General features: G+C 40.3%; 3 protein-coding genes across 4 annotated transcripts; 2 read left to right on the top strand and 1 right to left on the bottom strand.

Moving 5' to 3' along the window:
* The first annotated feature begins 15941 nt into the window (after nt 1-15941).
* On the top strand, nt 15942-33872 carry trpc4a (transient receptor potential cation channel, subfamily C, member 4a). The gene is made up of 14 exons (XM_076101455.1): nt 15942-16100; nt 16549-16767; nt 21436-21576; nt 22170-22346; nt 22807-23007; nt 29400-29745; nt 30398-30537; nt 30632-30832; nt 30947-31068; nt 31291-31486; nt 31588-31782; nt 32081-32122; nt 32570-32659; nt 33159-33872. Exons 1-14 carry the CDS (start codon nt 15942-15944, stop codon nt 33870-33872), a joined length of 2943 nt encoding a protein of 980 aa, XP_075957570.1.
* Nucleotides 33873-37764: 3892 nt separating this feature from the next.
* On the top strand, nt 37765-54841 carry postna (periostin, osteoblast specific factor a). 2 transcript variants are annotated; one of them, XM_076102347.1, is made up of 22 exons: nt 37765-37956; nt 38610-38708; nt 42296-42360; nt 42468-42625; nt 42730-42894; nt 43009-43155; nt 43357-43498; nt 44545-44757; nt 44861-44995; nt 45234-45382; nt 45830-45966; nt 46720-46850; nt 47021-47151; nt 48282-48384; nt 48482-48549; nt 48656-48701; nt 48801-48833; nt 50440-51054; nt 51146-51172; nt 53395-53481; nt 53615-53644; nt 53949-54841. In XM_076102347.1, exons 1-22 carry the CDS (start codon nt 37838-37840, stop codon nt 54002-54004), a joined length of 2856 nt encoding a protein of 951 aa, XP_075958462.1. In that variant the 5' UTR covers nt 37765-37837; the 3' UTR covers nt 54005-54841. The 2 variants fall into 2 exon arrangements, with proteins under 2 accessions (XP_075958462.1, XP_075958460.1); XM_076102345.1 differs by having other exon boundaries at nt 53612-53644.
* Nucleotides 54842-67746: 12905 nt separating this feature from the next.
* Nucleotides 67747-69832, bottom strand: ugt5d1 (UDP glucuronosyltransferase 5 family, polypeptide D1). Its single transcript, XM_076101967.1, has 3 exons — nt 69539-69832; nt 68722-69435; nt 67747-68331 (listed from the first exon to the last, which is right to left on the bottom strand). Exons 1-3 carry the CDS (start codon nt 69830-69832, stop codon nt 67747-67749), a joined length of 1593 nt encoding a protein of 530 aa, XP_075958082.1.
* Nucleotides 69833-72089: the final 2257 nt, after the last annotated feature.

Below are 72089 nucleotides of genomic sequence, written 5' to 3'. Positions count from 1 at the left end.
ATTTGCTTTCGTTCTGTACCCGCCCACTGTGATTACACAGTATAACCAGCTACCTATCAGGCAAGATGAAAAGTATGCCGTTTTAATGGAAGAGGCATGAGGGAAAGAAGCAAAAGCAGCAGGGCACACTTAAACTCTCAGCCGGCACTCTGTACTGCTCAAGCTTGACTCAGGAGGGAAAGTTTTCATAACTGTGATGAATAAAAAAGATAATTTTGCAATGATGCACTTCTTATCTGAAATATTCACTATAAAGCCATTTTTATGCTGTCTCCATGCTCCACCAGGTCATCTGAAAGTTAGTTACATGTGACCAAAAATGAACAATCATTAGTACGATGCTGTGGTTCTCAGTTCTCTGCCTTATTATTTTGCAGTGTTGTCCTTCTCATCTGCTCCTATGTAACCAGCAGTTGTGCATAGTTGAATCATGCGTTCCCCTGCGTCACCAATTATAGCTGACGGGCCGTCAAGCAAGGCACTTAACCCCCAACACTCATGAAGGTCTGAAATGTAGACTCCATGTTGTGGACATGAGTAATTTAAAGATTACATTTTTACACCACAGAAAAAATTTTTTGCTACAGTATTTTCAATTGATCTCCATTAAAAATGAATAAGTTATGAATTACACTGAGATTCTATGTCACTTCAATTCCCTCTTCTTCTTATGCTACTTTAGTGTCCTGTTGCATTTACAGTCAAAAGTCCACCTGTGTATTTGGTGTGAAAAAAGGTTGTCAAGTACTTGTATTCACGACCATTGTGTTCACTTCAGGAGATTTAATTCGACCGGTAAATTACCAGAAGCTGTTGTCAGAAGACAGGCGTGAGAAACAGAAACGTTACTCCAACAATGCAAAGCCTAAACAGCTTTATAGTACATTCCATATTACAATGATGGACAGCTGACAAATGGGGACAAACTGATTCACAGACACACAAAGACAAGTACAATGAAACACTGAAACACTTTAACAAAGCAACTTTTTTACTTTAAAGCCATTGATGCCTGTGTTTTATCTTGTATATATTTATTTAATGTCTTGTTTTAAATCAGACATGTCTTGTTTTAATGTTTTTATACATTTTTTTACCTGTTGCTGCTGTACTGACTGAGTCGTCAACTTAATTTCATTGTATGTTTTCACAATGACAATAAACATCCTTATCCTTAATAATGATTGATTTTTAATTCACTGTCAGACTCGCACTTTTTTCATTCCTGCTATGTGGACATCCATACATCCTGCTCCTCAGTGCATCTCCCAGTTAGTCATGAAGATGATGAACTGATTAATATCCAGCACACGTGTAGCAGGATTTTCTCATTCCCGTCGTTGTGTTTGATGTGGGTGGTCAACACAGGGCTTCCTTGCATAAGACCCACCACCGATTGTACACATGTCACAAAACCTCATTTCGGACTCATTTGTGCTTTTTGTTGCAGTATTCCCTCCTTCCACAGACCAAGCTATTATTTTTGAGGCAGACAGTGCCTGTCTTTTCCCTGTGGGGTTGCTTAATACCCTATTAGGAGACAACACAATCAATGCAGTTTGAGCTGATCATTTGATTTCTCTTGGGTTTTCTTTAAGGTTATCACCTAAGGCAAGAGGGAGAGGGAAACATGAAACATGACCTCCATCGGTCTGCTCAACTTACCTTTATTTGCATTGTGATTGGATCCCTTGTCTGATAAGCCATGACTGTGCTCTGGAGAGGTCGATAAGGGTAATTACCATGAGCCTCCCAAGGCATTAGTCCAAGCATGAGTGGAGATGTCTTAAAGCTGGCGTGTGCGTGCGAGTGTATGAACAACAGATCACAATCACATCTGCAATCAAATGACTCCAAAGCACCAGAAAAGCTTTATGTTGTAAAAAGCTGAGAGAACCAAACACCGACATGTGTTAAACAATATAGCATTTTTTTTGTTACAATTTGATAGGGCAATATAATAACAATAATGATAAGAAGAAGAAGGATATAAAATAAAGTAACAGTTTTTAACACAGACTGTTACTGAGGCTTCTTCTTCTTTCTCTTTTGTTTGCCCTTTTCCCGATTAACTTTGATATGTTTACACACATTTGTGGTATCACCACGTTAGCTGACAGCCTTCCCACACAATATCAAAGCTAGTGACATTTTCATTCTTCGGCAGAAGGTGACGGTAATGCTTCAGTAAGGTCGCGATTTCAACTTGAATATAACAAGACAAAGAAAACTATTTATATTTTTGTGCAACAAAACAGAGGAGGGACACTGCAATGTTTATTGATCCTACTTCTACTGAATGGAAATCAATACTTCACCAATGCACAAAGAAGAATGTGTGAACACATGAACAGAAAAAGAAACAAGAAGTCTCTCCTATAGGGTTGTCTCAAATGATTAGATCTCTTATACATGGTTGCAGCTGACTTTGAGCGGCTTTATTGATCAACCCTATGGCAGCAGTGCCAGTGATGGGGAGTAGTGTCATTTTTAAAGGAACTGTGTGTCACATTTAGGGGGATTAATTGGCAGAAATGGAATCTAATATTCACAACTGTTAATCACCTGAAACGAAGAATTGTGTGTTTTCGTTATCTTAGAAAAAGCCATTTATATATACATAGAGAGCAGGTCCTCTGGCATGGAGTCCGTTGGTTGCAATCTGCAACACACCACTAGATGCCACTGAATCTTACACACTGTTCCTTTTATTAAACTTGTGGTACTTGTTATCAAGGAGGTAAGATCGAGTGTCGCCAGCATCCACAGTAAAAAGTGTCCTTGTTGAACCTGCACAAGGAAAAATCTTATTCAAATCATGGTATCATACTGTCAAGCCACCACTAATAAGGGGTAAATGCACTACATTCACAGGTATCTACAGTTAGCGAGATTTAAGGAAACTTGCCCAGAGTCATATGCAAAAGATAAGCATCAGTTTAATCCCAGCGTGTCAAGTCAAGGTACAGGTCCACAAAGCCAAAAGAGAGATTCCAGAATGTTTCATTGAAGAACACCAGCTGTGGACAGCTTGTATTCAGTCTGTTGTAATGGATAAGTTAAAGGCTAACTTCTGTATTGTTCAACCTGGACATTATTCCATGTTTTTGTGTTAATGGGAACAGATGTTTTTTTAATTGGTCCAGTATTGAGCGAGAACGCTGCAGACGGCAGCCGTTAAACGGGCCGTAATGTAATCGCTCAGGACAACTCCTCACCATCAATTTCCGTCTATTAAAAGTGCTTGTGTTTGCCACTGACAGGATCGGATTGTTTTTTCTGAGTGTCTGACAAAGAGAAGTCTCGTTCTGAAATAATGCGTCGCATCCACTTTCTAGAAATTAGCTAAATATTCAGCCATGACACTGAACATCTTTTTGATGACACTAGACTACACTTTCTGTACTCCAACACTAAAGAAACGTGTTGTATTTCTCTGTAGGGTGCTTTCCATGTTGTCAGACATTCATAATAACAATTTGAGACTGTCAGTGGCAAAAACAAGCACTCTTAGTTGACGTACATTGAAGGTGCAGATTTGCCCTGAGCGGCTGCCGGCCAGAGCGTTCTCACTCAATACTGGACCAATTTCAAAAATTGTTCTTCCCATTAGTCACTTAAACACAAAAGCATTGGACAATAAGGTTCAGGTTTAAACATTACCAAAGAAAAAGTGCCAAAATGTACACAAAAACTAAAATAGCCTCCACTTCTCCACTGGTATTGTCAATATGTTAAAAATACTTATAATTCTGCCAAAATATGGCCAATTATGCAACTTTTTTTTGAGGTTCAGGAGGGATAGCATGACAAGGAAGCAGAATAATGAGTCACATTTCATCTATGGCAGACATGACATGGACGTGTTTGTATTTAAACAAGCAGTGGCACAGTGAATATGAACCACTGATGCATGAAAAGTAGAGAGAAAATATCGATTGAAGCATTGATTTCTTTGGGTTTTTACTTTCATTTCATGAAAGTTGGGACCACTATAATGAACACAGTAGTTATCAAAACCTCTAAGACTGTGAGCTGCCTCTACATTTGCAAATATTGCTCTGTTTTATATACAGTATCTGAAACCTTAATGATGTGTGTGTTAGTAGGTGTTTTTTCCGTGCTGTCTGCGAAGATTATTCTATATTTATGAAAAAATCTGAACTAATGAAATCAAGCAACAAGTCATCTTTCAACTTTGAACATTGTCAGACATGAATATTTAACTTCTGTCCAATTATTTCCCTACCTGCCTGACAAGTTTGGAAGAGTTGAGAGCCTAAAATCACAAGGACCAGAAACCAAAGCAATGCCTCTGTATGTATCTAGGGCACTGTTTTTACTTTTTGAACAGAGCTTTCATAAGGTCCTTCTTATTAACCATGTGCAGCGGGAGCTCTCTGCAATATTGAACATTTTTGGCAGCGACTGCATGAGCACTGATGCAAAAACAAAAGAAAAAGCAAAGAGTCACTGCAACCTAAGATTTGTTCAGCCTGTTCATAATCTCCCCACACAAGCAAAGGAGTTAAAAGCTTTAGTTGAAATAGTGTAAAACTATATCAACAGCAAACTACAGCCGGAGTGAATGTTTATATTGTATGCCAGTCGGACAGATGGAGATCTGTGAAAAAACACATCAGGCAAGGGCAGCAACAACAGTCTGTGTAATTTGAACAAGCTATATCCTGATGTCAAGCATAGTGTCAAGCCGTCCAGCTCAGCAGAACAAGGAGAGCAGCTGCAAAAGCAAAGCTGGGGAAGACCTGATGTGAGCAAAACAACTTCATATGAGCTTGTTTAGAGTCATCCTCCAAATCACATCACACCTGATGATCTCTCCTTAACCAAGTATTTTAGTTGCCAGACCTTAACCGTTTTTGTAATTGCCATGTGCAGATATTGTGAGAATAATCGGTGGAAACGTTATTCGGTAAATACAAGAAACCCTGTGATCGACAGCCTGGCAGACAGCCCAGCAAGCCAAATGAAAAGAGTTCTTCTTAAATGCCCTGCTTTGTGGGGTAAATTGATGCTTTGTTTAGGCTTCAGGGCGGTGGGATTGGAGTGAATCAGTGGCCACTGACTGGAACATGAAGGATGTTAAAAAAGTAGAATGATATCTTGTGTGAAAATCTGAGTCGACAAGCGGAAAGGAAGGTGGGAAGAGGGCAATCACAAAAATCAATTATTGTTGTTAGTTGGAGGACGGGGACAAGTTGCAAAAAGCATCACATATATATATATATATATATATATATAGATATATAATCCTCCTCTTTCTTTCCTATACCTCAGACATGTCAACACCCTCACTCTTTGTCATCTCTGTGTAGGTGTCCGTGTTGCTGGAGGACATTATTCAGTATTGCTCCCAAAAAAAGGCCTTTAGACTCCCCCATCTGGTCGTCCCCTTGATAGAGGGGGTCAGACAGTGGGCAACACCTGGCTCTCCGCCAGCTCCCTTGGGGCACAGAGGCTCACACATTAATTGACTGAAGTGAGACGATCTGTCACCAAATCTAATGCACACACACTGATGCTCAAAGCATACATACGGGCACACCCTCACAGCTAAACACACTAAGCTGCATCTCGAGCGATAACAGCCTCAGCAACAGGAACTGTGCCAGTTGTTTTCTCCCTCATTTTTATATTCTCTCCGAACACATGCTTGAAAAATCATAATCCTAAAATACTTTCTAAGAAAATATTCACTATTTTCTTAGAAATTCCTACATAGTTCACATTTGTGCTCTGCAAGTAACTTCTACGTTGTATTACGGAGGCCCTAAATTACCGTAAGATATTTGTTTTATGTCAGTACAGCTGTGAGAACGAGTTATTATCTTGCGCGCACAAGATAATTAACGATAATAATTTGTTCCCTCAAGATTATTAACAAAAAAAAAATCACCTTTCAAGACTTTATCGCTCCGTATCATTATGCTCGTGCTGCTTCAGTTTTGAATTGTAACTTGCTGATATTGATTTGATATTATCTCTTAATTGCCAGCTTGCAATGACCGAGGGAGTTAAATAGTTCTTCTGAGATGTTTCGGTGCATTTGTACAAGATGTTTTTCAGAGTGATGGCCATTTGTAGAGCAATCCATATCTTAAAGTGGTTCCCTGCTTTTTTTAAAAAGTCTATTTTACATTATGTCCTTGGATCTTTGTTGTTGCTCTGTAGGAAAAGACTTTGGACTGCATGCTCGTCAATTAAAGGCATGATACATAATTACACATATGGGTGTTTTAAAGCCTCCAGTCCCACCGACTTGCATGTTTTTGAGATTTGGGAGGAAAACAACATAGACATCACACCTGCAGTGGTGCTGTTTAACCGAAATGGTGCATTGTTTCCTACAAATGTTAACTAGCACCAAGACAGGGAGAAAATACTGTTAAGGAGGGAAATCAAATCACTGGTTGACATTCTTTGAACTGTAATTACAGAATATCTATTAAATGGTTAAATGGCCAGTTAAAGAAATGTCATGCTTCTGAAATATCCCATATAGCAACCTTATAAAAAGCAACTGTTGAGAGTGCATTGAGCAGACTTGTGTGATTAGTGCTGCAAGACATATTGGTTCCCTATACGTGGACCTTCATTAACCGCTCCTGAGTGATTTATTTGTGGTACATTGTGTGGTGGTTCCTCAGTGGTTGTTCCCTTGTGTGAGCAGTGCATGATAGACCCACGACTAGAAATTGATGACATAAAGAAGGAGTAAGGACGCTCAGTAAATTAGGTCTAATGGGGGCTTGATGCCAGCAGAGGCTAATGTGTGTGTACTCAAAGTATCGGGAGGCAAGACCCTGCACGGACAGTTCACTTAGTTAATGATTATTGACTCAAGTTTCAGACAAAAGACAAAACTTCAAATTAAAAGTGAGGCAGGAAATAGCTCCTAACTTTGTCTCAACATGCAAAACTGCAGGTGTTTCTCAATATTCTGAACAATAAATACCGGCTAATAAATTGTTAATACAGCTTTTTTATTGAAATGCAAACTACCGTACAGCAATCTTCCGGTGTTGTTACAGCTGTAGTGTCACTATCGAAGCTTAAAACTGTCTAATATTTTGAATTGCAACAAAGAATCCTGAAAAGTGGTTAGAAAAGTAGAAACGGTTTTACTGATGATTATCATATAGTCGGGATTATTACATTGCCCGAGTGCTCATGCAGCCTGCCATGCTGAATCGTTTGAATGCTGATGCTGCAGAGCTGACATGAAAGCAACCCACACAAAAGCTCAGGACATGAACAGCGATTTGTGCCGCCAGAGAAATACATTTGGTGACTATTCCTGTTTTTCAGAATTACCCAAACATTGGCATCGCCTGAAAGCTTTTCCAGCGCTGGAATGTGCCAGTGAAAAGCTGACAGTTTGCAAATAGAAACTACACACCGAACATATCATTAACACTGACATAGTTCTTGTAGTAGGAAATAAATGTGGAGAAGTGAATATGTCATGGGATATACTACTTTTTTTCTTGGGAGGACATTATCTTACAATAGCATCAGAGGAGTTTGTGTTTTCTGGATATTTTGAATGACTACAGGGTGTAGAACTGGCTTATTAAGAGTAGAGAAAGTGAAATGTAGACCATAATTGAACCATACCAACTATAATTAAGGCAAAATGAAAAAGCAGAAATTGCGAAACTTGTACTTAAAAAGCAAAGGAAAAGAATGGGATTTAAGATGATACAGTTGATGATACTTTCTCTTATTGTACAAGTAGGAGTGTGTCGTAACCATAGCATGCGTCTAAAGATTGACGACATGACAGCTCCCCAAAAGTGAAGGCAAAAAATATTGATCACCCCCGGATGGCTGGCTGCAGTATAGGTCATAAATCCCGCCCCCTTCCATGTAAGCAGATGGGATACAGGCCAAAGAAATAAATCAAAGAAAACATCAAATACGTTTTTCCCAAAGATGGTTTCTGTCATTTTAGGTAGCTGATATATGTTTAAGTTCTATTTTTTTGTGTCACTTGATGTTGTGAAAAGGGATGAGATGTCATGACAGCTGTGCTTTACATCTGCTCTGAGGGAAGTAGTCGCAGAGCAGGAAGCTCTGGAATTGTGCGAGAGAGGAGACGTGACTTTTGCTTTCCGTAACCGTCACGAGTCTGTGTAATATGTGTAACATCTGTCTATATGATCATAAATGCAGTTATAAAGATATTACAGTAGTTGTGTCTGCCTTTTTTGCCAAACAGCTACCGTGGTGCTAATGTAGCTAATGTCGACTCCAAATTAAGTCAAAATCTCGAGTTGGCAGCTCCTGTATCTGAGATATTTTGGCTTCACTTTTTGTAGAGTGGGAGGACGTGGAGATGCGTCGTCCATCTACGTATATATACAGTCTATGGCTTCAAGTGGAGCGCTATAGCCCATAGAAAACTACTGGTAAGAAAGAAGGCTATCAGATGACATTCCACTGTAGCACTCTATCATATTTGAATAAAGCATTAAAATCAGTCCTGACTTGGCCGCACTGTCTTGAAGATGTGAAGTGATGCACTCTGGACTTCAGTGTGTGAAGCTGTGCTAGAACATTTATGCAAATTAAAGGCTGCTCTTTTATTATTCACCATTGTGAAGTTATTTTACTGTCAACTGGGAAAGGCTTTGAAATCGATTACTGTCAACTGAATAATGTTAAAATGCAGCCCCCTTTCTTTCGCAAAGTAGCTTTAAAAGCAGTAGACATTTAATTTAGCAGGCCATTTTGCTCTCTCAGAGGGACAGCTGAGGGTGACAGATAATAGCAAAAGTGGGCATGTGTATTATGTTGTTTTGAAAACTATTTTCAGAGTCCTCATGATAAAAGCATTGTTACTGGAAAACCAAAAGAGCCGCCAATTGAGATGAGAAGACAATCTGCCATTGCCTTTAAAGGATTCAGACAGAAAACATTCCTTTGAACAGGCGACATTAATGACCCTGGTCTATCATAGTTGAATCACCTAAATAAAACTTGCTAGTGGTGGTCTTTAAAAAGCTCTGTAATAAAAACATCAAAAGGAAATCACACAGTGCTCTGGAAACATACCTGCATACAAGAAAGGGGGAAAAAAAATGTAGTAATGCATTTGATATTATGTAAGCCAAAGATAACTGCTATGTCCTTGACAGATCACTGCAGCAGAGTCAAAGCTGCTCTTTCAATAAGGGTCAGCATTGGTGAACATCCTGCACAGTATAGTCCAGAGCTTCAGGATGTACTTACAGAGGGTGTGTGCGTACTCTGCTCAAATCTGTTTATTCTCTCTGGGGTCTGGAGAGCGATAGCCGAGAAGAGTTCGCCATTTCTGCTGCTGCAAGCTGCGGTTTCTTAGGAAGAGGCTGTTTACTCGACCGTGACAACATTCACATAACTCCTGCGAGTGGAGAGTAAAAAGTGTATCAACATTACACAGGAAACGGATTGCAAAATTCACTGGAGTTTATACTCACTGTACTGCATTCATGTCCAAGAATAGATGGCTATTACTCATTCACGGGATATTACTTATCCAAGGTGCGTTTTCATATTAAGCTAAGGAAGTCTTAACCTAAACAATTTATCATAATGTCAACCAGAAAATGCACACTAACTCAGTGCACAGCTGAACTTAACCTCCCCAAAAACATACCCACAAAGCATAGAAAGTAGCCTATTAATTGGATTTTGCTGTTTGATTCTTAGTAGTGTAATTGTGGCATCTTTGTTTCTAAGATATATATCATACATGTGTTAAAAATGGTACATCCTTAATTACATTTCAATATAACTTTGTTCCTGTTACCCTTTTTTGTGTCTCGTGGTGCATCAGGCCTTTTTCAGCTGTGTGCCTCAGTGATGGTCTTTCTCTGCTTCTTTTTGTCTTCTGTCGCCCAGTTCATCGCAATGTCGCAGTTGTTGTTTTGATCCTGCCTTAGTATTTGTCCGATCATCTTCCCTCCACACCACTTGTCATCCTCACTCAGCGGCATCATGTTGGCTCGTTCCAATAACTCTTTATTACTGACATGGGTCTTGCCATTGATTTCGGAGGATTCTCGGGAGACACTGCTTTGTTGTCAGTGGCACTTACTGGATTATAAAATAACACAATCCAAGCAGTAATTACATTCCCAACTAAATATATTTAGCAAAGCAAATTAGTTTGTATAAAGGAAATTTCAGGTGAACACTAAACAATGAAAAGCAGTTTGTTTTGTTACTCCTGTCTTTTGCAACAACAAAAAAAGACGTGTTAGGAAATGAAATACAGTGCAGGTGTAAACAATGAGAAAAAGTAAATCCTTGCACTTCTTTGTGCATTGCTGTGGAAATCTCACTTAAAATATGAACTGTGTTTTGGGAAGCCAGGGTGGCAGTCACAGCCTCAGTGCATCTCCAGGGAGGACAGAGACGGATCAATTTTAATTACTAAGTAGCGTCACAGAAAGCATGAGAGTAATGGGGATTTAAACAGCTCAGATAGCTACACTCACCTCAGGGAACCCAGAGAGCCACAGACACAAAATATAGCACGACTCCCATAGATGCACCCAGCAGAGAAAAAAGAGGGATTATGAAAACCTGTGACTTATATAATCGTGATGTTGACAGGAGCTCTGTATTTTCCCTGATTCTATACATGGCGCGGTGTAACTTCATGAAAGGGTGACTGATTATTCTCAGAAGCGTAGGACATGGATGAGGACGGCACTGTGTTTCCATGGAGATAAAAGAGAAAACTCTGGGTTAGAGCACAAGTTTAGATTTCAGGGAACAGGCACACACACATACCTCTGTAAAAGAGAGCTGACCAACTCTTCGTTAAGCTTTCAACTAGTTTAACCTGCAGCGGTTTGAGAGAGTGTGAGGCAGCGATAGGAGCAAGAAAAAGGGCAAAGACAGACGGTTAGAGGGGATGCTGCAAATGGAGATCACTGCCAACTGGATGTTCATATCAGAATAGCGGGCTGGTTACATTTCACAGAGAGGTTGCCTGTTTGCTTATAGCTGCAGAGCCAGCCTGCTGCACATTCTCTTAGGTCTCCTCTTACCTTGATAAGAACACCATCTGTTAAAACTCATGCAACTCTTAACTACAAGGCAGCTCGCCAGTTGTTCATAAATGGGCATCTGGAAAAAAATGTTTTGGTGTAAAAAGGTACTGCGCTGCAATTCATACTGAGAGTACTGAAGCAACAAGCCCAAAAGCTCAAAAATGTGCTGCAGCAGCCGAATAGATTGCGACGTAAAGTCTTAACAACGAGCAATAACAGGGTGTTTATACCCCCTCTGCAATATGCTGAAATGAGTGAAAACTACACTGCATGTCTGATAAGTGGAATTCCCCCTCATCCTGCAACTGTTAAGTACAAATAGAAGAGAGGAGCCCCTTGTGTCTAAATCCCCCTGCTGCAGAAGTCGTAGTGTTCTTCCCCTTGATGCAGAATGTTGCCAACCAGTGCAAGAAACGCTACCTTCATTATAACAAAGGGCCTGTGCTGTAATGAGCCAGATTTAGAAAAGTGAATAAATTATTGTTAGTGAGGCAAGTGAATCTATACTGTTTTGCGTTCCCTCTCCACATCGTATCAGATGTTGTTTAAATGTCCTCTCCAATTAATCCCCTTTTATGGGAGAAGAATTAGCTGCAGGACTATTTTTAGAATCAATAATATTTTTCTGACTCCTGGCCTGTCCGCCACACAGACGGAGATTATTTAAGGAACCTCGTTATCCCACGGGTATACAGCCATTTAATGAGTCTATAGAGAGCATCAAAGAAATAAGCTGTGTAGGGACACTAAGCCTTATTTTTTTGTACATTTAGAAATGCCTCAAGAGGCAGCCAAAAGTGCAAAGAAAGGAGATTTTTTTTTCTCCTTTTTCTTATAATAACTAAATTGGTGTATGAGTATAGTACAAACCCACAGACTCATCTTCAGCAGAAATCTGTGACAGTTCACTGTGACAGGAACCTGCAGTGTAAGTGCAAGTCTTGCCAACATGAACTCACACACAAACATACAGACAGACATGAGGAATGAATCTGGCCTGGAGACTCTGTAAACATGTTAGGGGACATTCAACAGCTTTATCCACTATTAGGAAGAATTTACAGCACCAACAGGTCTATAAGTTAAAGAGAGAGGGAGGGGGGGGGGGGGGGGGGGGGGGGGGGGGTATGATCAGTGATGAGATAAGCTGTTTGAAGAAATTATAGTGGGCAAACCCTGATATATAACTTGACTCTAACATCATGACCATCACTGATAAATAAGTCATAACTGGATGGAACTTGATTTAAGCCTGATTAAGTAATAAGCACATATAATTGTCCACTGGTTGACCATCAATTAAAAGTTAAATACTATGCCTTACATATAGTTGAATGCAGAGTTGTGTTTAAAACTAGCCCTATTTAATAAAAATAAAAAAACATAGTAGACTAAGTAATATCAAAGGCAATGCTCTTACAACAATCCGCTATGTCTGGATGTCATTTCTTAAACAAGAAAAGCGAAATGGGAAACTGGAATTGTGTGTGTTAGGTGCGATTTTCATTTGTTTGTAGGAGAGGCTGAATGTCTGGCTGAGTTGCTTGTTTAGATGATTTCCCCCCGTCTTGCAGTGCCACAGTGCTCAATGCGTCTCCAAGTGCGCACGACCAGTCTGCAGCAGCGCGCCGCATACCGCTCGCCAGGCATCTGGCTGCTCCGCGTTTATTCCTGGAGGCGCTGTTTTTCGCTCAATCATCCCCCAACAGGTGGATAAGTCGAGTGGGAAAGAACATCTGTGGCAATACGCCCTGGGGGAAACTGGACGCGTTGCTGAAGCAAGTGTAATCCACCGAGAAAACTTGTCGCTTTCGTCTCTTGCGCGGTGAGCTGAATGCGGAGTGCGCCGGTTTGCGTTTCACCCCCCCCCGAAAAAAATAGGACCGAATGGAAGTCGTGATGAAAACTGACGGAATCTGGATGGACAGTGGGACAGTTCAAGTCTCCAAAAATGAGATGGGAGAATGCAGACTAGACTGAAAACCAAGAGAAAGGCGGACTGACATCACAAGGCACCAACACATGAACGGTCTTCATGCAGATCCACACTGCAGTTTTCACATTTGGGGTAAGCTATTAGGAAGTTGAGGCCAATTATATTTTTAAGCTTGAAACATCTGTTTTATTAGTCCTCACGTGGTGTCGGGATGTTTTCAAAAGGAAGAACGTTGATCTCGGTGAGAGAACTTTAATGCCCAACATCCCAAAGGTTAATAATTTGCGCCAGTGAAGGCTACTTGAAAATTCGCATGTTTTGTCTATAAAAGGCTTTTCACGCCAGACAGGAGTAGACTATATGAAGTATCAGATGTAACTTGTTGCCTTTAGGGTCCCTCGGCTTGTAACTGACGAAGGACCCCAGCAGGCAAGAAGAAGAGTCCTCTCTCATTTTCGCAACCATTTTTATTTCCATCCATGCTATTTCCTGTCAGCTTTCTCACGCACAAACACAGAAATAAAAATGTCAAAATCCCACCTGTGAGTGTAAGCATGGCCGCCATTCACTGGAAATGGCACATTGAGTCTGCCAATTGACCTGTTGTCGTTAATTAATGCATGCTGGACCATGTTATAGTTGTTTTACTGCTATTGTAAACACAGGGCAGGCTTCTGGAAATAGGCTTCTTGGATTGTTGGAACGCTGAACTATGCATTGTGTGCTGTCCAATCAATGATACTTTCAGAATAAGAAAACATTTTGCCCATCATATTCCCTGCCTCTACGCTTGAGTGGTGCTGCACTCCATAACAAACACACTCAGATTTTCTATTTCCAAATCATGTATCGATTCTAGGAAAGTGTGATTAGACTAGAAGAAGGGCCCTCTGCACAGAAGGCTGAGCATGTGTGTCTTCAATAATAGCACACAGTGATATCAGCAGACCATCAGCATCAACACTGGTACTGGTGTTTTGCTCTTACTTTATATATAGCTGCTGTATTTTGTGGCAAATTGTGTCCCATGTTCACAATCAACTCAGTGGTTTTTTTATTGGTAAAAGCCAAATTACAATGACACAACAGTGTTATAAGCGCAGTAAAAATATATGATATATTACCTGATATAGGCTACAAGACATGTCAAACAAACACTAAAACATACTTCTGTCTATCCTTTATATAGTGGAACAGTGAATCCAGAAATCACAAGACACACAAAATAAGCTATTGAGACCATGACTAGTTGTGAAAAAAATTTACTTTTAAGAGAAAAGATATATATATATATTTTTGAATAGAGATGAATATTCAAATATATTGAAATCATATTTTTGTTTATTTTAGAATATGTTTAACGCTGTTGCTGAGGAGAGGGCTTATGTTGTTAAAAACACGTTTAGAATCAACAGACCTGACTGTGCATGCATGTTTTCTGCATCGTGCATGATTTTTACTTAACCTCTCAAGATAGATATTCAGTGGTGGTGACTGTACTGCAGTCAAAGTGGATATGTTTCACAAAGGGCTATAGCAATATCACTAATGCCCAGGATCTCAGAAATCCTTCTTTTCACGATGAAGCTCTTTTCTTTAAAGGAGGGAAATTAGAGGCACCTTAGGGCATCCCTAAAGTGCCTCCTTGAGTGTAAGAGGAGATGACAGGTGACAATGGGGAAAAATGATGTTGCTTAGGAACACTTGCCGACAGTTAACTGCACGATGTTCCTTTTATATCCATTATGTTGGTGCTATATATTAGCTTGCATTTGAGCCGTCTTAAATGCCTGCTCTTTCAGCACATCAGAATGTGGCCACATTAGAGTTGCTAGTTCAAAACCCGATCCTCTCCCATGTCTTTACAGGACGTTACGTTGGCTGGGAGTAACTTCCTGAAGTCTTGTCATCACCGCGAGGTTGCCAGTCAACCAGCGGAGACTCCAGCAAGTGACTGCGCCAAGAAATAGTGACGCAAGTAACCTCCGTAAAATCACAACATGTCGTTTTCACTCTTTGTTGTGCAGACTAAACAAACACGATATAACCTCCTAATTAGTGATCTTTAGAGTTGCAGTTGGCTGGAATTTCTCACATTATGACTGAGCTTGGATAGGCGTTTTTCTCTGTTTCCAGTCTTTGTGCTAAGCTAAGCTAACCCCTGCTGGCTCTATCTTAATATTTACTGTACAGACACAAGACTGGCATCAATCATCTCTTCTAACTCAGCACAAAAGCAAGATTTGAGTTTAAAAACATTTTTTGTTTTCATGTTTTTGCGCACCTGCTCAGTGGTTATAGTCAACTCACTACTGATACTTGTTTTAGAATGAGCTCAATATTATGGTTGCATAGTCTGAGGACATCCAAAGGGTTATTTTATTTTTAGGATTAACTTCACAGATTTACAAATGCTACTTATTTATGTAATTATGAACACTACTTCCCCGTCTTCTCTTCATGGTCAGTATTTAATTATGACAGTGTGCTTGTAGATCTCACCACTGCCAGATTACAGAGATCTTGACCGTTGCCTTAGGAGACAGTCACTGTCACTGTGACGGCTTTTTTTCTGTGAAGCTGCACAGTGCATCATAAAGCATCGTTTTTGCTGTCACCAGGCAACCACTAAGTCAGCTGATGTCAATCAATTAGCAAGCATCACTAATGACATTTAGTCATTAACTCAAGAATTAAAGATCTTATCATCCATTTGAGCTGCAACACTTCAAGCCTTCATCTCTCTCTGTCTATATAATCCCTTCACCTCTGCTCCTGTCGTCTTCTCATCTTTTCCTTTTTTGTCAAAGTCAATACCAACAACATGTGTCTTCTTCCTATAACACCTTTGTTTCCGGTCCCCTCTAGTGTGACCTCCCTCAGCTTGGCAGCAGCTGTAGCAGTGTTTGCAGAGTGCCGGTAAGCTGAAGCCCAGGGAGATGTCACAGCTGTACTACCGGCGGACTGACAGCTCCTCGTACCGGGACCGCATCCCGCTGAGAGTTGTGCGGGCAGAGTCGGAGCTGTCACCTTTGGAGAAAGCCTACCTTGGAGCTGTGGAGAAGGGAGACTATGCTAGTGTCAAACAGGCTCTAGAGGTATGTGTATCTGTGTGTGTATAAGTCCATGGAAGAACGGATAATGTGATAAATACAGCCACTGAACCTCTAAATTATGGATGGATGGATGGATGGGAATTAAAGCCTTAATCTAATTGCATTGATTTAGAAAATATTAGAAGATTTATGGGTAAGATGTGCAGCCATGATTATCCTCTACTCATTTCCAATAACATCAGGGGTATCTATTTACCTTGACAGGTGTCAGACATTTAGTAGACACCAGCTGTTTGGTAGAACTCTGTAGACTTGGAGTTTCTCTGTCAGATCTGAAAGGTGTGAGGTGTTAACGTTTCCGTTCATAAATCAATGTGTAATCTCTGTCAATTACTATTTTCCCTTCTACTCACTGATATTCTATTAAACAAAGTCCCAGAGTAGCACTAGAAACAAACCCTGACTTTCAATCACTACCTCATTTTGCCAGGAGGCTGAGATCTATTTCAAGATCAACATCAACTGCATCGACCCTCTCGGCCGCACGGCTCTGCTGATTGCCATTGAGAACGAGAACCTGGAAATTATCGAACTATTGCTGAGCTTTAACGTCTACGTCGGCGATGCCCTGCTGCACGCCATCCGCAAGGAAGTGGTGGGAGCTGTGGAACTGCTGCTAAATCACAAGAAGCCTAGTGGTGGCATGCAGGTGAGGAGGGGGAATGAGGGGGATGGAAGGAGTTTCAAATTAAGAGTGCTTTATTCCTGAGGAAGGAGTGTGTCGCTGCTGACAAGGCTGGGGGACACTAGCAGAGAAACTAGGATTGTTGACGTTTACTTTCTCCCCAGAAGAAATGCATTCCTTTTTTCCAGTTTGTCAAATCATGTTTTGCTAATTTTAGCACTAATTTATTTCTCTTTTTTTTGTAGTTGATACACTTAGTGTACACTGTAGTGATCCTATTTGTGTTTGAAGGGACCTCCGCCATGTTTTATGTGTAAAAGGTATAATAAGCTTTTATCCAACAGAATATGGCATTGGACAGATGCACAGCTCACACCACATGTATTGTTTATCATAAAATGTATGAACAGTGATTTATAAAAGTAAATTAATAACAAACCCTAGAGAACAATGAGCTGGAAGTGCACAGTGGCCTCAATACCAAATCACTGAATGGTATAAAGTGCAGTAAAAAAAAAAACTGCTCCTCATTGTGTAGCTTACAAGCTGAATGCAGTTGCCTGGAGCTTTTTATACCATCTAAAATAATTGACCCAGTAGAGTTGGAAACAACAAAAGCTGACACTTCAAAAGGCTGTCTAAAGACGTCTTCTGTCTTTTGGAACAGGTCTTACATTTAAGACATTTTAATGAGTATGTTTACTGAGAGAAAGTAAGATGTGGACATTTTATCCAAAGTTACAGTATATTTATTGAAAAAAAAATCTTGTAAGGATTCAGAATACTGCTGCTCATTAACAAAGCCTTCCTCTAGTCTTTGAGAAGTGCCTGTTTAGAGCTTTTATTGCTATAATTAAAAACAAAATACAGAGTAATTCATTTCAGATTGGTACTCCTTTGCACTGATTGCTCTCGACTCAAGGGGCATTTTCTTGTTCTTGTCCCTGCCGCACATGCACTGTGTACATACTGTACAAACTGGAACACACACGTACAGGCTGCACTTGCTCTTTTCCTCACTTCTCAGCAGTAATGCACCATAAACCACAAAGGAACAGATGTTTTTAGCCTCATCGATCAACTGAAAGGGGGACGTTATTCCTGTTAGAAGCTGTGCGTTTGTCTTTGATAATATAGAGTGAAATAGTGGGGGGGGGAAATGAAAGGAAAAGGAAGCATGTATTAGGGAACAAAAGAGCACAAGAGATGGCTCAGGCTTGTTTGTTAAATGGAGAGAGACGGAGGGAGAATGAGATACAGAGGCCAAAAATATCCATCCGAACCCCTCAGCTGTGACATCTATCAGCCGCCGCATTTCGCTTAATGTCTTTGTGAGATAGAGCTTCTGCTCATGAGCGCCTGGTTATGCTTTAAAATAGGGGAGCAATCTTGGAAGAATAGATAATTGTCAGGGTCCATGGGGCCGTCACCCAGGAAAGATTCGTTAGATTATTAAGGGTGCGATGACATTCTAGGTGAGTGGGCTGTTGTGTGGGGGGAGGAAGACAGCAGAAGAAAATGATTGGACGGGCTTTAGTACAGTACTGCGACTGCCACAGATACTGGAATGTTTTTCTTTTTTTTCAAACCATTTGATTTAATGATTGCTGTTGGGATGTAAAGACAATGTGCAATAAGGTTAATTAATTGCATTTGAAAAAGATGGATAAACTGTGCTTATATGTGTTCATCCACTAGATCCCAAGTAATCCCAAAAAATATTACCAACAGCACTAATGCAAAATAGCCACGTCACACTTAAAAGAGCCGACTCTGTGATTCAGCTCTTTTGTGAATATCCCATCTCCACAGGCGAATCCTTTCCGATCACTGGGCTAACGATTCATGGCAAACATTGACTCGCAAATCAGTTCGGCATGTCGGCGAAAGTACAGAACAAAATGTGGCGCAGCGAAACGATAACTTTGCTCCCCCTAATTGAATAGTGGGGATGCATTTGCTCCACAGGCTCGATTGCTCAGGCGCCTATATGCTTCCTTCCATCACATGAGTAGGTTGTGAAAATAGATCACACTAAATCTCCTCAAGAGAAGGTCATTGATTATATTAAAAGGCTGTCTGGGAGAAAACATTGCATTATATCTGTTGCCATTGTCTTTTCTGAGATTTATTAGTAGGAAGACTAATGTATGCCTTGCTGGAATTGTGTGTATTTATCGTTCCATTTTGCAGGCTGTCTGAATGATGTGTTTGTAATAATCTCACAAGTGTTATGGGTTATTTGTTTTCCGCTGAGCAGCGCCCTGGATATCAGCGTTCTAAACAGCTTCATGTATTATCCTCTGAGCACAGATAAGCATCTGTCAGAGACACAAACACTGAAGCTCACAGTGTTTCTCAATTAGAAGGGCCTCAGGGTGCTTCTGTGTTGTTGTGTTGTTTTCTTTTTCTGTCAGTCTTTTCATTTTTATGGGTTACTCTGCAACCTACATGTGCACATAAAGATAGTTACGTAAGGAACTCCCTCTCCTTCTTACATGGAACACAATAAGCATAATCACGCTTGCTTGACTCCACAAAGACTTGAGCTTGTTTTTCTGCAGTGTCACTCAAAAAGAGGAACCGCTCGGTGTCCCACTTTATTCCATCTTGATCTGAACAGCGTTTGTGATGTTGTAGTGGGATGACAGGTGAAAACCAGTGGGGAGGCTGGAAAATGAGCACAGTGAAAAGAAAAGAAACACTGTGCTTCTGCAGATGCTTATCTTAATCAACGTGGTGACGGTGGACGCCTCATTCTAATATAAGACAAGTGGGCTACAATTTCATTTCTGTTCTCCATTATTATCATAACTCCACATCTAGCCTGCGCTCCTCTTGCTCCGTGCTTGGGCACAGGCCAAGGCTGTTTGATGTCGATTATTTGATGTCCCTCCTCCTCCCACTCAGAGAACAGAGTATATAGCTTATTAGATCCCCCTCCTCCGTGACTCTCAGACGTGGATCTGTGGCACTCTTTGTAGTTGCTGCTGCTCTGAGAGTAAACTACACAAGTAGTTAGTTTCCACATGTAAAATGACTTTTTGATGCGATATGGATGATGAAATCTTTATGAGAAATCTTCATAGGTTTTTTCTCAGAGAGTTTCACTGATACTATTCCTGTTTCTATTCATGAAAGTGGAACTTTTACACGGTACAATAATCCTCAAATCTTATCTTAAATGAGACTTTTCACATCTATTGTCTTTCAGTCATTTATTTTAGAATCAAATCAAATCTATCTTCTATAAATGGCTCTATTGGGGCTTGGTCAGTAAGTCCACCGCTTTGGTTCAGACTTATCTCAACAACTGTTTGATGGATTTCTATGACATTTTGTAGAGACTTTCATGGTCCCCAGAGGATTAATTCTGGAGATGTTGGTGATCCCTTGACTTTTATTTTAGCGCGCCATGAGCACATTGACATTTGTGGCTTCAAGCGAAGTACCTCAACCTATTGCTGGGTTGCCACATTGCTCACATTGTATTTTTTTAATTTAAATGTCTCTGTGAGCATGTTTATGTCACCATTAGCTCAAAGCACTGCTGTGTCACAGAGAGGCTAGCATGGCTGTTCACTCTAAGTCTTGTTATTTCGTGCTTTTCGTGCTAATGAGAAGAGTAACTATTGTATATCCCTAATAAATCGATGAATACAGGAAACAGTGCTGTATGTCACTTTACAGCACTGTTTCCACTCTACTTTCCTAGTGGATCCACTCATAGTAAGACTCGCATAAAAGCTCTCACAGGCTTTTTTCCACGTGTCCCTTGTCACCAAACTGCGATTTACTGTCACATATGGCTTCTCGTGTAGAAAGCTGCCAGTAGAAGGCCTCCTGCTGCTAATCGATTATTTTGTACTATCAGATGAGAACACCTTGCCTCTGAGAGACCAATATAGTTGTGTAGTTAGAAGTAGTAGTTTAAAGAGGACATTAGTCTGAGTAAAGCTCTCTCACTACACTATCCCCTTATATCTCTCCTCTGTCTACATCAAGTTGCTAAATACGTCCTAACATATCGCACAGTTATCCTCCAACAATTCTCTGACTCTCCTGTCTCTCTCCCCCCTTTCTCTCTCACCGCAGAATCAGATAACAGTATACGTCAATTAAAAGAAGTGAAAAGAGCCAGCTTACTCTCCTGCAGCCCGCAGCCTGCTGAATGACAGGGGAATAGCAAAAAGGGGTTTAGCTGGAGTGGGTGATAAGAGGAATAGGTGGAAAGAGTTTCTTTCTGAGCATAATAATTCCCTGTGAAACGTGTGAAATACTGATGCTTTTTATTACATTTTGGCCTACACCCTTTACAGCTGTCTTGATATGGACGACATTTTGTTTGTGACTTTGACCAAGGGCACCATTTCTTGCAGGCAGTTGAACTGTTTTCACTGCAGCTGCCAAAAAGCTTTAATGTTTTTCTTTTTGTTGCCGTTTATTCCATTTATCTTCGCTGTGAAGACCTTTGAACTGTTCTCTGAGCGGAACAGAAGATCTTTTAGGTACTGTGTTCAACCACACCAATTACTGTACTTCCACCGCGCGCTGAGCATGTCAGTCAAACCTGACAGAAGGAAAACTAAATCTGAGGTCTTTAAATTGGTAGTCGATCACATAATGGCCAAAGCCATTCATTCAATATATGTGTGTGGTCTAAAGATTGTTATTCTGTGCTCTCGCTGAAAGGTTCCTCCGATCTTATTGGACAAGCAGTTCTCTGACTTCACCCCTGACATCACTCCCGTCATTCTCGCTGCACACACCAACAACTATGAAATCATCAAGCTTCTGGTGCAGAAAGGTGTGTCTATGCCGCAGCCTCATGAGGTGGGTATACCATTTGTATTTTTTTTTTATTGTCCACGTGAAACGCTGTATCGCCAAAATATCAACAAACGTTCTGGGGGCAAACAAAAGTCTTGTGTGCAGAAGGATTAAAGTGCAGTTATGACACTACATCCAGTGGGGTTATGAAAGTGTTTTATGAGTCAATAAATATAAACGATTCAGATACAGAAGATACACTCAACTGGATTTTTACTCAACAGCAGCAATTTGTATTTTCAGTAAGGTAGTAACACAGTATACACTACAGTATACATGTCATTAAGTATTTGTATTAGGATCTTATTTATAAGATATTATCAAATAATTGACACCAACTTGATGTCTTCTGATTCTGTTAAAGCCCAGGGGTTTTCAGATTATGATTAGTTCACTTGAGAAACAAAAGGAAACATTTTCAATGTAATGTGTAAATATGCAAATAATTTATACGGTCAAAATTGGGCCTTTAATGTCTATCCAGCATAGTTGACATAATGGATACAGCGCTTGCATTGCAGGACCGAAGCCTGATTCTATTACTCAATGCTGGGAAGCCTCATTAACATGTGTCCATGCTTTGTTTGATGCTGCAGGTGCGCTGTAACTGTGTGGAGTGTGTGTCTAGTTCAGACGTGGACAGCCTGCGGCACTCTCGTTCCCGCCTCAACATCTACAAAGCGCTGTCAAGTCCCTCGCTAATTGCGCTCTCCAGCGAGGACCCCTTCCTCACTGCGTTCAGGCTCAGCTGGGAGCTGGAGGAGCTCAGCAAGGTGAGGAACGTCCTTTCGTAGGATTTGATTATGTTGCATTAATTAACCTCTCTGTGCCCTCTCATGATACCATTATGTGGCATTCAATGGCTTGTCCGTTTATTAGCTCAGCATTAATATAAATTGCTCTCGGTAAATGTCATCTGATATAAAAATAATGAAAAGGGTCAGCGATGAAAATTCACAGAAATAATTGCAAACACTGGATCATTGCCTGCTATAGTTTGTGATATTTCCAGATGTAAAACCCAAAGTTCATTATCATTCTTTTTTTTATAAAGCTACAAATGCCAGGTGCTTTCAGGACACAAAATCCACAGATTCAATTTAGAAACACCACTTTTTAGACCTGTACTCAGACATTTTTTATATAATATATTGACTTACATTTCAGCTGCAAGGTTCTTGCAGGACTCTTGGCGTTTAGCCATATCTGTATTCTGTGTACACTTTTTTTAAGGTGGAGAATGAGTTCAAATCAGAGTATGAGGAGCTGTCTCAGCAGTGTAAACAGTTTGCCAAGGACCTCTTGGACCAGACAAGAAGCTCCAGAGAGCTGGAGATGATCCTCAACTACAGAGATGACGTCAACTTATTGGAGGAAGAGGGCAACACCGACCTGGCGAGACTCAAACTAGCTATCAAGTACCACCAAAAAGAGGTAAGCAAGATGCATACTATTTGTGTATAGGTACAGTACAAGGTATTCAGTTTATGTTTTAAAGAATAATTCATAGCTTTCTAGCTGGATCAGATGGCAAAGGCTGTGAGAATCAAGGCTAAGTGAGTAAGTGCCATAGTGTCTTATCTGTAGTTAATTTGATAATCACCCTGCTCACAATTAAAACACAAGAACTCAATAGTTTTTGAAGGATAACACATGAAAGACTCAGAAAGAGTTGCTTCTTTATTTCATAGAAAGTAATGGGAAGGAAGCAGAGAATATCATCCTCTTGGCCATCAACAAAATGATCTCGAACACTAGAGTCAGAGAAAGAAATATTACAGTTTCAGCCTGTAAAATTCTGCAATATATGAGAAATCATCTTGTGTTTTTTCAGGCTTCTCCTCTAGTATTCGTTTTTTTTCCCTTCTGGCCAGTATTGTTTGCTACGTTATCTACTGTACAGCTTGTTGTTAGATTTCAATGCCACATGCCTGCCAAGCCTGCTGTATTTGCTGCACCAAGCCAATGACTTCTCACAGGTGTTACTGCCAGCCAATAAAAGCAGGTGTAATGATGGTAGATCAGCATCAGGTTCTTTTTTAGTTAGGATTGTATCCTTTTTTTAGCTTTGGCAGCTGAAGATATGCAAAGCTTGAATTTCATTACCAAAGCATTAAAACTGCAAGGTAACTTCTTGATCTACTTCGTTAAAATAACATGAAGATGGTGTTTATTCATTCAAATCAAGTCAGTCGTGTCACTGTTGCTGAATTTCTACATTCAGTTAAACATACGTGCTTTATAATAGTCTGTGATATTTAATGCAGAGCATGTACAGTACATTTGGGTTTAATGCGCAGGCAAACAGGCATTAATTATGTGATAATTACTTTCACAGTCGAGTTTCAGTTTCCTGAAGCTTCCCAATAAATTGGACTGTTTTATTCAGCAACCCTGTGGGACCTCCGTTGCATTTTAAACACACATGAATCATTTTGAGGGAAATGGTTCAAACCTGATAACTCCATTGGAATATTTCCTTTACAGTCCACTGATTTCATGCTGGTGTTTCTGTTGTGTGATAAATGTTTGTCAGGTAGAGCCAGCAACAATTGGTGTGGAAAAAAAGCTAATTAAAAGGTGCAATTTCTATTCCTAATAAGTAGATACATGTGATATGTATATAAACATGCAGTATGGATAATATTTCCTAACACCCCAAAAATGTTATAATTGTTACTGAGCAGTAATACAAGATCACACATCTGCATACTGACTCTTTTGTAATTAGTTAGTTATGGTTGTAATCACTTTACAATTATTTAATTTTACTGCACCTGTTAAAAGCTTAGTGCTGTGGGTGAATATAAAAGGGTTACCAGAAAATCATCTAACTGATGCATTAGCCGTTCTTCTGGGCTTAATGGGATGTAATGAGGAAGCCCGGTTATAGTGTTGCTAAGTTATGGGATGACTGATGGCTTCCTCAGGCAATAAGAAAGGGGTCAAATAAGTGTTCCGCTGAATATAAAGGTCAGGGAGCCGACACATTACTCCTCGGAGCGTTTTATAATTAATTTGTCTGTCTTTGCTCAGAGCAGATGCACTTTTGGAGGCGTCTCGATTTACGACTCTGCTCTTTCCCCCCCCCTCGTCCATCCAGTTGTTGCGCATCAAACACAGGTTGGTGAGTGAGCATGTTGAGTCTGAAACGGACAATTGGAAGTAGTGCAACAGGTGTACATGATGATGGACAGTCCCCCTGTCATCTTATCCAGCCTGTCTGTTGTTGGCAGTAAATCCCTCATTTCACAAAAGTGTAAGCAATCATCCCCTCCTGCTGCTGCTGCCACAACTGTTGCCACACATCCCTCTTCCCCAGGGGTTCTTTAATTATTCAGACGATGTCCCAATATGCCCTTCTCCTGCGTGCTATCCATAACACCCTTCGATTGCACCGGGACTTTGATGGAGGACAGTGTCTCATGATATCCACCCAGCTGTCCTTTTTAAATGATAAATGTCCCAGCTGCCCAGATTGGTTAGCAACCATTTCAAGGTAAAGTTATTCTGTTAGAAATGCTGTTATAGAGTGCTGTAGTGTATTAAATGTTCTTTGTAAAGTCAACAAGTGAAAACCTTTTTTTCAACCTGTTAGGTTCAACTAATTCCATTTTCTTCTTTCTAATAAAGCAACCTGCCTTATTATTTCTTTTTTCAAAACTCTAACCCTCATTTAAAAAATTACACCTTTTAATGTGTTGATTTCTGTTGGAAACTGCACTTATTCTGATGACTTGATTTACAGATTTCTTGCAGAATATGTAGTAATGGAGCTACTGGTTTTACCTTTGTAGTATGTGGAGTGAAGATACTCTAATGGAGGCATGTGTGGAACTGGATTTAATATAGATCCAACCACACAAGCAAATATTTCATTAACAGCAATAACAGTTGTCTTGGCAGCGCTGTGCCAAAAGGTGTAGTATTTTGTGGGATGTTTCTTCAGTAAATAGTTCATTGAGTCAGAGAGAAGAAAAGTTTAAAGTGTGTAAAATGGGTGAAGTATTTACGTAGCTTATCAGATTTTCATAAAATTGCAAACCAAAAGAGAATTTGCAGTGGAAATCGTTTAGTAGATCTGTCAATATCTCAATGTTTTCTGCTGCAGTACAAATGTGTACAGAGTAAATATATACGAACAAACACTCACAGAGGTATTTAAAGTGATTGCTTTGTGCCTGTGACAGATGATCTTTAAGCCAGACTGGGTTTCGCCCCCTGCGAGGCATCGAGGGTTACGTGGACGCTTAGTTGGACTTGAAAGGCTTGTTTTTGCAGAGAACAGTCATTGGGTTCAGGGCATTTTGTCTGCGGTGTGATCAAAACTCATCTCTTTCAGCAATTTTCCAGACAAACACTCAAGCTCTTATAATTGGCATGACACTCAGCCTGAATGTGTGATTTATTTTTCATTTTTGTATTGTTGTACAGGCTGTGGCTGAGTGTTGCACTGAGTCACAGGGAGCATGTTTTTGACCCTCAACCGAAAAAAACCGAAGGACATTTCAACTCTTAACCCTCTTATGTCGTTAGCGTGCACGCTGGCTTAGGTTTTTAGTATTTATTCTTGCATCTGTGTGTGTTTTTCGGTTTGGCTTCTGCTGTGCTCGCAGGGTTTAGAAACCCAATTTATAATGGTCTGAAGAGAAATCTCCACAGGCCTCCGCTCTAAAGAGCAGAGCAAACAGAGCAGTCTGTGCTTTGATGCAGCGGGAGGCCAAATCACATAAATATGATCAGTAACACAATAAAGTGCAGATTATCCCCTCTACCTCCCCGAGGGTTTCAGCAGTGGATTACTCTCATTTGTACTGATGTACTTGCAAAAATGTAGGTGAGTACATTGACGATTCACAGTGTGAGCGGAGCCAGACTGCCTCTTTAATGTTTGAATTCGTCAGAGGTACATGCTGTAGTTTCACGTTGCCCCCTTGTGATATGTCGTAAAAACTGCAATACGGTATTTCAAGAGGTTTTTAATGCCACCATTAAATGGAGATAACATTGCAGTAAGAAGAATAAGTGTTATGTAGTGAAGGACCATTAACACTTAGCACTTATTTACTGCAACAGAAAGATCTGTCTTCCCAGTTCAGTCTTCAGTGTTGAGCATTGTTCAGCCTTCAGATTGTTTTGTTAAAACAAAAGAAAGAGGTAACTCCACTTGTTCCCAATGCTAAAAATACTCACGCAAGTTTATTTGTGTTTGGAATAATCTCCTTCATACTATAGCCGGACAGTGTGACCATCAGTGTGTGGGTTGATTCAGAAATCCTTTTTGTCAGCTAGAAGTTTACGTACATCGTGGTGAGGTAAGTTGTAACAAATGATGAATGATGACTATATCCTACAGGGAAACTTTTACACCATGCAAGTAAAGGTGATCAGATTGTGCAGATGATCTTGGCATATTTGACATTTGTATTTCAACGATTATCAAAGCCAATCGCAACTAAAATATATGCCAGCTGTAAATTCCATGCCTGTCGGTGTGTGTCTGTGGAAGCGGAGTAGAAGAGTTTCAGCAGACCTTTTATGCTGGTAATGCTGCAGGGGAACTTGTCTTCACAGAGCTCGAAAACACCCTGAAACATTGATAGTTTAATCACTGTCCTGGCAATTTTGGGCTGTTGACAGTGGAGAGAGGCAGGAAAGGGTGTAGAGATGCACTTTCTCAATGGGACGTAAGACCAGGAGGGACTCTGATTGAGTTGTGTGAACATGCCACCTAAGGCAAACGTGACGCTTTATCACAGCTGAGCTTTGGAAGTGATTGTGACAGACGAAGGAATGGTGACATTGTTTTTCACCAGGAAGGAGGAATAGAAAGAGAGGTTTGTATTGGAAAGAGGCTGTTCTTAATGAATGGAAGTTTAAATGTTACAGCAGCGTAAATCAAGGAAAGAATAATAACCTGTATCTCTACGAGGACAGGGCACTTCAACACTTTTGCTTTCTATAAAATCAAATACTGCGAACAAAAAAAAAAAAATCTTATACAGACCACAGATTTATCTTGTAAAGGTACATAATCTCCTTTTGGAGATTACGTTATTATTACGGCTCATATGCCAAGACGGCATGGACACATTTCCTAATTATGGTGCTAATTAGCTTAATTTCTGACCTCATTAGCATCGCTGTCAGTGTTTAATGTATCATGCTGATTAAGGCAAGACATCAGGCAACTCAAGTACCTTTTGTTTACTATCATTAATTAGCAATAATGTTCTGACAAGCAGTGAAAGATGAAAGCTACAAAGGAACAGTTTTATTTATGAACGGGCCACTCGCTTGTGCGATAAAACTATAAAAAACTATCTTTCGATGGAAACAATTCTATCTATAGTGGCTGCAGAATTTAAAACAATGGCTCTTTTTACTGTATTATTTACTGGGATCAAGTACTTTATTACAAGACTCAGCCTGCACCCATGGGTCTCTTTCAGACTTTGGGTGCAACTTAACGAGGTTAGCCATCTTGTCTATAATCAGGTTCACGCTCAAAGGAATTATATGAAAAGAGAAAATCAACAGGGGAGCTTTTTCCTTTATTTTTCCATCGTCAGGATATGTTGATATGTTGGTGATACAAAGAGTTGAAGTTGTATCATCGATCATATTCTCTCTCTCTCTCTCTCTCGTAAAAAGTAGTCCTCTTCTTCTCCACTCATCCATGAACTTCATCTCCGATATTCCCTCTCTTCTGCAATTCCTCTCAGGTTTTGTGGCAACACTGTATAGTTGAAGTATGGAAATATGAGCAATTCTACTCCAGACCCCAACGCAGTTAGGGATCTCTGGTTCCCATGGTAACAAGGCTGCAGAGTTGGTGAATTGACACCCAACGGTGCCGGTCGACACTTTGACTCTGGTATAAAGGCTCAACGTGATATTTCACAACGCTGTTTTGCGCCTGTGTTAAGTGTGTTTGCATGTGCCCATGCTGTTAAACTAATGTATTCGATACACGATGAGTTTGTTTGTTTGTTATCTTTAACGGGAATGTATTCCAGATACGTCTAGATTATCACCACATGCTGCTGATGCTACAGACCATTTGGCGGAGGCAGTTCTGTAGCACAGCTGCAGTTTTGATGCATTGATTGTTTTGGTCTCACTGACGATTTCAAACCCGTACGCAGTTACCAAGAGAAGCGTGGCAATGACCTCGACAACATTGTCCTTTATTCTTGTCCTCTTAGCACTCACATGAGGTATTGATCCCACAACATCTCAAATATTCAAACAATCCAAACAACGGAAAAGAACACAAAATATTTTCCACATGTTGAATCATGTTGCAAACATTTTGAATAACCTTGTGTGTAAGGGAGATAAAATGTTGTCTGTTTAAAAGAAGTTTCAATCTTATTCAGACATCTCGGGAAGAAGTATTGTGTTTTTATCTCAAAATAATCATTGAGAAATGCAATGCAGTCATCTAAACAAGACTCTCTAGTTTCTTGTAGATTCTTTTTTACTGACCTCGCAGCCTGTATAAGGTTCCTTTTATGTCAAGACTGCCTTTACTTGATTTTCTTCTAAAATATCCATGTGTGTCGATGATTACTCTTTACATTTTGACACCACCAACACATCCCACTCCTACGTTTGCATGCTCTGAACTGGAACTTGCTGCAGTTGCTAATTCTGGCACGTGGCCACTAGGGCATTATGTTCTGTGTAAAACCACTCAATAGCCTCAGGCTGAGGATGCTGTCTCCCTGCTGGAATCATACCTTAGATTAAAGTGCTAGGAGTTATTTTTTATCTCCCTAGATCAAACAGAAAAGTATAACTCTCCTCTTTATTTCTTTAAGTTTGTAGCTCAGCCAAACTGCCAGCAGCTTTTGGCGTCCCGGTGGTATGACGAGTTCCCCGGCTGGAGACGACGCCACTGGGCCGGGAAGTTCTTCACCTGTGTCTTCATCGGCCTCCTCTATCCTGTGTTTGCTCTCTGGTACCTCATCGCTCCTAAGAGTCGCCAAGGCCTCTTCATCCGCAAGCCCTTCATCAAGTTCATCTGCCACACAGCATCCTACCTGACCTTTCTGTTCCTGCTGCTCCTCGCCTCCCAGCACATTGTCACCACAGAGCAGGACAGGCAGGACAGACAGGGCCCCGCACCGACCACTGTGGAGTGGATGATCCTGCCCTGGGTGCTGGGTGAGTAAAATGAGTGAAGTCTGATCCATCCTATTGACTTTAGTGATCCCCAGACTTTTCTTCTAGCGCCACTATGAGCTTGACATTTGTGGTTTTTAGGGAAACGTCTCTACAACTATTGATTGGATTGCCATAAAATGACCTCGCAGAATGAATTGTCATGACTTTGTTGATCCCTGGACTGTTCATCTAGGTTCAGCATCAAGTCAAAATTTTAATTTGGTTTCATTACCAATACATTGGTTAATGACCCAATCGCTGCCCAAGTAATTACATCCATCCCATCAGCCTCAGCTGTACTTTGCGATTAGTGCTGATCTAATGTTAGCATGCAAACATGCCAAACTGAGATGGTGAACCTGGTAAACATTATAACTGCTAAACATCAGCATGTTAACAGTCATTGTGACTTGTTAATACAATTCTAATGCATTTGTATAATCCATGCCCATCAAAACTAAAAAGGCTCTAACTCCCACTCACCTGACAATGTCTATGCAGGAAATAAACGTGACTTTTATTTCCACAACCTTGGATGCAGCGATGACTTTTAGAAGTACTACCTGCTCGCCAATCAGAAACAAGTATTTTTCATGTCCATGGTATGAGGATTTGTATTGAACAGATGATCTGACAATCTCTGTATTGCCAGGATTCATCTGGGCAGAGATCAAACAAATGTGGGATGGTGGTTTCCAAGACTACATCCACGACTGGTGGAACCTGATGGACTTTGTCATGAACTCTCTGTACCTGGCCACCATCTCCCTAAAGATCGTAGCCTACACTAAGGTAACCAATTATCTAAGAATAGAAGTCAAATAGAAGTGCAGTGTAACTTTATAGTGCTCTCACTTTATCTGTTTCCATCCTCTGTCCTGTTCAGTACAGTGGTAGTAAGCCGAGGAACCAGTGGGAGATGTGGCACCCAACCCTAGTAGCTGAGGCAGTGTTTGCCATTGCAAACATTTTCAGTTCCCTGCGCCTCATCTCGCTGTTCACAGCCAACTCTCACCTGGGGCCACTGCAGATCTCTCTGGGCAGAATGCTGCTGGACATCCTGAAGTTCCTCTTCATCTACTGTCTGGTAAACACACAAACGTTTGCACACAGACGGGAATATAGTCATGCATACAGAAACACATGGATTTGTTAAAATGATTGCATCCACTTGGCACACACTTCTTCTCTCTTTCTCCAGGTCCTACTTGCATTTGCTAATGGGCTGAACCAGCTCTACTTTTACTATGAGACCAAGGCTTCAGATGAGAGGGGGAAATGCAAAGGCATCCGCTGTGTGGAGCAGAATAACGCTTTCTCCACGTGAGTTCACATGAATCCAAACGTGCTTGCAGGCGTAGTCTAGATGTGTGATGGTGTGAAATTAAGTGGCAAAGTATGAGAGAGTTGTGTGTCTCTGTATATTGCTGTTACTGGTTGGAAAATGTGTGAAAACAAAAAAAATAAAAAAGTTTCAGTTGCTAAGAGAAACTGATGTTTTTGCAGACTTTGAGTAACACATATATTTCCCTGTTTCCCTTGCAGGTTATTTGAGACACTGCAGTCTCTCTTCTGGTCAATCTTTGGTCTGATCAGCCTGTATGTGACCAACGTGGATGCTGACCATCAGTTCACCGAGTTTGTCGGCGCCACCATGTTCGGCACCTACAACATCATCTCACTGGTGGTGCTCCTGAACATGCTCATAGCCATGATGAACAACTCCTACCAGCACATTGCTGTGAGCGCAGATGGAACACACTGCAAACAACAAGACGCATGAGCGTGTGGGATAGATGATGTTTGTGTCGTGCTTTTCACGTGCCCTAATCTCGGTTTCAGGATCATGCAGACATCGAGTGGAAGTTTGCCAGGACAAAGCTGTGGATGAGTTACTTTGAAGAAGGGGCCACTCTGCCAGCCCCGTTCAACATCATCCCCAGCCCCAAATCATTCTTGTACCTCATCTGCTGGATCAAGAGACAAGTGTGCAAGAGGTCCAGAGCCAAGCGCCCTGAAACCTTTGGAACTATTGGAGTAAGTCAGGTGTCAAATACTAAAACACACATTGAAGAAGAAGAGTTTGCGTGTCTGTTTTTTTTTCATCGATACTTGTCAATGCTATCAATTCAAAGAAGAAACCATAAATCTCACTTTAGAGCACAAGTCTTTCTTGTCTTACGCTGCAACTCTCTGGGGCCATATGCAGCGAGACCCACAGACAGCAAAGTGTAATGCAAATGTGTGATACCGTGAAGAAAAAGTAAATATGCCCTTTCTCTCATCTCCCACTCTTTTACTAACTCACGCTCTCTGGCATCTGATTTCTGTGCAGAGGCGAGCAGCAGATAACCTGAGGGTAAACCATCAGTATCAGGTAAATGTAGTCTTTTTCAAAGCAAGCTGAAAACAATTACTGTCCTCTGCTAGTGTGTGTGTCTGTGTGTGTGTGTGTGTGTGTGTGTGTGTGTGTGTGTGTGTGTGTGTGTGTGTGTGTGAGAGAGACAGAGATCACACTGCTCTTCGACGCCTTTCTACACTTTCAATTTCCATCTGTCAATAGAATGATTTTGCGATGTCTCACACAATTACACCCAGCGGGATGTTCATCACCGTTCTCTGCAGAGTATTTCCTATTTGCCCATATCTGCAGGTGGTTATTGTAGCATTTTTGTATGAGATGCAGCTTGAAATGCGTTTCCTTTTGTGCGTATATATTTGGCGTCTTTTTCCTGACTCACTGACTGTGAGTTTTGTGTTGAAGCAACACTTTCATTCAATATTGGAGGATGTTATTGTGTTGCCTTTTGTTTCACGGATGTAGGAGGTGCTGAGGAACTTGGTGAAACGTTATGTGGCCGCCATGATCAGAGATGCTAAGACAGAGGAAGGCCTGACTGAAGAGAACTTCAAGGTGGGCACAGCTCCTAGCAGAGAATAAGCGTCTATAATCAATATATATTAACAATAGATCACATGACTGTAAGGAGTGGCTCATAGTGACGACCCACAGAGAATTATCACCCGACTCTGCAGTTAGAGTTCAGGTCGCTGTTTTGGTTTTCCGTCCCACAACTTTGCTGTCAGATAGACAGACACAGTTAGCAACTATCTGGTAAACATGGAACATTTAGCTTCTAAGAAGCCAGATATTTCCCTCTGGAGTTGGTAGAGACCAAAATGCAATTTGCGAAATGCCATTAAAATGTTCTCATATCCTTTGTGAGAAAACAAAATTGCTGTATCAATATTTTATGAATTACACTTTCTACACTTAGTATTGTCCGAGTTAGAATATAATCAATACTCTACAGAGTGCCCTGAAAATACCAACTACTCAGGCTAATGTAGTCAAATGAAAAAAGCATTCATTAATTTACCAGGGGAGCTCACTTTTTGCTTTCCTCTTCCAGGAACTGAAACAAGATATCTCCAGTTTTCGTTACGAGGTGATGGGCATGGTGAAGACAGGGAAGCCTGCTCTACAGGTGGCAAAGGCCAGTGGGAGCTCAGCGGAGTCCAGCCTTGCTTACCCCAACTCCTCGCTCAAGGTTTCTCCCTCGCCCCAGAGCGTCCAGGTGAAAAGCAAACTCAACCGTTTCAAGATGATCGCATCCATCCTCAAGCAGGGCAGTGGTACAGCTTCACCCAGGCCGCCTGAAGCCTCCAACGGCCTACCTAACGGACTTGTGGTCTCTGAAGAGAGCTCCAGCATAAGCCAGGGGAGAAATTCCCCCAAAGATATCACTGACTTTGGCTTGTTCCAGAAACGCCACTGGAGTGGAAATGAAGCCACATTAGGTGCAGGAGAGATTTCCAGAGACATGTACTCTTTGTCAGAGGAGGCAGGGGAGTCCGGGGGCTCAGACGCAGAGCAGCAGGCAAGAGGTAAGGATGCTAAAGAACTCCTGCAGACAGAAAAGAAGGACGAAGCTGCAGTAAATGAGGCCCCAAATGAAAGCAACGATGTATTGAAGACCAACAATAGCTCAGATGAAGGTGGGAAAAAAGAAACGGAGAAAAGGGACAACGAGAGTTTATCCTGCGGTGACTCAGTAGCTGGTGGAAGTTTGTCAGTGTCGTCCAGAGAAGAAGCATACGCTATGACGGCACGTGGATATAACTAAAGGCCCAGTAATGCTGGACTGAAGAAAGAGAGAGAGACAATCAATGTGCGTTTCAAGTGAGGTTGTTTTGCAAAGAGTCTTGACTTTTCCAGTTATTGCCAAACTAATGATCAGATTTGATCTTTGGAGACTCAGAGAGGCTTTTGGTGTAAGTGTTTTAAATGCAGCTATGTTAGAAGTGGCGATGCAGCAAAGGTAAACCGAGCTCTGTGTGAGCATAGCAAGGATTTAGATTTTAGGATAAAGTCATCTTATCGCATCCCTACTGGTTGGAAAGTAATTATTTCCTGAAACTGATCATTTTTAACATCTCTCTCTCTCTCTCTCTCTCTCTCCCTGTCACTTACCTGACATGTGCCCTTCTTTTCAAGTTCCTTCATCAATCTCTCTCTCTACCTCTTGTCCTTTCCCGTTTATCTCTACACCGCTTAACTGCCCATCCTTATCTCACTAGAGCAATAGATGTGTTCTGTTTTAGACCCGACCCTCTGCCTTACTCTGTCTGTTTCTGCACTTTACACTGGCATACGGTGTCTGAAAGATGTGTCAAGCTCTGATCGTGCAACAATTCTCTCAATGTTTTTCTATGCAAAGCCTGGGATTGTGATTTTCATCATTCTGAAGAGGACGGAGGTACAAATAACAGTGACAGGTCATGACAAGTATTCTCGTAAAGTTGAACGTGGCCAATGAAGAATAATGGGAGGTACACAATATGAACACAGCCTATTTAAAGCAACATATTATTGATGTTTTGTCACTCCCACAGAAAATTAACTTGTTATTTTGAGAAATGTGCTTGTTTTTAACTGGTACCTTTTAGATGTCATGTTGGTTTAAATGAATGAATGTTGTTATAGAAATTAAAACATAGATCAACTCTTTATTTGGCTTTTTTCTTTTGTTCGATGCAGATTACAGACAGATGGTGACATGCTCGCTCATCTTATTAGGATTTTACTTTTGCAAAGACTATTTTATTTTATGTTGCTGCTTAGTAAGTGTTTGCAGTTTAACAATAATGATGTTTTGTAGGTTATTTGTAGTCATTCATTCTTTAAGGCTGTTCGATTCTGAAAAAAACTTGAAAAAAGTGAGGTATTCAAAAGAAATAACTCCAAAAAACATACTTGGTTTGATTCAAAAGTGTACAGCCCTATTTTCCTTGCTGTTTTCGTGGATTTAATCTGATGTCAAGGACATGTTCATGTTCTTTGATTAATCTTTCATATCTCATTTATTCTAGTAGTAGCAGATTTCAGTCATTTGCAAGGATCTTCTTTCTTACTCGCATAAGCGAAACAGACTTATTTTACTCTGTTTCTTCTTTGCAAATGAGTGTATGTGAATGGGCCGTTCAATCCAGGAAGCCAAACCATGTTTAATGACTTTTGGTACGTGGAGAAAAATCAATAGAAGGACAAGGAAGAAAGTTTCTACAAAGAATAGGAATAAGAAATCTCGGCAAAAATCTCAGGTTCCAACAACTTCACACGTGTGCACTGTTTAAACCAGAAACTGGTCCCTCTGTTCAAGAAAACTGCCCTGTGTGTTCTCCCACAAACTAGACATTTTTATTTTCTCTGAACTGATCTTTTGGCTGTTTTATTTCACTTTCCTTTTTGTACTTTAATACGTTCAAACAAGTGAGCAGGCCAATGAAAAAAATATGAAATATTCAACAGTTGATGAAACTGTGCTCTATGTGTGATCAAAAGGCTGCGTAGAAATGCCCCGGGGTTTGTGATGGACCTGCCAACTTTGAACAAGACTGTCACGGATGCAGAAACACATAATCGGGAAGCGCTTACACTAGCATATAAACATGCTCCCACAATGCTTAATAAATCTTATTCAGTGATATGAATATTGTCTAATTCTACATATTTGATAACAAATAATGATGTGTGACTTTCAATTCTGTCTAAACTGATTAGTTCTAAACCTCCAGATAAGCTATTAATTTGAACACACAAGGTTGACAGTTCAAATTAGATGTATTAATGTGAATAACTTGGAGACACACACACACACATGTGGGAAAATGAACAGGCACACTTTTTTAAACACCAAAACAAACAAAAATATGTAAAAACTTTTGTTTTTCCTGTTGTTACATAATGTTAATGGTATTTTGAAAACGTTGAGTAATTCAAGTTGCGGAGGACTCAAACATGGCTGCACTGACAAGTCCTCTCCACTTGGGGGGGATGTCATTATAGGGTCGGGGTTCCTGATCACTGCTTCCTCTCTGCCACTATCTCTCTGCAGGATCTAAGATCCAAAATAACCACCTGCAACCTGGAGAAGACTGTGGTGCAGTTTTGTGGGAAGAAACCACTGAACAGGATTTAAATTCCTCTTAAAGGTTTGTCTCAGACAATGGAAAGCTGACAGAACAGAGACAAAGGAAAGAGAGGCATTCGATTTACTTTTAACTTTAATCTAAGTTACCGTTTACCATGTGTGTGTCTGTTTATGTGTAGGGATCAAAGAGGAAAAAAGGACAGGAGATCAATAAGGTTTAAATTACTGTAAATTCCAGACTGGGCTGAATATGTGTGTTCCCAGTCTGTAAAGTTTGTCTTAGACAAACAAGAAGTTATCTCTAAAGGGAGGATGCCCTGATGGAGACAGCTCAGCTTCCTGCATGCTGCTGTCCTCCCGGGGACCAGAGGGGTCATGCCAGTTCAGCAAGAGTGAGTCAATCTTTGATGTGCTGTAGTGATTTCAATTAATCATTCAAAGAAGACAATCTTCATTTCTTCCCCCTGTTCATTACTGTTGGCCAAGGACACCTCAGGGAAAACTTTCTTATCTTTGCTCTACTGCATTATATGTATTTAATATAAGGAACTAAACATTTACTTATACCATGGTGCCCTCTGTGTGTGTGGTCACGGTTGTGGTGTAGACCACAGGATTTAGCTCTCAATTCAATGAATCAACGTCATCAAAAGTGTCCTTTCTTACATGTTTCTCAGTTTAGATGCATACTTGTTCGTGCTCACAAGTCAAGACTGTACATGACGAGTAACCTTTTCCATGATGAATTTTCCCTTTGAGGCAGTATCAGATCTGGCTTCAACACAAGAGACGGAGACAGCTGTAAAAGTTGGGACCGGGGAAGAAGCTGATAAACGATGAACATGACAGCAGGGAGGATGAAGGGGATAAAAGAGGAGCCGGAGCGCAAATGGGAGTTCAGGGGAGGAAAGGCTGAATCCACATAGTGAAGGTAATGAGGAGACTGGTATCCCAGGGGAGGGATGGTAAAAATATATTAAGGCTTCTGTCACGCAAAGTGTAAACCCATCATCTACTCAGATATATCACTACGGGTCTATGAGTTTGATTTACAGCCTCATTTCATAGCCTATTAAAAACATTTCAGTCCATTTAATTCACATATTTGGCTGCCAAATTTCAGAGGTGTGCTTTCTGCCTGTGTGTTTGAGAAATAGGATGACTTTTAATAAGTCACTGTCTGTCTTGTTTGTTTTTTTAACCGTGATGGGGATCAAAACACAATATATTCTTAAAAAACAATCAATCCACAGATGGAATCTACAACTTATAATGATTATAGAGTGTAGAACGATGTGAAGTTTGAGGTACGGGGTGTCCTCGGTGCTCTGGGATGTGATGGTGGTAATGAAATTCATGAGAAATCCGTGTGCAGCAACGTGAGGGAGGGGGAGACAATAAGCTTTGAGTTAAAGCAGGAGGGAGGATTTTGGAAGAGTGTGTGTGGGTAAGAGCAGGATGTAGTGGTATGGAAAAGACAGCGAGGGAGTAAAGAGAGAGTGGGTGGGTATGGGTGTGTGTTAGAGAGGTGGTATAAAGGCTCCCTCTCTGACTCAGACTCACATATCTCCTGCGTATTTTTTTGGGGTGTGCGGGTGTTTACAAGACAGCGTGTGTGTGTGTGTGTTTGTGCCCTTGAGGACTGATTTCTCCCCAGGATGCATCAGCTGCTCGTGGTGACCTCAGTGCTGGTGGCACTCTGCTCTCTAGGCAGTGTGGATACTTCCGCCTATGATAAGATAGTCACCCATAGTCGCATACGGGCCAGGAAAGAAGGGTAAGGAGATGGGACATGGGGAAGGGAGGGAAAGAGGGATTGAAAGTTGACCAATGCCAAACTTAAAGAACAATGCAGCAGCTTTTTATGTTTCTAATTTCGCATTTTAACTGGCAATTTTTACACCCCTGGTCAACTTGTTTGCATTTGTATGCTGAACTAATATTTGCACAGTAATTGTAGTGTCAGTAGTCAGCCACAGATACTGTATGTACCCATATGAAGAGCTATGTAAGTCAGAAATTTATATCCGTGCTGTTTTAAGGTGTTTTTTTTATCACAAAGAGCACTCGATCATGAGTAGAGAAACAGGTAGGCCATATCGATGAAATTATTGATTTAAGCCATAACGGAAAATTCAATATCGTCTGGCACATTCATTCACTCTTCTGCTGTTAATAATGTGCCCAAGTTACCATTTGAATTTGATTCTGAGTTGAAATTTTTCATTTAAGTTAAAGGAATTATCTTTCCTTGCTTTCTGAAATTGACTTATATAAAGAAGATTAGACAAAGATTTTAACGTATAAGCTGTAAAATACTTACCTGTCTCTCTCCTCTCCCCACTTCCTCCCTCAACTTCCCTTTTCAACCCCCGGTTCTCGCTTTCCTTGTCACTCCCTCATCACCTCCTCCCCTCCCTTCTCTTACAGACCCAATGTGTGCGCGCTGCAACAGGTCCAAGGGTCTAAAAAGAAGTACTTCAGCACATGTAGGAACTGGTACAAAGGCTCCATCTGTGGCAAGAAGACGTAAGTCTACCAAAACAGGGAATGGATCTAATTGCAACGTGATTTTATTAGATTCTTTTTTTTAATTATTATTATTTGCACAGAACCCAATTGACCTTACCAAAAGTGCAAACCACTCCCAGCTTTCACACATCCTTCACATATACAGGAATATTTCCACATTTTCAAACAAGTCAGATAATACATGTGGATTCCACCGCTGCGTTTACCTCTTTAATGCCCTTTCTTTGTGAACCGTAGAGGTCAGCTCTGTGTGAGTCCTGTTGTCTGGACCCTCAAGCTCTTTCCGTGTCCTTCAAGTCACCCTGACTGATACATAGCTGTCTCACTTTCTTCTCTGAGGGTCTATGATGATGATGATTGAGCTTATAAATTGCAAACATTTTAAAGATGTCTTTTTAAGGATTTTAGGGATTTCTTAAACATGAAAAGAGAAAAGACCCAAGCTGCAGCATATATCTCCCTCTATCTCTCTATTTATACAGTATTTATTTTTGTCTTGATTAAGCCCTCCCCAGCTCTCAAGTCTAGACATGCTATGTAGCCTGCGGGCCGGGGGTGCGCTCTATTGTGGGCCTTTTGATGGTGTGAACTTGACAGTGATTAGTGCCCCACTTCCCCTCTGACACGTTTCAGGTGCTCAGGAAAAATGTTGCCCATGTGCTTTTAGTGTGTGTGTGCAGTTTGGCAAAACGGGAGGATATATTGTAGCTCTAGTTTCACCAGATTCGGTGGGTACTTGATTTGTACTGTATGTGTGCATGCAAGAAGAATGTGTGTATGTGTCTTATACTGAGTTTTGAAACTCTTTATTCTGAGGCAAATTAGCCATCTTTGAGGGAGAGTTCTTTATAGTGCCAGTATAAGTGAACAGTTTTCTGTCCTACTGCAGAGGTGATGTACTGTATATGCTTCGGAATTCACAATAAACTGGGAAAAACATGATTTTTCCTGAATTACATATGTCAAATATAGAGATAGTAATTTGCCAAAATGTTGGACTAAGAGCAAAAGAGTAGAGTGCATGAATGGCTTCAGATATTTGAGCTTTTGCGGGACATGTTGATGGATTCATGTCGGTGCAATATTTTCTCATGCCATGACTTGCTGAATGAGTAGATATTACAGCAAAAAATATGCGATCATAGGAAATATAGCTGCTTATGTGTTGATGGAGTGTAAGGCTCGGCTGGAGTTGTACACACACATAAACCTAAGCGAAGCCAGCAGAATTGTGCTTCTCATTCTCCCTCTGTCTGTGGTCACAGTGAGGACATTGTTCAGGAGCAGTGGAGGAAATCCCCCCAGCTGTGATTATGTCTCAGCGGGATTTGGTGTTGATGAGAGATTAGGAAAGATAGTATGGCTATTTGGATGTTCAAATGTACATTGGAAGCTGGTGTGCTAATAAGGTCCTGTTTAAACAAGTCGTGAGGGTGCAGCAGTTGACGCAGTACTTGGCCTGATTCTCTTAGAAACCACTATCGCAAAGAACTAATTACGCTGGTATGAATTTAACATGCTTTTTGTTTTTTCTAATTCTCAATAGAAGTAAAATTATACCATGGGGATTTTTTTATGCCTTCATTCACACAAAGAACTGTTGAGGTGCATTGCCGGAGGCTCAGGCGGTAGCGATGTTCTTCAAAGTAATGCGCTGTAGGTGGCAACACGACATGCAGGGAGTAGAGGACAAGGGCTTAATTTGTGGTTAAATCATAATAGTGTGAGTGAAATGGTAAAGCCCATTCCCATGTATAGAAATGGAAAATGTTGGCAAGTATTCAGGAAGTCACTGGCACTGCAGAAAGAAATGTCCCTTGATGAGGACACAAGAGACACTGTTGATTGTTAATTACATCACAGGAAAAGAACTGTAATGATTTTATCTGATGCCAAACAACCCCACCTAGTGTTTCTGTGTGAGTGCACTGTGTGTATGTGTGTTAGTGTGTGTATTCATGCCCTGTGTTTCCACAACTGCTCATCTGGAAGCCACATCAAACTAGTTCATGCAGTGATACTGCCAAAAGCCTAGTTTGCAGTGTGCTGGCTAGTTTTGTCTCAATATTGCATCCATTATCCTGTCAGAGCACAGTCGGGGCGCAATGACTTCATAGCTTTCTGACAGCCAGCTGTACATGTATATTTACATATTTTACACTATAACAATTAGGGTCAACGCAGAAAATGATTGCTATACATGCGGCATGGCCGTGTGCAGAAAGAATCACCATTCAGTATCATTGCACACAGCATAAACACACAAATGCTGATTCAAGTGGATTAAAGATGTTTGCCAAGACATTTGAGTCATTTAAGGGACTTGAAGGGAAAAAGTGTGGGATGCTGTGAGTGTGTGTGTGTGTGTGTGTGTGTGTGTGTGTGTGTGTGTGTGTGATAGTGTTTGAAGTGGCTATGAAGGGCGTATTTTTCTCTTGCATAATATATCACTTCTGTTCAATTTCTGAAAGGAAAGTAAACAGTTTCTTGTTTTGGACACTGTAGAGAAAGCAGAGAGTTCATATAGAAAGTGATGTCATGGGAAAACAGAAAGCAGGAAACTCTGCCCCAAACCTCACTAAGCAAACCTCTTTAGCAAACACACAAAAAGCTCCTACTGGAACTCATGAAGTTATTAGGGTTAAACCTCAATTAAACTTATTCCAGCATTCAGGAACTCCATGGCTGTTTGTCTGGTGGATCATTGTTGAGCATCCAATGTTGACTCACTGCTAGTCTTGTTTCTTGCAAGATCTGGGATCAATCCAAATCAAATATTTAATTACCGTCCACGGTTCATTTTCATTAAAACTCTACTTATTCTACTCCATTAAACCTGAATTTTACAGAATACTCAGTTGTGGCACACACTGTCAGTCTTCTCACACCTCATTCATAACATTGCAATGAAATGCAGTTTGATTTCCTGTAAACCATACGACTGCTTGAATAGTCAGACTGCTTGAATAGTCAGCTGCACAGCTCCTTTTAGTGTTAGGAGGTCCGCTCAGCTTCCTGCTAAGAAGTTTCTACTTTTTGGAGCTCTGTTTTCACAAAGTTCAGAAGCTGCTTCTTCCGCCCAAAAGCCTCAACCTATCGCTTGTTCACGAGAAGTTGACTGTATATCTGTATTTTCTTGGAGACTTCCTTGTGAGTTAGATTAATGGCCAACAGAAAGAGCAGCTGAGGGGCACCAGACACCCCTGTCTGGTTTTCATGTTGGCATCCCCATCTCCATTTGGGGATGTTTTTATTATTGAGTCCATTCCAGCTGTTCTCTGTGATTGGCCTGCTGAGAGTTGTGCACACTCTGCCTGGTTAATGGACCATTTTGATGTTAATGGTGTTTTTCTTGTCTTTTCTCCTTGACTTACTTGCTTTTTTGGATGTTTTCTTACACTGTCACTTTTTTCTGCTTTGACTTTTAAATGTGCTTTGCCCAATTATGGATTTTGTATTTGGTGAGTAAGATCCTGTCTCTGTGCAGCCTTTCTCTGTGTATGAATATCATTAATTTATGTTTATCAAGATTAGTTAATCTATTGTATCACAAGTCTAACATATTTGTGTTTTTCTTTTGGAAGCCTGGTCCTATATGAATGCTGTCCTGGGTACATCAAGCTGGAGGGTATGAGAGGATGCCCTGCAGGTAAGTGGCTCTCACCACAGCCCCTTTTCTGTCTTCTTTTCTGGTAAATTCTAAATGTGTATTCACTCGTACTATAGACTAGTCTGAATTCCTCTGCTTCCCCCCAGTGGCTCCCATTGACCATGTCTATGGAACGCTGGGGCTCGTAAAGGCTACGACCACACAGCAATACTCTGACATGTCCAAGCTGAGAGAGGAAATTGAAGGCAAAGGCTCCTTTACCATGTTTGCACCTAGCAATGGAGCCTGGGATCTGATAGAATCTGTGAGTGGACTGAAGGTTTCAAACTTTTCTAAGGGAATACAAATAAATGCAATATACTACTATATTACTCAAACTTGCTGCCCTTAATGTTGTGATTTCCTTAGGATGTACGGTCTGCACTGGTGAGCAACGTGAACATTGAGCTGTACAACGCTCTTCACTTCCACATGGTGAACCGCAGGATTTTCACCAAAGACATGAAGAACGACATGACTTTCACTTCCATGTACAATGACCTGGGGCTCTACATCAACCACTACTCAAATGGGGTCAGTTTGTTGAAATGCACAACATTGCATGAGCACATGATTGAATTATGTCTATAAAGGACTTCTGACCGTAATGATGGTCTTGGCTTAATATAACATGTCCTCTTCATGAAGATTGTTACAGTGAACTGTGCCAGGATCATCCATGGTAATCAGGTGTCCACAAATGGTGTGGTGCATGTCATTGATCGGGTCATCAGCGGTGTTGGCAACAACATCAAGGAAGTCCTGGATGTCACCGATGAGCTCTCCACCTTCAGAGTATGTAATACAAAAAGCACTCTAAGCTTGAAATGGGCTACAAAACCAATGTTACATTTGAATGTGCAGGAAGTAGAATGTGTGTAAAATTATAATGTTGATTTAAAATAGTATAAATCAGAAACTCTGATGTATGTTCGAACCAGTTTCGTTTATCTCAGAATGACAAAATGTGAGACACACTGTCTTCTTGTTTCCCAGGATTCAGTATTGGCTTCTGGTATGATGGACAAGCTGGACCAGCCTGGCCACTATACTCTGTTTGCTCCCACTGATGAAGCCTTTGACAAATTGAGCCCAGGCTACCTGGAGCGTATCATGGGAGACAAGGCTGTAATTGCAGGTACATTGTACATGGGACACACTAATGATGACATAAACTGCTAACATACCATGTTTGGTTGATTTTAATGTGCAACATGTTTGAACACTTAGATATTTCTGCTGTAGCTTAAGCTGGCTGACCAGTCAGTTCACCACTTTGCTCCAGACTAAAATATCTCAACATCAACCAGATAGATTGACACAAAATGCTGTACATTCATTCCAGATAATGTAGCCTAATGAGTTGGGGATCTCCTAAGTGCCAACGAGAGGTTTGGTTTAGTGAAATATCTTCCATGCCATGACATTTGGTGCAGTATGTCCTCCACTGGATGAATATTTAATGCTTAATGCATGCTGAGAGGTTAATGTCAAAACTACTGAAACCATCTTCTAAACCATTTCTGCAAATTCCTCCCAAAAGCATATCAAAACTTAGTTGGGCTACCCACCAGAGTAAAGAGTAGACACACACACACAAAAAAAGCAAACCACACAATGAAAGCAGGAAATTCATGTCTCCACAGTTGCAGCTTATCACTGGCGTGCCAGGAACGTCTATTAGCATGAAGCCAGTGTGCGGTGTCCTCAGGGGACACTATATAACCTCAGATAAATTCACAGACACTTGGCAAACAGGCTTTACTGACCAATCATAGAAGAACAGCCTCCAAAGTAAAGATGGTATTGAGCCTTGTGTCTTGGTCTAAAAAGGAAGTAAAGAGTGAGTTGGCCTGCAGTTCGACACCAATTGCATTTGAAGTTGTGTGGGTTTGGAATGGTTTTTCATGTTGTAATTGCTTTGCTTTTGCAGGCCAGGCATTGTTAAATTTGACAGTTGGACTCAGTCGGAGGTGTAATCCCATATCTAAATGTTAACAGACTATTTCTACAAGAGCTGAAAGAATGTGTCTGTGTCAGTGTGGATGTAACAATCACAACTGTAAACCTCGGATTGCACAACCAGATCACAAAAATAACTACAGGAAACCCACAACGTGTTTAAAACATCAGCAACTTTTTCTGTTTAACACTATCTTTCTCTCTTACACTCCGACCCACCAGCCCTGGTGAACTACCACCTGTTGAACAGTGTCCAGTGTTCAGAAGGAATCATGGCAGGGTCAGTGTATGAGACCGCAGAGGGCAGCACCATAGAGATCGGCTGTGATGGCGACAGTTTGACAGTCAATGGAATCAAGATGGTGCTGAAGAAGGACGTTGTCACCACCAATGGCGTCGTCCACTTAATCGACCAGGTGCTCATCCCTGACTCAGGTAAAACACATCTTAAATATTCTCCCTCAGCAAATATTGATATCTGTACAAACCATTTGGCTAAATTGTTTCTCTGTGATCACAAACATGTGATTCATATCAGCCAAGGAAGGGATGGAGCTGATGGGGGCATCCCAGAGCACTTTTAGCGACATGTTGTCTGAATTGGGCTTATCAGCTGCCATGGGTCCGAAGACAGAGTATACCCTCCTTGCTCCTGTCAACGCTGCCTTCACAAGTGAGTTGATCTCCAAACAAGTTCTTGTTGGTGCACACAGTGATTTAAAGGATTGATCTTGAGGAAGGATGTGACAGAAGAGTAATATGTTGTCTTTCACAGATCAAAAATATACTCACTCATTTTAAACCTTTCACTAGAACTTTTTAAGGCATCCAGAGGAAGAAATGTTTAGTAAGGACTTACATGTAACATTACCCGAGTCATTTTAAATCTGTAACTTTTCTCTGTCTGTCAGCTGAGGTGATGTCAACAGAGCAGAGCCGGCTGAAATTAATTTTGGAAAACCACATCTTGAAGCTGAAAGTTACACTGAGTGAGCTCTACAATGGACAGATGCTGGAAACACTGGCTGGCAAACTTCTCAGAGTCTTCATTTACCGCACTGTGAGAACTGTGTGTGTGTGTGTGCATGTGTGTGTGTATTGTTGTATTAGGAAGTCAAACAGAGTCGGAAAGGAACAGGAAATTAAGAGAAAAAAAGAAGTTATGGAAAGATAATGGAGAGGATCGGCTTCCATATTGCAAATCTGAAAGAAATGACTGGGCCCCTTACCAAGTGTTAACATGATCTGGCAATCTTTTAATTGAAAGCAAATGCAATAAAACAGGTAATTAGTCCAGCTCTTGGCAGATGAAGTGTGTTTCTGCTCTGGTGGTTCATATATTAGGAACAGCTGGGTTTGATTTCCTCACAGAAACTTTTGTATTCTTCTTTTTTTATTGATTGCAATCAAACAGGACAGTGTGGCATTAAGCTAAATAGTTACCATATTTGTACAGTGACTTTTAGGCCTGTTACCCTGCTCTCTGAATGTTCTTCTCCTTTGTTAGGCTGTGTGCATAGAAAACTCATGTATGGTGCGTGGCAGTAAAGAGGGAAGCAACAGTGCCCTCCATGTTATGAGGACTCTCATCAAACCGCCCGAGAAAACAACCTACGAGCTCCTGATCGCTGACAAACGGTTTAAGTAAGAACTTATTTTACGGATTGTTTTGCTGTACTTGTTCTGAACGTAATTGTTTATTTGTTGTTGTTTATATATACTGTATATATATATATATATATATATATATATATATATATATATATATATATATATATACATATATATTCTTTCCTGACAGTACATTTTGCAACCGTGAGTTGCAATGCCTCACCATCCACATTTCACATTTTCTGGCTCTGCGACAGATATTGGCACCAGTAGAGGTTGACGATGAAGCAGATGTAGAAGCAGATGCGTGAATGGGACCACACAAGTATCACTTAAATTCAAAACCGAACTCAATCATGTTACATTTCCAAAACCATAATCCTCCTGTCTAAAATTAACAACACCCTGAAGGTTTTTGGCTCAAACGCGACATAACACCTGGTCTCTTCCGAGCTTAGGACTAATTGTTCCATTATAGCCATAGCTGTTCTTTTCCTTGCGGAGAAAGTTGATGTCCTGAGTTTGTTCAGTCTGAAACACATCGTGATGTTAAACTGAAATTGACAGAACTGGCACAAAATGTGTTTATGTTGTTGCTGCCTTTTTGGATTGTGAAACATCAACGTCATTATCATTTCCATGAACCCAAAAGACTACAAATTTAACCTGCGCATGCTCTTAAATGGAGGCTTCATTTCATTCCGGCAGTACTGTTCTGTATGGTCATTGTGTGAATTAACTTTCCTCTTTCTATTTTTTTTATTTTTTTTTTTTTTACAAATGTAGGATTTTTCTGTCACTGATGGAGACAGCAGGTCTGACTGATCTGCTGAAGCAGGAAGGCTCCTACACCATCTTTGCGCCAACCGACGATGCCTTTGCTAATCTCAATCGAGAGGACTTTGCTCTACTCAAAAGTGCGTACTCTACTGATATGAGCACACATCCAAATCCTGTCATGTATCTCTCTCTTTGCTAGTTTGTACTGATTTAAAGTTGCACGATGCAGGGATGAGGGGAGAAAATAATGAATAATGCTATTGCTCTCAGTATGTAAATCATGTTTGCCTTTTGCTGTCATTGACAGGTGATCTGAATGCTCTGAGGATCATTCTGCTGTACCACTTCAGTAATGGCATCTTCATCAATGGAGGATTAGAGGGAGGAGTTACCAATCTGCTCAAAACCCTCCAGGGCAATAACCTGCAAGTTCTGTCTGTATGTACAATCCATCACTTCAGTGTGTATTTGTGTCCTGAGAGTCAAAGAGACACAACTGGTTTCCTGAATCTGTCATTCAACAATCAAACAGGGATAAATCATTGGTAGGTTGCATCAGCACAATACATTCAACACATGAAGAGTGTTGTGTTTTGAGTAAGATGTGTAACCATGATTATACCCCACAAACTAGTAGCTAGCTTTCAATGCCTGCCCAGGTTTGATTACAAAAAGGAACTCTGGGAAATGTAGTAAATTGTCAATTGAAGAAAAAGCTGATTTTTTTCCTTTAACAACATATTTTGTATTATGGTATTAAGTTTTAAATTACCACACATGTTTCGTTTTCTCAAAGCCTCCATTGTGAAGCTCAAACTAATTTTCCCCCACATTCTCATTAAAACAAAAGCATCAAAGAGCCAGTGCTAATCTATTACTTCAAAGCTGAATATCGCTGGAGAAAGGCCAGAAGTAATAAAACCTGGCTTTCTGTCGTTTCCATCAACGCCCACTCTCGGTATTCACCCACCACTCCCCACCTCCCAATCTAATGTCCTCCACCGGCCATTATTCTATGTCTGCCTTACTCCTGCTCTTCAGTCTTCAAGTCATTTAATTTCACCCATTACCTCAATTTAGCTTTCCCTCTTTCTCCTATCTCGCTGATCAGGTTATCAGCCAAGGACTTCCTTAATGGACCCAGGAAAGCTTGTTTGAGATAATTCCCCATCGGGACGGGGATTCATTTAAACATGTGGTTAGGCTTTTAAACACTACTGATCTGGCTGAAATTGGTGGGTGAGAGAGAGCCAGAGGAGCCAAAGGAGAAGGGAAACATATCCCTTACTGACTCAACATGTCCACCTTCAGTAACCTCTACCTTAAATTGCAAAAAAATAGGTATGCTCAGATCTCACTCCCGACAGTGCAGCACACTGCCTGGGATTCCTATTAAGTCTCACCTGATATTTAAACCTCTCATGTTAAACCATTTCATAAAATGATACATCTTTAAGTCTGGTAATGTTTTTATGCGGTAGCTGACGTAGCTCTCAAAATAATAATGTGTTCATTGATACCCTTGAAAATAGATAGTGCATATAGTGTTTTTTTTCTGTTTTTGACAGGTAAACAACTCTATTCATGTCAATTCTGTGGATGTGCCAGACAGTGACCTGATGGCAACCAATGGTGTGATCCATGTGGTGAAGAATGTTCTCTATCCTGCCGGTGAGAACACCAGACCATTATTATGCAATCATGCAATGTGCACACTGTGCTGGGATGGATTATGTTATGCTATTTTGATGATGTATATTACTTACAGCTCTTCCCGTGGGCCGCCAGGACTTCCTGGTCCTCCTGAGGAAGCTCATTAAGTACATCCAGATAAAGGTAGATAGAAGATAGAATACACCGTTTGGATATGGATAGATCAATGCAAATCTTTCTATTATTTTGTGAGTCTTGTGCATTTCATTCTATGCTTTTTGTTCTTCAGTTTGTTTCGGGATTTTCTTATGATGAGATTCCACTCACGTTCATCAGTAAGTCTCTTTCGCACTCATGACATATCATATGAATATGAATACTCATGAATATAAATGCATTTGTAACAACTTAAATCTACTTGTGCTACTTCACAGGGAGGATCATCACAACTACACATGTTGAAACAGGTAAGACCCCTATTACTAGCTACATGATTAAAAGACAAGTTTTGAATCTGTCACGATCATACAATAGCCTATATTTATCATTAGTGATGATTATAAAAGGCATCACTGCCTATGAAACAAATGTATGTCCTTTGTTCAAAAATGTGCATCTGTTCTTTGGACCAACTGTGGCTAAGTGGAGAGCGGGGTCGTCCTTCAATCAGAGGAGCGGCGGTTTGATCCCCGGCTCCGCTAGTCGCATGTCGATGTGTGAGCAAGACACTTAACCCCAAAATTGCTCCCGTGCCTATGGTGTGTGTGAATGAGTTAGTCTGATAGGCAGGTGGCACTTAGCCCCTGCCTATCAGTGTGTGAATGGGTGAATAAGTGATGATGACAAGTAGTGTGAAAGCGCTTTGAGTGGTCGGAAAGACTAGAAAAGCGCTATACAAGTACAGTCCATTTACCATTCTTCAGTTGAAATCCAATCTGAAGCTAAAAGCATGTTACTTGCATGTCATCGCTCCATTCAGGCCTCTTCCATAGTTGGAAGAGGCCTCACTCTCACTATTGCACAAATCCACTTGGACCTCTTGGTATATTTAATCAGCTCCTTTTGGGATGAGGTAATTAGGCTGTCAAAGCATAACAGAGTCAAAGACCATAGAGGACTCTTGGATGATGCTCATTCAGTGGTGCATAGTCCAGTGCACATTCACACAGATGGGAGACTTCATATATTGGGTAACATAGGAGAGATGAATTCCAATTTTTTCAAAGGTAATTAGGCACATGACATGACTATAGAGCTGAAGGTTTGGACCTCAGGGGCTTTTCAGAATGCTAAAAGAGTGATTCATCTTTGTAAAGCAAACAAACTATTCATCATATTATTATACTGTATATTAAGAGGTTTGAATTAAAATGGCACAGATTCCAAAACGTTTTAGTTTTGGTCTACAGAACTTTGAAAATAATAAAACCTGTTTATGAATGATCAACTGCACAAATGGCAGTAAAACCATGCATCATACTCATTCACACTTGTTATACACACACACACACACACACACACACACACACACACACACACACACATAAATCTGTAAGCTTTCATCTCTTTATAACTCAAATAAATAGTGTCACATTAAAAGATCATCGCTCAGAATCAGAAAATATAAAAAGAAGTGAAAAAAGAACAAGTTTCTGTTGAAGCTGATTCAAAAGAGGAGTTAAAGGGTTTTACAGAGATATCTGGCTCCAGATGGGAATTCATTGATTTGAGAAAAATGTGTGATTACGTAACACGTCACACTTTTTTCCTTTTGCATTATCAGTAGATACTGATTCTTTAAATACCCAAACTTGTAAATGTATACAATTTAAACATATGTGATTTTTCAAACACAACAGATTAGACAATTAAATCTGTCCATTGGGAGCGGCTCACCGGACCATGGAGTATAAGAGCAGCGGTTATTAAAATGCAACCTAATATCCTACACACATTAGCCTCTATCTGTTCTGCATGCTTTGATGACTTGGCATACTGATAGAGCGTGTTCAAAGGATAATCTTTCTTCCTTCTTAATTAAAGTATACTCATGTGACCGCTCCCTCTCTACAGTCCCTGATGCAACAAAGGTGACCAGAGTGATTGAAGGAGAGCCTACCTTCACCAAGGTTACAAGAGTCATCGAGACAGAGCCAACAGACACTCAGGTGGTCATCGAGGGGAAGCCAGTGATCACCAAAGTAACCAGGGTCAATGAGGGAGAGTCTTCCCTCACACACGTAACCAGAGTCATTGAGGGAGAGCCTTCCCTCACACACGTAACCAGAGTCATTGAGGGAGAGCCTTCCATCACACACGTAACCAGAGTCATTGAGGGAGAGCCTTCCATCACACACGTAACCAGAGTCAATGAGGGAGAGCCTTCCATCACACACGTAACCAGAGTCAATGAGGGAGAGCCTTCCATCACACACGTAACCAGAGTCAATGAGGGAGAGCCTTCCATCACACACGTAACCAGAGTCAATGAGGGAGAGCCTTCCATCACACACGTAACCAGAGTCAATGAGGGAGAGCCTTCCCTCACACACTTAACCAGAGTCAATGAAGGAGAGCCTTCCATCACACACGTAACCAGAGTCATTGAGGGAGAGTCTTCCATCACACACTTAACCAGAGTCATTGAGGGAGAGCCTTCCATTACCAAGGTTACAAGAGTTATCAAAGGTAAGTTCCTGAAGGTTGGATGATCAAATTTGGTCTTCACAAAGGTTTTGACATAGATGTGATGACACAACATGATTTATTTATACCACAGGTGGAAATCTTGATACGGATGAAAAAGGTCAGTTTCTCTTAACATGTTCACTCCTTTGAAGAGCTAAAACAGTCTAGATTGAAGAACTTTCATGCATCTTCTAACAGCTCTTTTAACAAATACATCTGCGGTTCTCTTGATCGCAGTTAACTGAGCATCATCATCTAATGATCAATCAGACACATCATTTTCATGGTATGCACCATTTTAGCCTTTTAGGCAGAATGAGTAGGATTTTCCTCAAAAAAAGAAAAGCAATGTAAAAAAATAAAAATAATCTCAATCTTCACTTATGACTCACTAAAAGAGTGTTTGGCAGAGGCAGAAGCGCCCTAATATTGCTTATAGGCACTGTGGCCACGGACATTTTGATAGCTCTTGACCGCCTTTCCAATATGTTTCCGACACGTGTGATCCAAACAGTTCCGTTAACTCCAGAAAGTACAAGTCATTAAGTTGGTCGAGCTGGAGTAGTTATGTTTCCTCCTGGCTGCTGTGATGTTGGGGGGAGAAACACAACATTTCTGTAATAGTATTTTGCAATGGACAGCGAGACATATTTTAAACAGAGAACACTCTGTTACACATTATGTTCCTTAGGATTGCACATTACGACAAGCTTTGGCCAGCCACCATTCAAAACATCACAAGTTCCTTCTGGTTTATGTTTATGTAGGCTCAGTAATGATGCTATAGAGGAAGGAGGTTGATTTGACAGTCCATTTTCTGGTTAGGCTCAACATATAGATGAAGCCAAGTTCTTCCACTGCCCATGGTGCACCATGATTTGGGTGTCTGTCCATCTCACCACTTATCCATCTGATTTCATCTCTCCGTCACTGTTCTTGTCTCTCAGGCAAGAAAACCATCCTGTCTCCCATTCTCTGTCTAGTACAGCTGTGATGTGTATGTGTGAGCATCAGTGTGCAAATTGAAATGTGCCATGTTAAAACTGTTTCTCACCAGTGCGATAAGAAAATGCGGTGCGGGAATATGAAAAATTTGCACATGACAATTTTGCACCTCGGTTCCGTTGCAAATTATCTGCATTGCCGTATTTCATTTCGTCAATGAGTCCCAATGAGTTTTTTTCCTAAATATTGCCAACAAAAATCCATCCGGTCAGAGAATGTCTAAGCCGCAAACCACATAATACATTAACTATTTGGACCCCAAATTTGATGCTAACACTTAAGTTAACTGTTGTTGCTAGCCCCGTTCCGTGACCAACATATAACGTTAGCATGTGCAGCCACATTACCAAATTAATCGTATCCAAGCTGCTCGGTGATCTCAAGCCATATATTGTCCTCAATTTGGTTGTTGAGGTAGTTTTTGCGGTGTTTGTCGTACATTATTGGGTGTTGAGAGAGGGACTGCCCATTATTCCGAAGGCACATTATTCCGAGACACCAGCAGTCTGAAAAATGTCCCATCAGAGTAAGCGCCCATTTGTCCGACAGTTCGTTGCCCCGAAAACGAACTCCGATCATTCAGAAAGTCCATTGCTCCAAAAATACACACTCTCCTTGCAACAAATAGAAACACATGGCTAATTATTATACAGAATGACGGTGATATTTTCAATGACATCAGTTTGAACAAAGGATGTTACTGGTCACTGTTGAAATCGAGGTCCGTCTGAATATTTTTTGCCACGCACGAATATTCCGCAGAGGTGTGCAAGCATTCATAAGAACAATCATTTATATAAAATGATGTGCAAATTTTACCAATGAAAATCTGTACTTGGTATGAAATGGCTTTTATGGTACCCAAACCAGACCTTGAAGCCAATAGCAGGTGTGGGTGCAGGTGAGCTTTAAGCTGTTTTCACCTAAAACTGCTTCACACGTGTCATGCAGCTTAGTTTGTGGGCTAAGAATGTGTGTATGTGTTCATAAATACTGCACAAATATGCTTGACTTTGTGTTGGCGGTGGCGGAGGAGGTGTTTTGTGGGGTGTATGTACCTGTCAGTCTGTCGTTGCTAAGCCGTTTCATGACTTTCGACACCCTTCTCCGCTGCTGGTCTGAACTCTTTATACCAAACAGGTTTCTTTCAAATGGTTCTCCTTTCCTCCTTGAAATAATCATATTATCAATCTGCATTCAGTCAGGACTAGTGGTTGCTTCAAGGTGGAAAAGAGAACGAGATGTATTTTTTTGAATTGATCTAACTCCATACTTGATTTCATATGTTAAATTGTTCAGTATTTTGTGATCTAATGGTTCTGTTATGAACGTCAGGCCCGGACTTCTCTAAGATCACCACCATCCACGGCAACCCAAATCTGATCAAGGAGGAATCGGAGAGAATTACCAAACTCATTCAAGGTAAATACTCATAACTGTATCTGATCTGCTCAGATTTTGAATTTCACTTGCATGTGTGTGTGTGTGTGTGTGTGTGTGTGTGTGTGTCTCAACGCAGTGATTGACTGTTTTGTCTCTTTGTTTCCCAAAGGAGGTGGATTCGCCCATGCCAGGAAACCTCCAGGTGAGAGCATAGTTAGTTGATGACACATTTATCAACACCAATCTTGGATCAGACTAAAAAGAGTTTGCCAAAAACCACATAATCACTGCTGGAAAATATGCACAGCAAAAGTCAACTCTTTAACCACAAATTATCATTGTTAGATTTTACTTTCACTCTTTTCACTTTTATATTTTCCAGTACCTTTGAGTCCTTCCACCTAGTCACATGTCTCATATCTTTCCACCTTGACATGTTTTATTTTGTCCTTGTCTTTATTTGCACCTCTAATTTCCTCCATTAACTCTTAACTCCTCTTTCACAGCTGGAATGAGAAGGAAGAGAATAAAGGTCAGGCGTCACCCTAAGCCAAGGGCGTGAATCCAACAGAGAGAAAACACCTTCGGGCTCACCGCAGAGACTGACCGCATCTCCAGTGCTCCTGGTTGAGTGCTTGAAAAACTGTGGACCAATAGGGAGAGATCTAATCAATCTAGCTATTTCTTTGTCCAAACCACCAGTAAGAATGATTGTTTATTATTCCATCTGGACCATACTGTGTGTGTGATAGGCATGATGTGTAATAGCAGTTATTACCTTGTAAGTCATGTAAGTGTGCACGGGAAATATGGACTTTTGCCGCGGGGTAGATGGTGTGTAAGGTGAGATATTTTCTACCACTGAGACATTGTGTTTAAAGTTTTTTTTTTTATCATTTCACTTTGCAAACGGATGGCTTGGGAAGATTTTTGTTTGCTTTTTATGGTGCAAGCATTCTGTACAATGAATGCCTTTTTATGAATATGACAAATGCAACAGTGCTACCATTAGATGCTGTTCTGAACCTCTGTAAATTATCATATGGTGACAATTAAATTTGATACAGTTTTCAATAATTCTTTCAAGCTTCCATGACTGTTTCTGCTCCACAAAATCAATATGTTTCATGCTGTTGAATGTGAGCCTGACCTCAGTATGTCCCTGTACAAAACTAGGCTCAGGCTGTTCTCGTACACTGTTCGTAACTATACCTACGAAAAATAATGCACTGCAATTGTTTCATAGCCCACATAATACATTTTTATGTAATTCACATAAGCGTGATCTAGGATAGGTGACGTAGTATAAAGAGCGACAAAGTATAAGGAGGAGGTCTGGGTGGATGGGAGGGTCTAAAAACACCTTTTATCTTTTACCAAGGAAGCCGCTGTTTGTGTCTGGTGTGAAACCCAGAAGTCAACGTTGACTTATTTGTCACATGACTTTCATACTTCAGTAACTCCACTTCTGTAGTTATTTTAACCCATACCACAGCCTTTTCCTTAACCTAACCAAGTAGTTAGTTGCTGGATATACGTAGGAAAATGCACAAAAAGGCAAGAAATAACGTGAAGATATCATACGACCCATTATATGAGGATATGTTGCCATGCTTCACAATCCTTTTTTTGTTTTTACCTCAAGGAAAAAGTGCTAAATAAAATTTGCATAGTGACTTCAGAATACTAATATGTGTTTCATTAATCTTATCTTTCTATTGTTGTAGCTAAAAGTGCTATGGAACCAAAAAATGTTGTAAAAATATGTAAAAATGTAATATAGAACAACATCAGTGTCTAACAGTGAGATATTAGTTTATCTCAAATCTGTGTATCAACGTCATCATGTTTTAACCCCTCGTGGGGCTTTTGCCATTTCAAAACTACATTCTCAATTACATTCATTGGCTTTGGACCACTTATGTTCACATGGCTCATCTACCACATGAATCTTACGAACTTCACCCCAAAAAAAAAATGTGTTCAAAGGATTCCCTTAAAAGCTATTTCATACGGATTTGTCTTTTTCATCTCCTGAACAAAAGGTATCTGCATGGTGAGAATATGTTCATAAACATTGTACACAACAACAGGCCAGAATTTAAGAACAACATAACAGTTACACAATGCATCTCATGTGTGACTCATATTATCCTGCAGTTTATCATAACATATGAAAAAAACTAACATGGGACTGTCCATGTAGCTCTGTTGCAAGATCATTAAAATGATTCATGGTAGCTCTTCCAGGTCAGCAGCAGCAGCCGAGGGGAGTTAACTGCAGCCGAGGGGAGTTGAAGTTTGCACGAGGACTGCCGGCTTAACGTCAGAGTGCTGATAAAAAGGTGATGAAAAGAGGTTATGATAGGACGTCAGCTTACTAGGTGTGCACATGAAGCACATGGGTACAGAAGCTTGGAGTCTTTGCATTATTTTCCATTGAAACAGTCAACACAAAGATTATTAACTACTCAAGTTTATTATTTTGTTCGCCTCATCTAGTTCTTTGTTTATCCATTGCCCTCTTAAAAATGCTCCATTAAATCTCCAAAGTGACTCTTGTTTACTGTGAGTCATTGTTTTATTGGTGGTTGTAGTCATTGTAGATGTGTAGAAGAATCAGTATAACAGTCAGAAAAGAACTATGTCTCTCATGTTTAAAGGTACTAGATACAGTGCATTCAGAAAGTAATGACACAGCGAAAACAGGATTTAAGATTGTTTTGCTAATTCATTAAAAGACAAACAAAATGGAAATATCACATAAATGTAGTATTGAAACCCTTTGTTGTGGCACTGGAAATGTACCTCAGGTGCCTCCAATTTTGCTTGGTCATCTGTGATCGCCTTGATTGGAGTCCACCTGCGATAAATTCAATTGATTGGACATGATTTGGAAAGGCTCACACCTGTAAGGCCTCACAGACAATGCATATGGCAGCAAAATCCAAGCCATGAGGTTGATATTTTTGTCATTATGGGGTACTGAGTATAGATTGATGAGGAAAAAATTAATTACATTTTTTTTTTTAATTGTGAGAAATAATGCTATAGTTTTATAACCTTTGGTTAAGAAATTTAAGCAGTGACTTACATGAGAATTATGTAAACATGCAAAAGGCAAATGGTGTGCTCGTCTTTGCCTCCATTCAGTTATAAGACTCGTCAAAGTCAGGACAGGGAATCAGTTTGAGAATGCTTTCTGGTGGAGAGTTTGATTGACACCACTCTGAGATATCTCTGATATTAAGAGTCTCAGGCTTCACCTATCATTACAGACACAACCTAACATGTCGTGAGTAATACTAACATCAGATGAACAGTGTCTCAATTCTCTGGAGCCAAAGTTTTGACATCAATAGTTCCCTGTGAGGATTCTAGGGATGACAGAATTGCCTCATTGTTTCACTCTGTCACGAACAATCAAAGAAATATACCCGTTGGATGAAACTCACAAAGACACATTCGAGCCAGAATAATTGATGTGATTTAGATCATGTCATCTTGCTCCAGGAACCAATCTTGGCCAAGTATGAACTCACAGTCCTCCACAGATCTTTGCAATAATAAAGTACAATGAGTAAATAAAAAGGAATGGAAATAAACCGAATCAATAAATTGGCTATAATGGAATTCTATTGAATTGAATATTAACTTTTCAAAATAATTTTGCCGATATTTGTTTGAAAACTAAACCAATATTGACTGCATGTGACACAGATTGTTTGTATTCCTCTGTAATGTTTTTTGTAGTTTAGCATATTTTTTACAATTCACTACCCAATAAAAACACAAACTTTTAATTTGTAAAGTCTTTATATCAGAGGGGTTTATTGCTTTATGTTTTCCTTTTTTTCACAACTTTTTAGCACCTTGTGACATACAGTATATATATTTAGGGAGAAGTGCTTCCTCCCACTAATTCCCCCGATGAATACACATTTTACTAAACTGTATCCCCTCCCAGGATTTGACCCACAGTCTTAGCCGATCTTCCCTTCCATGCTCAGTGCCAGGATTCACTTCATGATCGATGTACTGTGAGAAACATTTCCATGCCATTCTAAATATGTCACTTCCACTGATCCCAGACAATGTGTTTGGATTTTGTATTCTATAGTGAACTATGCAATAAGATAGATGTGCATTGGTAAACCATAGTGCTCCAAATTTTAGAGCCTATCTTTGCCTTTACCTTTGTCTTTCCTCTGCAATGATTGTCATGATATTACAATAAGTGTCCCACAATAATATTTCACTGTTACAAGTGGAATGGATGATGTGTGCTCTATATGGGAATATTTCACATAGCTGAAGTATGACTATGATTTTCAAGACTCAACAGACAGCAACACGTGCAAACGCCCGGCTGAAGCGGAGCAGGATTTAATGTGCAGGTCAGCGGATCCGTTTGTGCTTCTGGCTAGTAGTTCCTCCGTAGAGAGAGCAATTCATTGGATCTGTGCGTCTGTGGAGAGATTGATGTCACGCCTTGCAGATGCCCTTTGGGTCACAAGCCAAAGAAGCTTTTTGTGTGTGTGTGTGTGTGTGTGTGTGTGTGTGTGTGGTGTTGAGTGATGAGAAAAAGTTGCAGAACTGCACCAGTGTTGCTAAAAGAGAAGAGGCATGGAGCAATATAGCTTTGTACAATTCACTCAAACAAGCTTAAGGTTTGACACAATAACACTAGCTGGATTTTGCCGTATTCCAGCAGGTAAGTAGTGTTTGCGTAGTAGCAGCTAATTTATTAAATTCATTTTATTTTTGTTTTATTTCTTTTAGCGAATTAAGAGTGCAAGCAACAGGCTGCCAAGATGAATAATGATGCCTCTTAACATCCTGAATGGTTTTCAGTACAGATCATTACAGCGATAAATAAACATGTCAGTTTAGGTCAAATCAGAGGTTTGATGCCGTCCAGAATCCAGGCAAATGAAGGCAAATACCAGCTGTAATTCCTTGTTTCCAGTTTCAGAATATCCACTGCAGCCGCAGTAAATTTAAAAAGGTGCAGTAGCAATACTGTCTCTCTAAAACAATAAAATACAACAGGATATTTTTTCTCAATTCTTTAGCTTTGTCATTCCCAGTGGCGGCTGGTGGAAAATGTTCTAGGTAGAGCTGTGCCACATCCAATCAATTTCAGCAAACATCCCAGAATGATTTAATGCAAAACAAATTAAGGTATCAAACACATATTACTACTTTGCAGTTAAATATTTAACCTTTATTCCAACACGTCAGGACATCTTATTTTTGTCACCCTCACAGGGAATTCAGTATCATATAATAATATATATATCATAATAATATTCAGTATAATATAATAATATATATATATATCATATAATAATATTCTGTATAATATAATAATATATATATCATATAATAATATTCTGTATAATATAATAATATATATATCATATATATTATTGGGGGGGGCAGGAGCTGCAGCCAGCTGTCAAAGAAAGACGTTTCACAAGTTATTCGAGATTCCCAGTTCTAAATTTAAAAATTGTCTTGTATATTAATGTGTGCTTTGTCCTCACTGCAAATGAACAGATATGCAGTGGAATGCAATGATATATTATGGTGGACACATGTTTTATCCAACTAATCAGACCTTTAATGGAGTTAAGTGTTTGAATGGATTTTGGATATAATAATCTCTTGGGACAAAAGGCAGCTTGACTTAATTTACAATATTCATGCCCTTTTGCAGGATAACTGTATTGCAATGAGCACTATTGTGTTTAACCCACAATGAAATTAACCACAAGTGGTAATTCAGTGTGGCTTTGTAGCACAAAGGCAGTAAAACTGCCTGTGCCAAAGCACACTGTATATAATCCATCGGGCTTAATCATACTAATAACTAGAAAATTTCGCAAGAAATTTTGACAGTGTGCCTTCTACTGCCCGAAGACTTCGCAATATATAGCTACACACGCTGATGTTACCGATAGTATCTACAACCCCACTTCTGTCAATTCCATCCCGTCTCTGTGGACTCAGCATCGGCTACCACCACTCCCTCATTACGTCATCATAACAAACAGCATGTGAATGCAGCCAACCTCAGAACCCTCCCCAAAACCTCACAACCAACCACAAAACACTCCATGAAGCTTGCTCTGTTCAACACTGGGTCACTAAGCAACAAAGGCCCAATCATCAATGAATTCATCATTGACAACAACCTTGATATCCTCTGTCTCACTGAAACTTGGCAAAAACACCTGGATTACTACGCACTCAATCAAACCACCCTAACTGGATATCATTACCTGGATAAACCACGCCCTGATGGCCGCGGTGGAGGAATTGCCGCTCTTCACCGCCAACATATCAAGACCAGACTGACTAACATCGACAGTCCACCCTCATTTGAACAGCTCACATTCAAACTCTCTGGTCCTAAACCCCTGGTCATTGCAATTATCTACCGCCCCCCCAAACCCAACCCTGCCTTCCTCTCTGACCTATCAGAATTCCTCACCCAGCTCTGCTCCGTCTCACCGTCCATCCTGTTGCTTGGTGATTTCAACATCCACATCGACTCCTCAGACTGTAAAACTGCCACCGAATTTCTGGACCTGCTTAAATGCTTCAACTTCACTCAACACATCGACTTCCCCACCCACAACCTGGACCTGGTCTGCTCCACTGAAATCACCATCACTCTCTGGCATGAAGACTCCAACCTGTGACCTCGACCCTATCCCTTCCACTTTAGTTATGGCCTGTCTCCCGGCCCTCCGCCATGCACCTCCTCTCTGTCATCAACTCCTCCCTGTCTACTGGCTCCGTCCCTCCCACCCTCCCCCTCCTCTTCATCCTCTACCTGCTCCACCTTGGTGACATCATACGCCACCATGGTCTCCAGTACCACTGCTATGCTGACGACACCCAGCTCTACATCTCCACCAAATCCATCACCCCCACCATCCACTCCACCATCACCAACTGCCTCACAGATATAAAAACCTGGATGCAAGCAAACTTCCTCAAACTCAACACCGACAAATTTGAAGTCCTCATCATCGGCCCCAAATCATTAAACAAATCCCACCACAACTTCTCCCTCTGCATCGATGGCATCACTGTTCCTGCCTCCACACATGTCCGTAACCTCGGGATCATTTTTGATCAAACTCTCTCATATGAACGCCACGTCAATCACATCACAAAAACCGCCTTCTTTCATCTCAAAAACATCGCCCGTCTCCGTCCGTCCCTCTCCTCCGCAGCCGCTGAAACACTCATCCACGCCTTCATCACCTCTCGACTGGATTACTGCAACAGCATCCTGTACGGCTCACCCACCAAAATCATCAATAAACTACAATACATCCAGAACTCAGCTGCCCGTCTGCTCTCCCACTCCCGCACCAGAGACCACATCACCCCAGTCCTTAAAAACCTCTACTGGCTCCCCATACAGCAAAGAATCCAGTTCAAGATCCTCCTCATCACTTACAAAGCCCTCCACAACCTTGCCCCTTCATACCTTTCGGACATCCTATACCATCACACTCCCAACCGCAACCTCAGATCTGCCGACGCCAACCTCCTTACCCCCCCTACTCTGTCCAAGCATCGGACCTGGGAGGACAGGGCCTTCTCCGTTGCTGCCCCCTCCCTCTGGAACTCCCTGCCCCAACACCTCAGACATTCTTCGTCACTCGCCACTTTCAAAACTGCACTTAAAACTCACCTATTCAAATCTGCTTTTAACTTCTAAAGTCAGTCATGTATGTTTTCTTTCTTTCTTTTCATGTTTATTTTATTTTATTTATTTTTTTCTTACTGTTATGTCGTAGATTTTGTTCTTATTATAAATGCTTCTATTGTTTCTGTTTTTAACATATAAAGTGTCTTTGAGTGCCTTTTAAAGCGCTATATAAATAAAATGTATTATTATTATTATTATTATTATTTTAGCAACGTTTCACTAACGATTTATTGAACCGGGAAGTCCGAATCTTTGAATATCTTTCCAACTGTACCTAACCAGCATGTTACATGAAACTGTAAAAATAGTTCAGTTCACTTTGCTACCTGCATGTCTCCTCTGTCAAATGGTCCTGGCATCTCACTGAGAATAGATCAGAGACAAGAGATATAGTTAATATAGTGAGGAGGGAAGAAACAGACAGATATTTAGCTAACGTTAGCGTCAGTTGGGATAACCTCATCATAGCTAACGTTAGCGTCAGTTGGGATAACCTTATCGTTGTCGCTAAATCAGTTAACGTTACATAAAAGCCCATTAAATGTGTTGTTTAACTTTAGTTTAATTTAAAACGAACTAACCACAATGAGTTAACTAACTATCTGATTAAAACCTAAATTAACTTAAATTGATTAATCTAACTCACATATTGTCAGCGTCGCCCTGCATTTTGCCCTGCATCTAACTGGCAGTTAGAATGACTGTTATTTTTCAGTTTGTGCACGTGGTAATTAGGCTAGAGTTCAGGGTACGTTCAAGATTAAAGTAACACAGCTAACTGAAAAATACATTTAGTAGAATATATATATATCCACACATCTGTGTTTAGGGGAAACAGAAAACAAATATGTTAACTAAATGCAGTGATACCGACTTTTACTATGTTTATTTTCATACAATAAACTACTGTAGTAAACATCCTCCAACGCCAACCTGTGTTCTGCTCCTGAACGCAACATATATGCTATGATTGAGATGCTAAAAACGAATTAGAAAATAAGCAAAGAAGTCAAAATCATTAAAAGTACAGTATAAAAAGCATCGACAAATCCTGGCTTCATGAGAAAAAAACGTCTACTTGTATAGAACGTGTGGTATTAAATAATATTTAATTAATCATTAATATGAGAACATTTGGGACATGACAGTTGGAGTTGACGAAGTACTGTTATGTGACGCCAATGCTGAAGTGCCTTAAAACTGCATTCGTTCTAATGGCCATCAGGGGGTGACTCCTCCGGTTACAAATGTATATGTTATATATATTCCTTTATGATTAGGCAGTTGTCTAGTTTTGATTTTGCCAATGTACATTCATATTCAAAGTTCGGCATTTAAAGATGTGAAGGGATCTGCTTTCCCTGCATTCACAGTCTGTCTTTGCCTAACACAGAACATGTACAGTGACATCATCCATTACTAACCATGATAACAAGAAGGATTTTCCAAGGAAACAGGTGGTGCAAAATCTGAGAGGAAGAAAGACACAAAAAAGAGACAGGGTTGAAAACAGAATGAGGGAGGGAGGGATAAAACACAGAGAGAGGAAGGCTGTGTGCTCTCTGTAACAGTTGATAAAACCAGTGACAAGACAGAGCAGCACCTGTTTTATGTGTGTGTATAGGCTGTTCCTACAGCAGATGTTAAGGTGGCTGACCTTTTGTCTGGACTAGACGAGGCATCCCTCGGGGCAAAAACAATGTGGAGAACAGCGCTTGAAAGTTGTGCAGTGAGCAGCTAATCAGAGCTACGTGACTTTTCACACAAGTAGGATTGCAGTACATGTTGAGTTTCAGCTTTGTACTTGACCATGATTCAATTTATTCTGAGACAATGAAGACAACGCAGTTCATCTGCCAGAACACATTTTTGCAGAACAACGGAGGTGCGTAAGTTTGGAACTGTTGTATCTGACTTGAAAAGAAGAAACTTGAATGTTTCAACAACACATTGAAGACATTCAGCGATTGCATTTCCACATGAGCCTGTTTAGCTCTAGTTGAGTATGTTGTTGGACCGATTCAGATTAGTTTTGTTGAAATATAAACAGACTGATTTATCTGTTTAGCTTGTTTCACGATGTCATAAAATGTGATTTACACTCTAGAAAGTATTGCATCAATTCTTCCGTTTTATTTCTCCATTCAGTTTTAATTGTAACTCTTTCGCCCTTTTATGCAAAGGACTGTTTGAGGTTTATGGATACTTCAAAATAACCTTCAATATGCCACACAAAATCCTTTGAGTATGAAACACTCACTCCTCTTTAGGGTTGAAATGTGACTGTTAAAAGTTTGTAATTTCCTCCTTGGCAGAGAATAGCAGCTGCGGTCAGTTTGAATTCATGTTGGTTACAATGGGTTGTAATGGTGTTAAGTTACAGTGGAAAGATAATTATCAATTTCTAAAGAAACTACAAACTCAAGCTTAGAATTACTCTGGCAACTTAAAAAAGTGTGTGCCAACGCATGGACTCTGCAGCAAGCAACATTAACATTTACAACTTCCAAACTAACTAACTCATCCTGGCCAAAGGCATCAACTGAAGCAAAAATACACTTGAATTGAGAAGGAGAAAATAGAAATAAAAAAATGTGTCAGCAATGATAAATGGTGGATTCAAACACACCATAAGTATTGTCCCAGTCAACAACAAGTCAATAAAAGATGAATAATTATAATTAATGTGGAATTACAATATCTTAACTGCATCTTGTCTGAGTTAAATTGAAACTCCATCTGATCAAAATCAAATTGTATTGAATCAACAGCTTTGAATCACGGTGTATTTCATTATAACAATTGTTTACGTATTTGTAAACAAATATGACACTGACTGTCGATTATAGATTGTTAATGAGGGAATCAATGTAATAGAGCATTACTTTTGTTAACTGTGACTTGGTAATGGGATGCTAATTCATAAAATAACATTCAAATTTGACCCCTGCACATTTGATCCACAAAAGTAACATTGGTCATACAATGCTACAAATCCTGTTTCTTTCTTCTTTTGAATGTTCGTAAATCACCTCACTTTATTACCAACAGCTTTGCTTCCGTCATCAGTAAGCTCAGGAGTCTCAAGCAGTACATCGCCGAATGATAAGTGATTTAGCTTGTACAGTAGTTGGATTTAGCAGAACAACCTCCCTCATCTCATAACCAAAAACATATGAGCTTGTGCTTTATCAAAGAAGCCTTTTCTTTCCAGCCACTGCTTGCTTCAAGGCATCTGTTTTTGGATTGTTTAGGAAAGGGAAATTGTTGTAATATGGTCTATTTTCAGAAATTATAGGATTTTCCACAGTCATTTTTGGTTTATCCTTCTCACTGGCATTGATTTTACTTCAGAAGATGATGTCATTTATACGGATTGATATAAATACAAAGAATAACAAGCAAGATATAACTGATTGCCAAGTTTTGCATAACGTTAGCCTCTGGCGTCCTCGTAGAGATAAATGTGTTCTTGATATTGAGATTTACTTTGCTGTTTCTCAGACAATCATATTCCATGGGCATCTGAAAGAACAAAACTGCATTGTCTTTTGTAACACATAACAGATTATGTTCATCTTTTTTTTCCAATCTCTTCAACAAGCACATGAGCCTCTTAACATTACCAAATCTTCCTGAATAGTATGATTCGCCTACTGCTCAATTAGGTCTATTAGTCTTTGCAGAAAATGCCAGCTCTGATATCTAGAATATAGTGGGCACTTGTTTTAAAAGTTTGGGATTTGTACTTTCTTAGTTTTGTCACATCTGAATTGGTTTCAAGCAAAAACTCTTTAAGGCGTTTGTTACAATCAAAATGGATGGCAACAACTTTCAGGATCATAATCAGTGTCTGGGCAGTGAGTCACTGGCTCCATGCTTATTTTTTTTTACAGTGGATGTAAAATTACAGAATCATGTTGACCAGAAGAGCAGACTATCAAAAATGATTTGTGGGTATTGTACAACTGAAATCTAAATCTGTCCAAATACATAATACACAACCATGTCTTTATAATGCTCTCGCATTGTTTATGGTTATAGTTAGCTGTGGATCAACTGGAGGAGTGCTGGAAACCAATACCCTGGCCAATATTCCCTGCTCACTCCTCTTTTTTCGTTGGATGCCAAGATGGGTGTCGTGGTCAACAGCTTTGCATTTCAAATTACAAATATTGCAGCAAATGTCAAGTTATGAAACGTGTAACCACACTTGCAACCACTTTCGGCTCCCCATTGCACTGACTCACTGTGACTGTATCAAGCTGCAGACTCTCTTTCTCTCTATACTCTCTCACCCAGATGTGCTCTCAGGTAGGCTACCGGAATTTGCCACCAATTAATTTAACGTAAATCTGTACTAAGAAGTACCGACACAATTGAGTCAGTACCATTAAAAGTGCATAGTTCAGTACCAAACCCTACAGGACGTGTAACCAACATTTTATTCCAGTAATATCAAGTCTTTGTTAAGTCCCCTAAGAAAATGACAAATTCCATCATCTAATGGTTTGTTGATAGAGGAAACACTGATTCTTGGCAGTGTCCCAAGATCTCCCATACAGCAAGAGATACAATATGTTGTAAAAAACTTCCACACTCATCATAAACATTCATTACTTTACTTTTGCTTGAGCTTATTGGAGAATTTATTATTGTTTTCAGAGACAAATACATGACAACTTGAAAGATGCCATCAACTCCTCTGCCATTACAAATTACATGCTTTATGAGAATATAATGATAGCTCAGAATCACTTTGTGTAAACTAGTGTTTAACCCTAGGGCATTGAGCAGACATTTCAGGAAACTGCTCCCCATCAGGGTTTATAGTTTGTGTTCCTTATTTTACCAGGTGTTTCCTTTATTTTGGTAGTTTATTCTGTCTCCAGCCATATCAAGGAAGGCAAACGCACCCTGTACACCCGACAGCAACCTGCTACACAGTAGGTTTACCAGACTTTGTTCACCATTAGCTGTCAAATAATTCGCATGAAGTAACTACTTCAAAAATGATTAACAGCTAAATGTAAACAATCCAAATAGCATTAAAGCACAAACCTACTCAGCCATGCAAAAGTCTGCCGTGCCATATGTTTTATGTAACAGCTTAAGTTTAAATAAATAAAAGTTGCCATTAAAGTATCAGAAGGGTTATTTTTGTTACAGTCTGCAGAAGCCATTTTCATTTTTCAGCAGGGCTCTGGACAGAATAATGACCATGTGGAAACCCAGAGATGTCTGACTCATGCTTCAGTGAGGGGTCTCTGCAGCCCCACACATGATGTATGAGAAAATGGCTTGAAACCAGGAAGCACTCAGATTATAAGAGCAAATGGACAAATGAATGAGGAGAAGTTTCTTACCTGCAATTTGTTTATTCAGCAACTTGGTTGCCTCCACTTTCAATTTACAGCTCATGTTTTAGCTTTGCTCTCTGTCTTGATACAGCATTGCCAAATTACATTGTCGTTTTTTTTATGAAACCAGTTGTGTGAATGAGTGTATTTAGGCAATTGATTATTCTTTAAATGAATGTGTAATGTCTTTCTAACCAGGAACTGTAGAGGAATGTGTAGCTTTTGGCTGAATCTGCCTCATTTAATTAAATAGATAAAGTAAAATAATTAAAAATGTCTTGTAAGGCTGACAAATGGCTGCTCCACCAATAAACATTTCCTTACACGTTGATGCTAATGATTATTGGATTTATTGTATTGGAGGCGAAGAGGGTTTTTGTAGATATCATCAATCTAAACATCCACACTTCTGGGGTGAAAGTGCAGGTCAAAGTGTTGTGATGGAATTAGTCTGAAATGGCTTTGCCACCTGTATAACAGGACACAACACACCAATAAAGAAGCAACATGTTACATATAGAATAATTTATTTTCCTAAAAATGAAGGCTTTCTCCAGGTATGATACGTGCTTGCAAGTCAGCTGGAGGAGGATGAAACCCACACTTTAGTTATAAATTCTATGACCTGAAGAAGACAAAAGTTAAAGAACAACAGAAAAAAATGTGGTTGAATATTGGTTGCCTTAAACTTTTTTGGATTGACAACCACGCTTTTCATTATCTGTTGGAAAGAGCACTGACCAAAGTACAAATATTTGACAAAATGAATCATCACTGGATGGACTGTTATCAGTGGGGAAACACCTTTGAGGGAACTGCATTGGAAAACCACGCAGTGTCAATGTCACTTCTGTTCAACAGACACAGGTTCCTCTGTTTGCTTTTTCCATTTTTAGTTTGAAAAAAAATGTAATGGACTTGCAAAATGACTCTCCAAAGATCAGACTCTCACAAATGATTTGTGGGTATTTTACAATTGAAATCTTAATCTTGTCTAAATACATTTGACAGTTCATTCTGAAACAGTAGAGGAGATACATCTCTTTACCTTTATCTATATTTAATATGATTAAATCATATGACAAATTATAATTTGACTCCATAAATAATAAATAGATACAAATTAGACACTGTAAGATATATGTTTTGTCTAAAAAAAACACTTTAGAGAACACATTGTAGCATATTTCTAAACCAATTTGACCTTAATCAGTGTTGTTTGCTTTTGGTCGTCCTTCTAGCTCTGCAGCACAGGAACCTGAAAATAGCCAAAGTAGAGAGCAGCAGTACTGTCACTGCAGTCAGCAATAGTAGCAGTACATCTAAACAATAGTATGAGTACCAGGGCATCTTATAGGCCTCTGTTCGCAGATGAGGAGCCCCTTTATGGCGCATCACATATTCCACCCAGAAGATGGCCTGATCCATGAGTGCCATCGGCTGATCTCTGTGCAAACGTGACAATCTCTGCATGTTCTGTCTGTAGCTGTCATGATGGAGCACGTCGTGAATACCTTCCTCAAAACTGTGGCCGTTAACGTCAGCTAGCTGAATGATCTTCCCGGCCCCTCGCTCCTGCAGCCGTAGAAGGTTGTCATACTGGTCGAAGAACAAGGGTATACCGAGCACAGGGACCCCGTGGTAAATGGCTTCTTGGACTCCGTTGGTTCCTCCATGAGCTACAAACACTTTGGTCTGTGGGTGGCCCAGGAGGTCCTTCTGTGGCATCCAGTCCACTATCAAGGTGTTGTTGCCTAAAGTAGAAGGACGCTCCCCTTTATGCCTCCATATCACCTAAATAGAAAAGGAAATCATTAGGAATTTACTGTATACCTGTACACCAGCATATATGCAATATGATGATGTTGACATTGCTGCACCCTGTGTTCTTTATTTACAAAGTCTATTACGTTTATTATATATTTATTTTATATTTATAGCTCCTGACAGACGGGCACCCTTCTGTCAGGGGCTTTTTTGACAAATTCCATGCGGAAAGGTTTTTTATTAATGCCTCTGTCTGTTTCATGATTAATATTGCTTTTAATGTAATGGATTTAACGATGGATTTATTGCTGCCTAAATATCTGTAAGCCTCTCTAGATCAAACAAGTAGCCATTTTAAATTTCAGTTTTTTTAACATGCCATGCTATTGCAAAAGTCAATTAATGAGCATGTGTTACCTTCTGAGGCATCTTGGCAAAGACGCTGGCGATTTCATCAGCAACCTCTTTGGGCAAAGCGTTCACCAAAGTTCCCAGAGTCATGATGATGACTCCGTGCTCCCCAGCACTCTGAACAAACTCCTCCAGGTCAGCTGGCAGAGGTTGAGCTGGTTTGCACTGGAACCCTCCTATGTAGATGACATTTGGCATTGTGGGCCGAGGGAATTCAAACACAAAGTCTGACCTGAACAGCCAAATGTCTGCTTCCTGAAGAAGCGAGATGACGTCACATCCACCCTCTATGTATTTATCACAGATGGCGTCATAGCTCGGCCCCACCAGGAATTTCTGCTGGAACAGTACAATGCCATAGAAAAACATGTTCTTAACCCTCTGGATGAAATTCATTTTGTCCGTTAAGCCTGATCCTGGCACTGGGATATAAGAGAGTGGTGAGGGGGCGATCACAAAGTGGCCCTCTCCACTGGTGATCCAGCGAACATTGAGCACCATGGGCAGTTTGAGATACTTGGCTAGTATGACCCCTGGTGCTACAGCTGGGTCAGTGAGAACAAGATCATATTGGGCATCCATTAAGCTTTTGACCAAATGTTCATCATCAAAGATTTGAGCGAGGGCATCAGTCCACTTTGAATGAGCAATAGAGATCATAGAGAGGAAGTCCTTGGTGAGTTTGAAGAAAGTAAGTGCTGAAGCTCCTTCTCTCTGCACCTGAAAAATGTTTATTTTTAAAGTGGTGAAAAAGCGATCATCTTAATATTTGAATGACTAGATGACCCACGTGGGGCCATATACATGAGCCATAATGACATACCCTCATATTCTCCTTTAGGTACACCTCAAAAAAGTCCTCGAAACCTTCATTCTTTTCCATGGTAATGGATGTGTAGAGAGGAGACTTTTCTGGGATGTACCAGCTGCCGGTTGCCCTCATCACAGTGATGCTGTGTCCCCTGGCATGAAGTTCTTCCAGCAGGATCTTCATATTGATCCAGTGGCTGCCGTCCACAGGGAACACCAGGATGTTTCCTCCATCGCAAGGTGGTGTGAAGGAAATCAGACATACACTGAGGAATACAAATATTCCACACACACAATGCAATGGCATGGTTCCTAAAGTGTAAGAAAGAGATGAACATGAGAAACCTCTTCAGTTTCAACAAGCGAAGAATTGTGCTAAACAATATGGATTTTCGTCAGGTATGTAAAAAGATACAGTTTCTTCTGGTGTAGCAAATGAGAATTTACAGGTGTTTTTCTTTTTCTTTTTTATATAGTATGATACGAACTACAACTTGATAATGTTCCTGAAATTCACTTACCCATGTTCAAGAGTGGGAACAGTAATGCTTTTTGCCTGCAGACTGACAGTTCATCCAACGGTTCCTTATGTAATTGAGGTCAAACTCCAGTCTCAGAGATGATCGGTCCTCATCGGTGAATGAGTTACTGGAATATGGCATGTGTCCAAGTGAAGTAATGATGCATGTTCTGCAGATAACATACAAAGTGATGGTTTCTTCTTCGTCATGTCATCATAGTTGCATTACTTCTTTTAGTAATGTTGTTGAACTGCTGGTAGTGGTAGTGTTCTGGTTTTGTGGATGTGTTTTTCTCCTTCATGAGAGCTTGCGTCAGAAGAACCTGTGACCTCATTCACAAGAGTATTAGAGTGGGTTGTGTAATGTTAATCTACATGAGTTCCATGCATATCATCTTAAAGGTACAAATAAGTACCTGGAGAAACATAAATTGGTTTCCTGGATTCATGTATGAGCTATTATGGCAGTTGAATGTAGGTTGCAGGTCTTAGAACTGAACTCATTGATCCCAGGCATGTGCTCTCATATCAGTACCTTGAGATCAATATTGATTCATGGTTGTAAAGAGAGAAAGAGAGAGAGACGAAAATACTGTAGCTGTTTCGACATGCCTCCCCCTGTTGATTTTGACAGAGAATCATTCATAAGTTAATAAATATTTAGCATTCTGCTAATTTTACATTCATATGTGGATACTCTGATTAATAAGTGTAGTCTTTGATTATTATTTAAAGTAGTGTTGTTGTTGTTGTTTAGCCTTATGAGGCTATTGCATGATCAATTGATTTTTTTTCATGATAAAAAAATGACCCCTTGTCATTTTTAACAGCCCCCTCAGTCACTTCATCCTGGCGCCTGGCCTGGGTGTTGGACTAAAAAGTGTTTTGTAACGTTACTCAGGACTCACTCTAAATGGGATCATCATTTACTAAATGAACATCATGCTGTATTTAATAAGATTTGAAACTAGCGATTGAGACCAAAAACTCATGTTGACAATGTTTACTGAGGTAGATCAAGAGAGAGGTAGAGTCGTTTTTTCATAGATTCTCATACAATAGGACTGAAACCAGAGGAGTCGTCCTCTGACGGCCAGTAGAGAGAATGCATGTTGAAGACACTTTCGCATTGGCTTCACTTTTCAGAACCCGAGGTTGCAGCCTGGTTGGGCTGTTATTAAAATGCTTCTACCCAGCACTAAATACTGGGAAATACCCAGTATTTCCTGCTTTTGTGCTTTTGATATGCTGTTTTCTTTCATGTACATAAGGAAGTCTCTATTTTGTTGAAAATATTAAAGCTAAACTTGGCAAATAAAATTGCTTCATTCCACTTACATCTGTTTTTTTTTAAGTCCCAATAGAAAATCAATTTCACCATACAGCTAACTAAAAATATAAGCTTTCTCCAAGTATGATCTAAAGAAGTGCTTGCAAGTCGACTGGAGGAGGAGGAAAACCCATGACAATATCTTCCATGATAAATTCCATCATCTGTGACCTGAAGAAGGCAAACGTTGAAGAACAACAGAGGAAAAGTAGGTTGAATATCGGCACTGGATGGACTGTTATCATGAGTGGGGAAATATATATTTAGGGAACTCCATTGGAAAACCACAAAGTGGCCCTTTTAACGTGCCCAATATGAACACGTCAATCCAAGTGGAACCTCGTTCAACGTCACCTCTGCTCAACAGACATACATTCCCCTGTTTGCTTTTTCCATTTTCAGAGTGAGAGGAGCAGGTATGCACTTGCCAAATCACTCTCCCATTATGGTGACATCTTCTGTGTGTGTGTGTGTGTGTGTTTTTGTTTAAAATAGAGCTGTTTCCTTGGGGTGGAGATGATGATGATGATGATGATCTCAGTGCGTCATAGCAGGATCCTGCAGCTGACAGATGAAAGGCTTAAAAAACAAATACAACTGCAAGATACACGCAGATGAAGTTTATCTTTCATGTGCCAACCTGCTCAAGGAAGAAACGAAGAGTACTGCAAAGGTGTTTCAGTGATGGATAGCATCTCAGGAATAAATGTCAAA

The sequence above is a fragment of the Anarhichas minor genome, unplaced genomic scaffold (assembly GCF_050575085.1).
Source record: "Anarhichas minor isolate MPS153535 unplaced genomic scaffold, ASM5057508v1 ptg000027l, whole genome shotgun sequence".
In the NCBI taxonomy this organism is placed as follows: domain Eukaryota; kingdom Metazoa; phylum Chordata; class Actinopteri; order Perciformes; family Anarhichadidae; genus Anarhichas; species Anarhichas minor.
Note: the sequence above shows the minus strand (reverse complement) of the source record. Positions and strands in the feature narration are given on the sequence as shown.

What these genes read in the sequence shown, in the direction of transcription:
- trpc4a (XM_076101455.1), top strand. Translation starts at nt 15,942, where the DNA reads ATGTCACAGCTGTACTACCGGCGGACTGACAGCTCCTCGTACCGGGAC. An exon ending in CTATGCCGCAGCCTCATGAG is followed by an intron (nt 21,577 to 22,169) that starts GTGGGTATACCA and finishes TTGATGCTGCAG; the next exon opens with GTGCGCTGTAACTGTGTGGA. An exon ending in TGACTGAAGAGAACTTCAAG is followed by an intron (nt 32,660 to 33,158) that starts GTGGGCACAGCT and finishes TTCCTCTTCCAG; the next exon opens with GAACTGAAACAAGATATCTC.
- ugt5d1 (XM_076101967.1), bottom strand. Translation starts at nt 69,832, where the DNA reads ATGCCATTGCATTGTGTGTGTGGAATATTTGTATTCCTCAGTGTATGT. An exon ending in ACCTAAAGGAGAATATGAGG is followed by an intron (nt 69,436 to 69,538) that starts GTATGTCATTAT and finishes AACATTTTTCAG; the next exon opens with GTGCAGAGAGAAGGAGCTTC. An exon ending in TTGCCAAGATGCCTCAGAAG is followed by an intron (nt 68,332 to 68,721) that starts GTAACACATGCT and finishes TTTTCTATTTAG; the next exon opens with GTGATATGGAGGCATAAAGG.
- postna (XM_076102345.1), top strand. Translation starts at nt 37,838, where the DNA reads ATGCATCAGCTGCTCGTGGTGACCTCAGTGCTGGTGGCACTCTGCTCT. An exon ending in GATTCCACTCACGTTCATCA is followed by an intron (nt 48,702 to 48,800) that starts GTAAGTCTCTTT and finishes GCTACTTCACAG; the next exon opens with GGAGGATCATCACAACTACA. An exon ending in GGTTACAAGAGTTATCAAAG is followed by an intron (nt 51,055 to 51,145) that starts GTAAGTTCCTGA and finishes TTTATACCACAG; the next exon opens with GTGGAAATCTTGATACGGAT.